Below are 61,768 nucleotides of genomic sequence, written 5' to 3'. Positions count from 1 at the left end.
AAGTACTCAGCATATGTGGGAACTCCAAGACTGTTCGGAAAAGCATTCCCGATGAAGCTGGTTGAGAGAATGCCAAGAGTGTGCAAAGTTGTCATCAAGGCAAAGCGTGGCTACTTTGCAGAATCTAAAATTGTAAATATATTTGAGTTTCACACAATTTTGGTTCATGATTCCATGTGTTTTTTCATAGTTTTGATGTCTTCACTATTACTATACATTGTGGAAAAAAGTAAAAAGTTGAATGGGTAGGTTTGTCCAAACTTTTGATTGGTACTGTATATGCTTCAATAGTCTGTGCGGGAGGGAGGGGGCATGTGAGGACCTGAGCTCTATGACCATGCCTCAGAACTACCTGGCCTGAAGACTCTCCAGTCCACCTGGTTGTGCTGCTGATCCAGTTTCTGCTGTTCTGCCTGCAGCTATGGAACCCTGACCTGTTCACTAGACATGCTACCTTATCCCGGGACCTGCTGTTTCGTTTCTCCATCAACCTCTGAATGCTGGGCTATGAAAAGTTAACTGACATTTACTCCTGAGGTGCTGACATGTGTCCTCTATAACCACTGTGATTATTATTTGACCCTGCTTGTCACCTATGAACGTCTGAACATCTTGAAGAACGATCTGGCCTTAATGGTCATATACAGTGCATTCAGAAAGTATTCAGACCCATTGACTTTCTCCACATTTTGTGACGTTAAAGCCTTATTCTAAAATGGATTAATTGTTTTTCCCCCTCATCAGTATACACACAATATCCCATAATGACACAGCAAAAACAGGTTTTCAGACATTTTTGCAAATCTATATAAAAAATAAATAAATATGGAAATATTGCATTTACATAAGTATTCAGACCCTTTGCTCAGTACTTTGTTGAAGAACCTTCGGCAGTGATTACAGCCTCAAGTGTTCTTGGGTATGATGCTACAAGCTTGGCACACTTGTATTTGTGGAGTTTCTCCTATTCGTCTCTGCAGATCCTCTCAAGGTCTGTCAGGTTGGAGGTGGAGCGTCGCTACACAGCGATTTTCAGTTCTCTCTAGAGATGATCGGGTGCATGTCCGGGCTCTGGCTGGGCCACTCAAGGACATTCAGAGACATGTCCCAAAGCCACTCCTGTGTTGCCTTGGCTGTGTGCTTAGGGTCGTTGTCCTGTTGGAAGTTGCACCTTCGCCCCCAGTCTGAGGTCCTGAATGCTCTGGAGCAGGTTTTCATCAAGGATCTCTTTGTACTTTTCTTTGTTCATCTTTCCCTCGATCCTTGCTAGTCTTCCAGTCCCTGCCACTGAAAAACATTCCAACGCTATGATGCTGCCATCACCATGATTCACCGTAGGGATTGTGCCAGGTTTCCTCCAGACGTGTCACGTGGCATTCAGGCCAAAGTGTTCAGTCTTGGTTTCATCAGATCAGAGAATCTTGTTTCTCATGGTCTAAGTCTCAAGCCATGATCTGTTTCACTTGTTTATTTATTTATTTATTTTACCTTTATTTAACCAGGTAGGCAAGTTGAGAACAAGTTCTCATTTACAATTGCGACCTGGCCAAGATAAAGCAAAGCAGTTCGACAGATAAACTCCACACATTACACATGGAGTAAAAACAAACATACAGTCAATAATGCAGTATAAACAATCTATATACAATTGAGAGCTGAGGTGAGAAGGGAGGTAAAGGCAAACTCTGGTTCTCTTATTGCAGACCAAATTGTATACATTTTCCCCAGTTGTTTTTTAGAGAATATTGTATTGCAAAGTAGCTAAAGTATATGTGTAGGATATGCTGTGTTGGCTAAATTTGCATATGCAACTTAGTTTTTAAACGTACATTCTAGCATTCTTGACACACACATCTTTCTATCTCAACGCTTTTGCTTGGCTTTCTACGCAAAATAAATGATTGAATGTTTATTTAAGCCAGCAGCTTGTAACTTGAAATGAGACATATAATCAGTTAAAAACATGACAACAACAAAAATGTCCCTGACAGATAGCTAATGAAACACTAGCCTCATGACCAGGCAAATTGACAGTTACAGTAGCAGGCTAGGCTAGTCAAACTAACGTTTGCTAGCTTAGAAAGAAACTTGGCTAAATGGTCAACAGAGTTACCTCTTCATGGGACAATTTGTATTGCATGCTGCACTTTTCAAGTACACTCAAAAACAGATGTTTAACTCAAGCAGTTTGAGTTTTCAGACCTCACTTGAGGCTGTGTTTACATCCTAGATAGAAGCAGTGTTAAACAACACTTTTTATGAGAACATGTGCAAGAATTGAAGGTGCCAACAACTGTTATAGTTATAATAAGAATGTTTTACTGTCAAATATAAAAAATCTGCTCCTCCCTCGATCGGGATAATTTTTTCTGCTTCTGCCCACAACCTACAGGCTACTGCATATTTGAATGAATACTTGAGAGAGTAGCCCACCATTCACATTCTATTCCATATTCTGAGCCATAGGCCTATCCAAGCCTTTACACTTAATGTAGTTGGTCCAAAGTTGGCATCGCGACACTCACTTTAATTTGATTGATAATGTATTTCTATCCCAGTTCACTTTTACTACAACAAAGTAATCCGCCTCTTTGTTTTCAGCTAGACTAACACACTACTTGTTTAATTGTATTCATTATAGAATCTTCAGCTTATTAGGACTGAACATGATTTATTTTATAACCATGTATGTATGTATGTATGTACGTATGTACGTATGTATGTATACTTTTTAATGAATTGATAGTGCAATTAAAGTGTGTAATCAAGTCAGCAGCTTCTTGACTTTACGTGCCTCGACTACTATTAAGTTAATTGAATATTACACATTATTCATGTTGTGCCATATTCTGGTCTAGTGGTAATGCTGCTGACTCTGAACCATACATGGATTCAAACCCTGCCTACACATTCATATCTATATTCTTCTACCTTTCTGTCACCCCCCTCTCATTCATAACTTGATATCTCAATAAAGAAAGAGAAAATACTAATATATACAGTGGGGCAAACAAGTATTTAGTCAGCCACCAATTGTGCAAGTTCTCCCACTTAAAAAGATGAGAGAGGCCTGTAATAATAGGTACACTTCAACTATGACAGACACAATGAGAAAAAAAATCCAGAAATTCACATTGTAGGATATTTTATGAATTTATTTGCAAATTATGGTGGAAAATAAGTATTTGGTCACCTACAAACAAGCAAGATTTCTGTCTCTCATAGACCTATAACTTCTTCTTTAAGAGGCTCCTCTGTCCTCCACTCGTTACCTGTATTAATGGCACCTGTTTGAACTTGTTATCAGTATAAAAGACACCTGTCCACAACCTCAAACAGTCACACTCCAAACTCCACTATGGCCAAGACCAAAGAGCTGTCAAAGGACACCAGAAACAAAATTGTAGACCTGCACCAGGCTGGGAAGACTGAATCTGCAATAGGTAAGCAGCTTGGTTTGAAGAAATCAACTGTGGGAGTAATTATTAGGAAATGGAAGACATACAAGACCACTGATAATCTCCCTCGATCTGGGGCTCCACGCAAGATCTCACCCCGTGGGTCAAAATGATCACAAGAACAGTGAGCAAAAATCCCAGAACCACACGGGGGGACCTAGTGAATGACCTGCAGAGAGCTGGGACCAAAGTAACAAAGCCTACCATCAGTAACACACTACGCCGCCAGGGACTCAAATCGAGCAGTGCCAGACGTGTCCCCCTGCTTAATCCAGTACATGTCCAGGCCTGTCTGAAGTTTACTAGAGAGAATTTGGATGATCCCGAAGAAGATTGGGAGAATGTCATATGGTCAGCTGAAACCAAAATATAACTTTTTGGTAAAAACTCAACTTGTTTAGAGGACAAAGAATGCTGAGTTGCATGCAAAGAACACCATACCTACTGTAAAGCATGGGAGTGGAAACATCATGCTTTGGGGCTGTTTTTCTGCAAAGGGACCAGGACGACTGATCCGTGTAAAGGAAAGAATGAATGGGGTCATGTATTGTGAGATTTTGAGTGAAAACCTCCTTCCATCAGCAAGGGTATTGAAGATGAAACATGGTTGGGTCTTTCAGCATGACAATGATCCCAAACACACTGCCCGGGCAACGAAGGAGTGGCTTTGTAAGAAGCATTTCAAGGTCCTGGAGTGGCCTAGCCAGTCTCCAGATCTCAACCCCATAGAAAATCTTTGGAGGGAGTTGAAAGTCCGTGTTGCCCAGCAACAGCCCCAAAACATCACTGCTCTAGAGGAGATCTGCATGGAGGAATGGGCCAAAATACCAGCAACAGTGTGTGAAAACCTTGTGAAGACTTACAGAAAACATTTGACCTCTGTCATTGCCAACACAGGGTATATAACAAAGTATTGAGATAAACTTTTGTTATTGACCAAATACTTATTTTCCACCATAATTTGCAAATAAATTCATTAAATATCCTACAATGTGATTTTCAGGATTTTTTTTCTAATTTTGTCTGTCATAGTTGAAGTGTACCTACGATGAAAATTACAGGCCTCTCTCATGCTTTTAAGTGGGAGAACTTGCACAATTGGTGGCTGACTAAATACTTTTTTGACCCACTGTATAAAGAAATATATTTTTTCAAAACCATGTACTACCCAGACATGGTGAAGGGAACATAAATAGAATAATGGGTTTTGACATTGGTGGTGACTTTCTGAACTGTTATAGTTAGACAAACTGTTTCAAGTAATACATAAAAATTGGTATTTGAGTTCTGATTGACTACATTGACAACATTTTCAGAAAGGTTGTTGTATTTTCCCTTAAATTCACCAGAAACAACCATTCACAACTATTTGTTTAAAAATGCCTTAGTAAGTTACACAGTATATGTAAGTTACATAGTATAGGGTTTGTTCCTGCTGTTCTCTCCTTCTTCCCTTCTTCCTTTTCTTCAAATCTGGTATCAGCCGGTCTTCGCCCATTCATCATCCCTCATGTCTGTTTCTGCAGTCACAAAACTGCACCTCCTGTTTACAGTGGTAAACAGCTTGAGTGAACTATCTTCATTTTTCCACCATTGTTGGTCTCAAGGTAGTTATTTTCCGTTATCACAGTGACAATGGTGGACATTGTCACTGTGATAACAGAACAGAACTACCTCGATACTCCAATTAGTATGATATGTTTTGTATGGTGTATTAATTTGTGGGTGTCCATCATCCATTTCATATTATATTTGACAAATTGTCATTTGTACAACATGTTACGAATTGCTAAACATATGATATGTTTAGAATTCCAATTTGTTGTGGCTAACGTTAGCCCGGTGGCTAGGTGCTAACATTAGCTAGGTGGCTAAATTTAGCTAGGCTAGGGGTTAAGGGTTAAGGTTAGGTCGAAGGTTAAGGTTAGGAGTTAGGTTAAAGGGTTAGGGTTAGGGGAAGGGTTAGCTAACATGCTAAGTAGTTTCAAAGTAGCTAAATAGTAGTAAATCGTTGCAAAGTTGATAATTAGAAAAAAAGCTCAAGTTGTCTGTGATGAGTTACAAGAAACCATTGGGATGCTAGACGTTCGCCTTATATGCTCACCCAAACTTATCCTTTAAGCATGACACATCATTTAGTCAAAAAGTGATGTCCCTTTTCGCAAAAAAAAAGGAATGCCAAGTATGTCACAGCCCTTTTTGTAACACTGGTTTAAGCACAAGTCTACTGTCACTCCCAACAGTCTGATCGTCTCATTGTCTCCAAATCATTGTTTGCGCTCATAATGAAAACATTACACTATAAAGTGAGGTTCAGTCTAAAACTGTTGATCAAAGTAACAGAGAGCAGGGCACATACTTCAAGGATTATCTATGTTGAAGATACAATGAACCTAGATACAAACAATTAACCTAGATAGTAGCTTGACAAACTGATAGATAGAGCCTGTTTTGGCTTACATTTTAGGAAAAAGGGGGTCCTGTTCTAAAACAATTGGAGTAGAGCTACTACCTTACATACTAGGCCAGGAAAGACCAGGGGCTGTATAAATCAGTGGAAGCTGGGGGGAGGAGCTTCCCCATCCATGTAATGTTATTCAATGTGATCTAAAAGGCTAAACTGATCCTAACCCGGCACTCTTACTCTGAGAGGCTTGATGCATACTGCCCCAGAAGACCTAAGTAGTGTTCGAATACCCATACTAACATGCTGTATACTACATACTTAATGAGTACATACTGCGTACAATATACTATTAGTTCATAGGGTCTATAGCAGCGGTCTATAGCACTGCATCTCAGTGCAAGCGGCGTCACCATAGTACCTGGTTTAAATCCAGCATGTATCACATCCGGCAGTAATGGGCCCAGTGTAGTCCGGGTTTGGTAATTGAAAATAATAATATTATTACTGCTGCAAAGATACGCTATGCGGTTTGTAAGGATAGCGTAGCTAAAGAATTGTAACATAACTTATTTGAAAATTCATTACATCGCTGAACATTTCTTAACATTTGTCATAGTTAGTTAAAAGCAATGAAATTGTATCCGCTCTTTGTCTGACTTTGGCAAAATTTTCTGCCATTTTTAAAAAATCTGAAAACGTTGTGAGGCCACGGCCGTTTTCTGAAGAATTGCATTATGGACCCTGAAAGCACGGAAATAATGTCCACTGCTTGTATACTACGTATTTTGGCAAATTTTGTATGACATCCGGGAACTTCTGGCATACTAACTATATCCATACTATGACCAATAACCATACTACATACTCCACTTACATCACAAATGGTATGGTTAGTGCAGTTAGCATGAGTTTTCGAACACAGCTCTAGTTCTTATGAATACCAATGACGTTTCAACTACATGGCTGTATTGAGCAATAACCCAGCACCCTGGAAGCACCCTGTCAACAGTTGTGGAAGATCAGGTCATGTGAACTGAAGTTGTTAGGATGGTACCTTTTTTTATTACTTTATTACTTGATTTATTTTCATTAGCTGTAAAACGTTTTCCACTTCACAGTTTTAGCTTAATAACATGTGTGGTAAGACGTATGTAGCTACTGATTTTGTGTAGTTATTTCTAATGTAATCAACTTTGACGTACCATTTGTGAAGTACAATATGTTATTTGACACCGAAAGGTGTATCAACAAATACCATTTCTACAAAAGCCAGCCTTTCTTTCTTTCTCTGTCCACTACTTTATTCCCATACCTCATTCTGAAAATGTTATTGATATAAAAAATATGTGATAAACCCTACAGTTTTTGTTTTGACTGCATTCTGGAAAAGCTACATATGCTATTGAAACATGTGCTCTTAGAGAATGAAACAGAAGTTTACAGAACTGCGTCTCAAAGTTCAATTCCTTTTATATCCTAAATCAAACGCAGATGTAGACTATTTCTAAATTAGCCTAATATTAGAATGAATGTTTAAATTCTTCCTATTTTCTTCAAAGGATACAACAAACACAGACCTTTTTCAACAATAACCGCTCTAGTTAGACCTGCACTGTAGCATATTGCTTTTGCCTGATACTATGGCTTTAGGTGTTACCAATAGAATTTTACTTTTTAATAAACAACGTTTTTTTTTAAATAAAAAAATAACAGACCGAGATGAAGCCTTCAAGGCGAGAGTGTTAGTAATTAGATATGTAGACGGACGAGTCGGTCAAGGATCGATTCAGACAAGGTGGTAAATTGTATGACAAGCTACAGTTTATTCAGAGTGAAGATATCTAGAACAGCGTAATTACGGCTCTCCCGCTGGTTCGTACGGAAGCGCAGACGAAGAAGAGACCGATACAATCAGTACACCACTTATATATAGAACAGAAAGTAGGTTGATTCTGGAAGATCGGATCTTTGGATTGGTTCAGCTGGGGTGTAGTCTGTAGTCTTCCGCCATTGGCTCAGTTGTCTGTCCGTCATCGTAGAATCCTCTTCGGGCATTCAACGTTCAGCTACAACGGAGATCCTGTGTGTGTGCGCTGGTTTTGGCCATTAGTGTAATGCGGGAGCTATCCTGTAGGGGACCCCACAGGCTCAACTCTGAGTTGTAGCCCTTTATCAACAATAGTTTGGTCACCTACATAAGAATTAGCATTTCTCTACAAGAGCTTTTACTTTGCCCAAAATCTTTCAGCGTGAGATAATCCCATTTTATTTTCTAATTACATGAGGATTTTGATTGAATATAAGTTTCGTAATGTTTAAGCTGTTACAAATGTACTGATATATGTGGATGCACGTGGCATTTCGGCAACTTTGAGAAAAACGACTTTTAGTGTTGCGTGTTGCTCACACTCATACCTGCCCTCTCATTAGCTAGAATGGTCCCCACCTGTTCCTGTCTTCAATCATTGAGCACATGCATTGCCATTGTGGTCACTCGGCTCTCTTGTCAATATAATAAATTATTTTTGCTTCAGTGTATGAGTGGTTAAGTCATTTATATATATATATATATATATATATATATATATATATATATATTTATTAATTATTATGAGCACAACAATACAAACAAATATACAAAGAAGAGTACATAAACCTAACAGACAGGGGTATTACATATCAAGATTCCTTTTCAATTAGTTAAACACTTTTTATTTAATGTTTTTACTTCACCTTTATTTAACCAGGTAGGCCAGTTGAGAACAAGTTCTCATTTACAATTGTGACCTGGCCAAGATAAAGCAAAGCAGTGCGACACAAACAATAACACAGAGTTACACATGGAATAAACAAACATACAGTCAATAACGCAATAGAATATATATATATATAGTGTGTGCAAATGAGATAAGATTAGGGAGGTAGGACAATACATTGGCCGTAATGGCGAAGTGATTACAATTTAGCAATAAAACACTGGAGTGATAGATGTGCAGAAGGAGAATGTGGAAGTAGAGATACTGGGGTGCAAAGGAGAAGAAAAAAAAGTAACAATATGGGGATGAGGTAGTTGGATGGGCTACTTACAAATGGGCTATGTACAGGTTCAATGATATGTGACCTGCTCTGACAGTTGGTGTTTAAAGATAGTGAGGGAGATATGAGTCTCTTATATTGCTTTTTTGTTTTTACATTTACTGATCTTTTCAAAATAATATTTAAATTCTATCTTAAATAATGTTAAGAGGGGTTTGTTATTTGCCCACTTCATTGTATGGATAAAGAATCTTCCATGAAAGATAAACAAATGAACAATGAAAGTTAAATCAGGGTCCATATCATTTGGATCAAAATAAAAGGTAATATCAGAGTCTCTCAGATTAACATTAATAGTCTTCTCTTTAAGATCAAATCTTCTAACTCACTCCAAAATCTTCTGACATAAGAGCATAAGTATACAATCTGGAATAAGAAAGACATAAAACACAAAAACAAGTTTTTATTTTTTCTGATTTGACAACAACATTATTTGGATTAAACAATTATTGAATAATGATGGCCAACGATATGATTATCAAGAATTCATGAGAACACACAATGTTACATTCACTCCTGAGGAATGGGATCGTCATCAAATGATCCGCCAAGTTCCTGTTGAAATTCTAAAGGTGATTGGCTACGCTCTGTGAGGGTGGATTTCACTGACGCATTCGGGTTGGAACAATAAATAGAGCGAACAAGAATCCCTACAGTTCACAAGTCTGAGAAGACGCATGAAGAAGTTCTTGCTTCAACAGTGATTGAACGGAACTCCTCTGCCTTCGTCCCGCATTATAGAAAATTCCGGATTGATAACATAACACTTACCTGAACTATAATAGCAAGATCGTCGAATAAACCATTGTTTTGTACCGTTCATTTAGATATTAAAGAAAATCTGCCAAGATGGAGTCTCAGATCCGCCAGAACTATCACCACGATTGCGAAGCTGCCATCAACCGGATGATCAATTTGGAGATGTTTGCCTCCTACACCTACACTTCAATGGTAAGGAGTCTACCAAGATGACCGTTTTGTTGATCTACCTGTTTTATTATTATGCCTGCGCCTAAATTCCACTTTTCACCTGACTTTCCTGTAGCCAATAACCTCAACTCCGTTAAATACACATTTGAGTTATACTTGGCTTGGCTATTAATTGCCTCCAGGTAGGTATAACATCCAAATGAAGCCGGGAATCTATCCTACCTTGGACAGAGCGCGTAACAACTCCTTGACAGGTTAATTGTCAGGTTACCAAGTAGACTACAGACTAGATTTATTCATGCCTATATCGTCAAGCTTAGTTACCACAACATGAACAGAATACCGAGTCATGTTTGGCTTTTTTCTTCTAACTACAATGTTCTATGTTTATCCACCCAGGCTTTCTATTTCTCCCGTGACGATGTGGCTCTGGGTGGCTTCGCGCATTTCTTCAAGGAGAACAGCGATGAGGAGCGGGAGCACGCGGAGAAGCTACTCTCCTTCCAGAACAAGCGAGGTGGACGCATTTTACTCCAGGACATCAAGGTAAGCCCTTGAGCATAGGAAACACATTTTAGATTGTAGACTGATAGAAAATGTTTTTACTCCATGGAGGAAAGTTTCTCCAGCGTTAAGTTTATCTAGCTAGAGAACCTGTAGTCCTGAACATACTGTCTCTAACCACTGAACTGAGTGTGAGAAGTGTAACTGTTCACTTTATCCTGACCTTAACGTCTGCTAGTATTCCCTAACCCTCCTGTGTTCACTCTGTCCTGTGTAGAAGCCAGAACGCGATGAGTGGGGCAATGGGCTGGAGGCCATGCAGTGTGCTCTGCAGCTGGAGAAGAATGTGAACCAGGCCCTGCTGGACCTGCACAAGATTGCCTCTGACAAGGTTGACCCCCATGTAAGTTAAGGTGGATCCACATGTATGTATCACATAGAATACAGGTACTGTCCCAGGAGATGATAACTAATGACACAGGATTGTGTGACCTGCTGCTTTGCAAGTACACGATAGTCCAGATGCATACTATGCACACAATGCAGCTAATGCATAAGGGGCGGCAGGTTGCCTAGCGGTTAGAGCGTTGCTCCAGTAACCAAAAGGTTGCTGGATCGAATCCTCTAGCTGACAAGCTAAAAATCTGTTCTGCCCCTGAAGAAGTTAGTTAACCCACTGTTCCACGTTAGGATGTTCTTGTACATTTTTAACTGACTTGCTTATAGTTATATCTGCACTTATGCCATTACCACCAGGCTCTTGTGTGTTACTGTATCTACAATGGTCTGTAGTCATTCTCTTGTCTGACCTGTGTTTTCCCTCTTTAGCTGTGTGACTTTCTGGAGACTCATTACCTGAATGAGCAGGTGGAGGCCATTAAGAAGCTGGGAGACCACATCACCAACCTCACCAAGATGGCTGCTGTCAAAAACAAGATGGCAGAGTACCTGTTTGACAAGCACACCCTGGGAGGCCAGAGCTAAACCACTTCCATCCCCAGGCTACGGCCTACAGCCTCAGACCAGGACTCCTGGCTTCTCTGATAGATCCTACTGGCTTTACATTTATAGGGAGGGGAGTGTTGAACTGGTGCAGTGCAACACAGCTATAACATTGAGGTGTTTCTGTTGACAACACTATTGTATTTTGGAGGCAAGGCATCTTGTAAAACAATTAAAAAGATCACAAATGTTTTTGTTTAAGATTTCTAAGTGTTGACCTGTAGTGATGATTCAGTCTATTCAGGTTCTTTGCTCTGTCTTACTGAGCATCTCATACCAGTGATAAATACTGACAATTGTAGACCTACTAGTGGCTGAGGGTCATAACAATAGGAGAAGTTTAATAAAGGATGTTACGTCTGACCACAAAGGGTGTCCTTTACCGCATCTTGTAGTAGTGCCATGTCAATGAAGGACCCAACTGTCAACTCTAGGTCCATAGGAGTGAAATGGGTAACTACAAATCAAATCAAATTTATTTAGCCCTTCGTACATCAGCTGATATCTCAAAGTGCTGTACAGAAACCCAGCCTAAAACCCCAAACAGCAAGCAATGCAGGTGTAGAAGCACGGTGGCTAGGAAAAACTCCCTAGAAAGGCCAATACCTAGGAAGAAACCTAGAGAGGAACCAGGCTATGTGGGGTGGCCAGTCCTCTTCTGGCTGTGCCGGGTGGAGATTATAACAGAACATGGCCAAGATGTTCAAATGTTCATAAATGACCAGCATGGTCGAATAAGGCAGAACAGTTGAAACTGGAGCAGCAGCATGGCCAGGTGGACTGGGGACAGCAAGGAGTCATCATGTCAGGTAGTCCTGGGGCATGGTCCTAGGGCTCAGGTCAGTTGAAACTGGAACAGCAGCATGGCCAGGTGGACTGGGGACAGCAAGGAGTCATCATGTCAGGTAGTCCTAGGGCTCAGGTCAGTTGAAACTGGAACAGCAGCATGGCCAGGTGGACTGGGGACAGCAAGGAGTCATCATGTCAGGTAGTCCTGGGGCATGGTCCTAGGGCTCAGGTCCTCCGAGAGAGAGAAAGAAAGAGGGAAGGAGAGAATTAGAGAACGCACACTTAGATTCACACAGGACACCGAATAGGACAGGAGAAGTACTCCAGAAATAACAAACTGGCCCCAGCCCCCTGACACATAAACTACTGCAGCATAAATACTGGAGGCTGAGACAGGAGGGGTCAGGAGACACTGTGGCCCCATCCGAGGACACCCCCGGACAGGGCCAAACAGGAAGGATATAACCCCACCCACTTTGCCAAAGCACAGCCCCCACACCACTACAGTTGCTGTAGATCTTCACTCTGCATATCCCAAGTTTATAAAATGGCCAACAGGTCAATCAAACCCTTGCGTCCTGCTGGGTAAATCCGTTAGCCAGCTGTTATGGTGTATTTCTCTAATGATAACGTTCGGCTCTTACTGACACACGCAATCTTCACTCAGTTAATTTCAGTTGGCAATGCACACTAGTTCCCCTACAGCAAACTCTGAACTGAATACTCAATAGTAAATCTACAAGCCTCTCATTCATCATACGGGGCTTATTGGAGCTGTCACATGGTTGCAAAGATACTGATAATTTACCAAGATTACTGAAGTCTACCATTTTGGTAAATAACAGGCAAGCTTAACTTTAATACTTTAAACTGAAAAAATATTGCTATAATTTTTGGTGTCCAAATAGTAACTGTTTCTGGTGGGTAGACCATTTGGTTAAAGGGGAAAATGGCCTAATGAGAACCGTGTCAAATCAACAATGGCATTTTTGAAAACTGCAACTATTCTCTTTTCACAACTGCCACCAACATTTACAACCAAAAAGTATTGACATGGTAAAATAATTGAGTACATTTAAATAAAATATGTTGGTGTTCACTGAGTTGGTTTATATTTAGGGTAATGTTTTGCAGCTAAGTCTATTTCAAAATCTCTTTTACCTGTGCTAAGGCAACACAGAGGGCCAGAGATTTGTGATAACCTGACACTCCCAAAAAAGCCACTAGATGGCATCTGATTAAATAGCATATTCCTTAATTGACCAACATTGGTATTAGTTATGGATCCCATGTAGCTGTTGTCAAGGCAGCATTTACTCTAAATGGGGTCCAGCAAAATAAAGGCAGTTCGATACATTACAAAACAGATTTCAGTCCTTTACCACACACAATCCATTGTGTCTATATTGCATATGTTATAGTGTCTGTGCCGATGTGTCTCTTCTCAGTCCCTGCTGTCCCATAAGTTGTATTTTTATCTATTTTTAAAGTCTTATTTTACTGCTTGCATGAGCTACTTGATGTGGAATAGTAGACATGTCATGGCTCTATGTGGGGACTGTGAAGAGACCTGGTGGCATGTCTTGTGGGGTATGCATTGGTGTCTGAGTTGTGTGCTAGTAGTTTAAACTGACAGCTCGGTGCATTCATGTAAATACTTCTCACAGATACAAGTAGTGATGAAGTAAATCTCTCTACTTTGAGCCATGAGAGATTGACATGCATAATATTGTTAGCTCTCTGTGTACATTTCTGGGCCAATTGTAATGTTCCTAAGTCCTTTTTTGTGGCACCTGACCACACGACTGGACAGTAGTCCAGGTGCGACAAAACAAGGGCCTGTAGAACCTACCTTGTTGATAGTGTTAAGGCAGAGCAGTGCTTTATTATGGACAGACCTATCCCCATCTTAGCTACCGTTGTATCAATATGTTTTGACCATGACAAAAGTTTACTCTCAACTTGTTACATTTCCACATTATTCATTACAAGATTTAGTTGAGGTTTAGGGTTTAGTGTTTTAGTTCAACATACATAGACACACATAGACACACAGGCTTGCCAGTGGCAAGTCATTAGTAAAGATTGAAAAAGTAAGGGACCTAGACAGCTGCTCTTGGGAATGCCTGACTCTACCTAGATTATGTTGGGGGCTTCCATTAAAGAACACCCTCTGTGTTCTTTTAGACATGTAACTCCAGATCCACAATATAGCAGGGGACGTAAAGCCATAACACATACACTTTTTCCAGCAGCAGATTATGATCAATATTGTGAAAAGCTAAAGTGTTTTATTTTATGTTTCTGTATTTTTAAATCTTTATTTAACTAGGCAAGTCAGTTAAGAACAAATTCTCATTGACAATGATGGACTACCCCGGACGACGATGTGCCAATTGTGCGCCGGCCTATGGGACTCCCAATCACGGCTGGATGTAATACAGCCTGGACTTGAATCAGGGACTGTAGTGACACCTCTTGTACTGAGATGCAGTGCCTTAGACTGCTGCGCCACTCGGGAGCCCTAACAAAACATCTCCCACAATCTTTTAATTATCAATTTCTCTCAGCCAATCATCAGTAATTTGTGTAAGTGCGTACATGTTGAATGCCCTTCCCTGTAAGCGTACTGAAAATCTGTTGTTAATTAATTTACTGTGAAATAGCATTGTATCTGGTCAATCACAATTTTTTTCAAAAGTTTACTAAGGGTTGGTAACAGCCTGATTGGTCAGCTGTTTGAGCCAGTAAAGGGTGCTTTGCTATTCTTGGGTAATGGAATGACTTTTGCTTCCCTTCAGGGCTGAGGGTGCACACTTTCTGTAGGCTTATGTTGAAGAGAGGGCAAATAGGAGTTGCAATATCGTCCGTCCGCTGTCAGCCTCAGTCATTTTCCATCCAAGTTGTCAGACCCAGGTGGCTTGTCATTGATGACAGACCTTTTTTTCACCTCTTCCACACTCACTTTATGGAATTCAAAATAACAATGCATGTCTTTTATAATTTGCTCAGTTATGCACAGATGTGTAAGTTCAGAATTAGTTGTTGGCATGTCATACCCAAGTTTTCCAATCTTGCCAATGAAAAAAGCATCAATGTAATTGGCAATATCAGTGGGTTTTGTGGTGAATGAGCCATCTGATTCAATGAATGATGGAGCCCGAGTTTGTCTTTTTGTCCAACATTTCATTTAAGGTACTTCAAAGCTTTTTTACTATCATTTTTCCTATAATTTATCTTTGTTTCATAGTACATTTTCTCCTTCTCCTTTTTGTTCACTTTAGTCACATGATTTCTGAATTTATTGTACAGTATGTTTGCCAGTCAGCTGTGCAGCCAGGCTTATTTGCCATTCCCTTTGCCTCATCCTTCTCAACCATACCATTTTCCAATTCCTCATCAATCCATGGGGATTTAACATTTTTTTTTTGCAGTCATGTTCTTAATGGCTGCATGCTTATTAATAACTGGAATAAGTAATTTCATAAATGCGTCAAGTGCAGTATCTGGTTGCTCCTCATTACACACCACAGAACAGCATATATTCTTTACATCTTCAACATAGGAATCACTACCTAAGCTGTCATTTCTGACTGAGACTGTAAAAGCATGCTTTAAGCCATGTACATTTGTTGATTGCTAGGCGTACAAATACCATTATTTCTTGGTGTACAGTATTTGAAACAAGGTCTTGTTTGGCTTCAACCGGACTAGATTGTGAACAACTCTTGGCAGAATGCGTTGCTTTACTACCGTGAAGGTGATCAGCACAATATTGTTTGAACTGCAGTACCCCAAACGATTCGTTCTCGAGTTTGTTCAGCAGAGGCTGTTTATGTTTTGGTTCTACAAAGCTGTGACCATCATAACATTCAATAATCAATTAATTGCATTCAATATAGTTTTCTTCTCTATGCTGCCTGCAGCATGATCTATTTTGCCTATGCCCATATGACAGACAGTTGTTGGTCGGAGCCTATCACCAAAGGATCACATATTAATCGTGCTGGATAATTCATTGCGGCCAGTAGGTCAAAAAAACATCTCAAATGAGTCACTCAGAAAAAAACGAATCATGAGTTCAGAAGTCTTGGGTCAGTAAAAAGTTGTTCAAAAATAATTATTTGTTCTTGAACTGCACGTCATTAGCCAGAGGTGACACCGCAGGTTCCAAGGTGGTGTGGCAAAATGTGTATGTGTCTTTTCTGGGGCCTAGAGTGTTTCCTGATCTCATGACCTGGTTAGGTATGGGTCCAGGGTCCTGTTCGTAGGCCATGACAAAATATTATTGTTTTAGATAGCTTCCCTTTTCATCTGTGCTATCACTATAGGACTGGGAGTTTTCTTGTCAGGTTATGTGGATTGGAAACACTCCTGACCTAAGGTGGATCAAACTCTTTCAAACTACCACAAACCTTGCTCTTACTCATTCTAAATCTGATACCAAAAGAGCCAGAGACAACAACTTCAATGGAGAACATACTCTGTAGTTTAATGAACTACTATAGCAGGGATGAGCGTTATGCAAAGAAAATAAACAATGTCTTTAAGTATATATTTCCCTCTATGCACAATGTTAAGCAATGGACAGACAGGTTTAAATTGTATGACATAAAACCTATTATTTGTTCATCTGATTACAGTGCTCTTCTAAAATGATTCTTTCTAGAAGATTTATGTAAGGCAGAGTTACAATTAAGACAGTAGACTTTGTAATAACTTTTTTTGAATGCTCAAGTCATGAAAGCCCAAACCTTTTGTTGTCCTGGTCTCCATCTGGTCCACCAGAGGTTTGTTCAGTGGGGCTCACTATAGGAACTGATTGCCTGTAAAATCCATATATACATTCATTAAATCAACTACTTTCAACATTTTCATTGAAAATAATATCCCCCTTTTCATGACGCAGATTTTATTGAATGTCATTCATTTTATTCCATTCTATTCTAACCAAACTTGCTTTACCAGTTCATGTCAGTAGGTGTCACTGTGCACAAACTAGTCGAAAAAGACTGATGCCATGAGATCTGCCTGTCTCTGTGTATGTGAAAGTTCAGGTTGTGTTAGCTAGAATCCATCAATTCATTCTTTCTGCATTAGCCATCCATGTGTTATGGGTGAACAAATGTGTTTTTTAGGATTTTTATTTTAAAGACAGTGAAATTTGCACCACAAACATTTGTAAATAACCACCAGAATTGGAAATAAAATAATATGCCAACAAACATTACTGGACTAACAAACTGGCTAACAAACCTGTTCAGGAACATCAGTATCCCTTGGCTTTGGGTAGCAGCATGAGATCATTTCATCTTTATTTTGTGCCAAACACATTTATTCAGTGAGTCTATTGATAAAAGTCACCTTGTCCGAGAGAGATTTACATGTTTATCAAAACCTCACACCAAGATAAGCCTACACGAAACACAGCCCTTATTTGAAGTCTTTCTAAAATCCTCTATGGGAAAGATGCTTGGTGGAAAAATGATTGGAACCATCACGTGTAGTAACCAAAAAAGTGTTAAATAAATCAAAATATATTTGAGATTTGAGATTCTTCAAAGTAGCCATGCTTTGCCTTGATGACAACTTTGCACACTCTTGGCATTCTCTCAACCAACTTCACCTGGAATGCCAACCACCCCCCCCCCATTGTACCTAAGCCCTACGACCATGCATCAGAACTACCTGGCCTGAAGACTCCCCAGTCCACCTGGTCCACCTGCTGCTGCTCCAGTTTCTGTTGTTCTGCCTGCAGCTATGGAACCCTGACCTGTTCATCAGACATGCTACCTTATCCCGGGACCTGTCGTTTAGTTTCTCCTCTGTCTCCATCGACCTCTCAACCTTTGAATGCTCAGCTATGAAAAGCCAACTGACATTTACTCCTGAAGTGCTGACCTGTTGCATCCTCTATAACCACTGTGATTATTATTTGACCCTGCTGGTCACCTATGAACGTCTGAACATCTTGAAGAACGATCTGGCCTTAATGGTCATATACAGTGCATTCAGAAAGTATTCAGACCCATTGACTTTTTCCACATTTTGTGACGTTAAAGCCTTGTTCTAAAACTGATTTATATATTTTTCCCCCTCATCAGTCTACACACAATACCCCATAATGACACAGCAAAAACAGGCTTTCAGACATTTTTTAAAATCTCTATTATGAAAGAAAATCTGGAAATGTCACATTTACATAAGTATTCAGACCCTTTACTCAGAACTTTGTTGAAGAATTCCTTTGGCAGGGATTACAGCCTCTAGGGGTCTTGGGTACAAGTTTTACACAGCTGTATTTGTCCCTTTCTTCTCTGCAGATCCTCTCAAGCTTTGTTAGGTTGGATGGGGAGCTACACAGATATTTCCATGTCTCTCCAGAGATATTCGATCAGGTTCATGTACGGGCTCTGGCTGGGTCACTCAAGGACGTTCAGAGACCTGTCCCGAAGCTACTCCTGCGTTGTCTTGGCTGTGTGCTTAGGGTCATTGTCCTTTTGGAAGGTGAATCTTTGCCCCAGTCTGAGGTCCTGAATGCTCTGGAGCAGGTTATCATCAAGGATCTCTCTGTACTTTTCTCCATTCATCTTTCCCTCGATCCTTACTAGTCTCCAAGTCCCTGCTACTAAAAAACATCCCCACAGCATGATGCTGCCATCACAATGATTCACCGTAGGGATGTTGCCAGGTTTGCTCCAGACGTGATTCAGGAATTCAGTACATTTGAATGACACTAAGTGGCAGTGTTTTACAACTAATGCCAGTTTGCCTGAGGCTGATGCCATGCCGGTGTTTGTTCACATGCATATACACACACTCTCATTCAGATCAACACAAACAAGAACACACACATACATGTAATAGTGCCAGACATGCACACAAACATATACAGTTGGCATTGCGGTTATGACTTTAGTTGTCCTTGATGTCCTTTCTTTTACATTTATTTATTATATATTTTTTGCATTGTTGTTTGCTGTCTTCTTCTGTCTTTTCCTTTTTTCTCTTTAGTTCATTCTCTCGGTTGTTGGTGCATTGGGGGGGATTGATTGTATTTTTATTTAATTTTTTATTCCTGAGGGGGGGGGGGGGGGATGTTTGAGGGACAGCTATTGGGGAACTGTGGGGGGGGGATCTTGGAGGGTTCGGGTTAATGTTTTTTGGCCTGGTGGTAGATCGGTCAACATGCCCTTGAGCTCTGTCAGAGTGATCGTCGGGTTCTTGGTCACCTCCTGAACCAAAGCCCATCTTCTCAGATTGCTCAGTTAGGGTTAGGGTTCCATTTTTGAATGATGGAGGCCACTGTGTTCTTGGGGACCTTCAATGCTGCAGACATTTTTTGGTACACTTCCCTAGATCTGTGTCTCAACAAAATCCTGTCTCGGAGCTCGACGAACAATTTTTTGCACCTCATGGCTTGTTTTTTTGCTCTGACATGCACTGGCAACTGTTGGACCTTATATAGACAGGTGTGTGTGCCTTTCCAAATCACGTCCAATCTATTGAATGTACCACAGGTGGACTCCAATCAAGTTGTAGAAATATCTCAAGGATGATCAATGGAAACAGGATGCACCTGAACTCAATTTCGAGTCTCATAGCAAAGGCTCTTTAGACTTATGTAAATAAGGTATTTCTGGTTTTTGCAAAAATGTCTGAAAACCTGTTTTCACTTTGTCATTAGGTCGTATTGATTTATGAGAAGAAAAATGTGTTGTATCTATTTTAGAATAAGGTTGCAACAAATTGTGGAAAAAGTCAAGGGGTCTGAATCTTTTCCGAATGCACTAAATGGAGGGATTCAAACTGACATCCCGAATCCTACAAATACCACCTTGTGCGCAGTCATTTCACAACATTTCTTAATGCAATAAGGGGAGAAACACACTTTTAGTCCCTGACTTCCATTTAAACAGAACCATTGAGGGAGTGGAACATCTTGCTTCCTCTTCTGTCTCTGCTTGAGACTCCAGAATGCTGAGTCACAATGACAAGGCAGAAATACAGCCAGGGCAGAGCCTGAGTCAGTCCATACTGTAGTACAACCAAAGGGAGGTTATGACAGGAGAAAGAGTGGGAAGGAGGGAGAGAAATAGGAATAGAGGGGGAGGGGGAAACAGTACAGACTAAAAACGCTGTGTCACCCTTCAGAAGAATTCTGTAACGGTTAATCATTTATAGTATTACTATCACTTTTGTTTATAACTTTAACTTAAGAACATTCTTAGTTTGCACGATAAAATTGTAATGCTAAGAGATGGACAAAAATGTACAGGGTGTGTACCTGAACGAAAATAGGGGAGGGTCATGTAATTTGTAATTGATGAATTTTGAATATTTCTCAGTGTTTTAGAATCAGTCGCTTATTAGGCTATATATCGATGCCCGATTCCACCTGATTCTCTGCTGGGCGTGAAATATGACGTGTGCCTAAAGGTTATTGAGCGTGGTCTCAATCAAATGATTCATAGACTATAGGCTACAAAGTGCATCCTCAGAGAAGCACAGAGAAAAGTTATATTTCTAAGATAGCTGCTGGGATAGCGTAAATAAAACGAGACTGCATTACACACTCCAACGGATATTCCAACCCTGAGGCCTGCTCTGCACTTGCTGATCAAAACCCGGGTTTTTTGCTGCCTAACCAATGCTGTGCTGTGTAGGCCTACAGTGGCAGTTCAGGAGGAGAGTCAAAGAATTCCTCAGAAAATAATTTTTGATTAAGGCCTTGTCCAAAAAAATGCAACATCTTGCGCGTAGACTAGGCTATAGCCTATGTTCTGTTCAGTTTGAGAAGGAGAGCATTTGAGGTCAGTGGCGATTTCAGCATGTAAATCTTGGTGGGGAAAAAATGTATATGCATGCCAGCAAAGTAACTACACCACACCACACCACACTAAACAATACATGTATTGCACTTTAACGGTGCCCAAACTGTTAGGGCCTACATAAAGCTGTTCCAACAGCAGTCCCAACACCTTACTACTGCTATACCTGGCAGCAATACAGTTCATTCAGCCTCAATTACTGCCTTTAAAAAAACACATATTTGATATGGCTGATTTGCCATATCAGTTGTTTCTACTGACAATTGAAAAGTACAAATTATGGCATAAGGGTACGATGAGCAGACAAGAGGCAATCCGTAATTTCGATTAAGACATTAATGTGAGAGGTATGACGAACGTAGTCAATATAACTATTTGTTCAGCACTTTTGAAATGTACAGCGACAGAATTCAGATCATGGGCTTTTCAAGTGCCTTTTACTAAGAAGTTGCTTCCGTCTGGCCACTCTACCATAAAGGCTTGATTGATGGAGTGCTGCAGAGATGGTTGTCCTTCTGGAAGGTTCTCCTATCTATACAGAGGAACTAACCGCCTTAAAATTGATTTTTTTGTTGTTGTCAATATTCTGAACAAATATTGTAATCACTGTTCTGCAACATATGCTTCAACAATTAATGTATTTGCTGTGCTAGACCTAAGGGATAATGTTAGCTTTATAATTGTTATTTCATGTTCAAAATCTAGAAAACCATGCCAGATTGCTAGCTAAATTAGCCCTGGAGCATGTAATATGGCAATAAAACAAAACAAAAATGTTTGGAGATGTGTATTACACATTTATGAATAATCTAATGTTAGCATTAAATAATCAAGGACTTTAAACACTTGTTGGACAATAATTGTACAAATGAAATGCCTTTTATGGTGTCTGACGAAATTGACCATATCCACTTAGTTGCATTTAATGAAAAAAGGTTGTTCCTTTACATGGTGTTAATAGCTGATACTTTGGTGTGTCAAAAAATTATCTTCACATTTAGTTAAAATTAAGACAAATATTTGTAGAAAAAAGTTGATTGTCCCATCTTTTAAGAATCCCTGAGCTTTAAAACAGCAAAAATTATCTCTGCCCCATGGCAAAAAAACCCATAGCTTGTAGCTACACTAAATATGATATAACCAAAGATTGTTGTTATCCAGCATTTCTGGACATTACAGGTAAGCCTAATCAAAACACTGCAATAGACTCTACAACTAACCTGGTATTGGCGGTACTCTACCAGTTATCCTAAACATGTCAATTTCCAGTTGCAAGTGGTTCTAGATATACCAGAGAAAATGCAGATAGATAGTAAATAAAAATGTTTTTCTGAGTTTTCTCTGGTGTTTGTGCATTTGCCTGTTGCCTTTTCTTTGTGCACTTGTCTGTTTCCTTTTCTTTGCAGGTTTTGCCTTACACAATCTAGTGCAGGAGTATTCAATTTACCCTACGAGGTCAGGGACATCTCCCTAAAAACGGGGATATTTCCGGGGACAGGCCACCAAAAACGGGGACAGGCCACCAAAAACAGGGACGTCTGGTCACCCTACTTTAGTTGAGCTTACTAGCGCTTCGCCTGTCTACCGGAAGCGGTTGCTTTGCAACCTCTTGCTAGCTTGTGAGCATAACAAATTACTATCTAGACATCATACGATTTCGGATATGATGGTAAATTCAATCTGGAGTGCCAGAGTACGCTCTGGGCATTCGTAAATTCAGAGCGTTGTCAGATTGTCCGTTTGTAAATTCAAAGCGTTTCGCATTCGGAGCGTTCAGAGCTCACACTGGACGCTCTGGCCGAGGAGTAGGGTTGATCCGAGCGTTTTGACCTCACAACGGCAATTAAGCACCCAAGCTAACTGGCTATCTTTGGCTAGCTTGCTAGCTACTTCCAGACACAAATGAGAGAACCCCTCACTGTGACCATTTTACTCTCCCTAGCAAAGCTGGTTATGCTGTTTTCATGTTATCCAGAGCATTGGTGACTGTAACTGTGTTGCTGGCAACAATTTAATTATACTTTTTTGCAGATGTTTACTGATACCGGTTATATTCAACAGGTGTTACGGTTGTCAAATTAATCAATTAATCTGTTCTTTGGCACACTCAGATGAGAGTGCTCTGAAATCGGAGGCGATAGCCAGAGTGAATTGACAATGTTCATTGAGAACGCACAATGACTAGCTAAGCCTGATGTATTAATAGCCAACTAAATTTGTGTTTGGTAGCTAGCTAACATAACGGTACATACTGCTGCAATGATATGCTACGCGTTTCGTAAGGATAGCGTAGCAAAGATATTGTAACGTAACTTATTTGAAAATTCATTACATCGCTAAAATTTTGTCATAATTAGTTATAGCACTGAAATTGTATCCGCTCTCGTCTCACTTCGGCACCATATTTTCTGCCATTTTCTTAAAATATTATGAGGCCACGCCTGTTTTCTGAAGAATTGCCTTATGGGCCCTGAAAGCACGGAAATAATGTCCACTGCTTGAAAAGTTCATATTTTGGCTAATCTGGCATACTAACTATATCCATACTATGACCAGTAAACATACTATATACTCCAATTACATCACAAGTAGTATGGTTAGTGCGGTTAGTATGAGTATTCACAGCTGGTTCGAATACAGCAAGGTTTTTCTTTTGACTGCATTCTGGAAAAGGTCAATAATTAAGCTTCATGTGTTATTGAAACATGTGCTCTTAGAGAATGAAACAGAATTTTACAGACCTGTGTCTCAAAGTTAAATTCCTTATATAACCTAAATCAAATATAGACACAGACTATTTCTCAATTAGCCTAATATTAGAATAAATGTTCCAATTTTCTTCTAAGGATATAACAAACACACACATTTTTCAACAATAACCGCTGTTGTTAGACCTGCACTGTAGCATTGCTTTTGGCTGATACTACTGCTTTAGATGTGGATGTATGTGGCATTCCGGAAACTTTGAGAAAAATATGTTTAGTTGTGCGTGTTGTTCACACGCGTACCTGCCCTCTCGTTGGCTAGAATGGTCCCACCTGATCTTGCCTGTCTTCATTCGTTGAGCACATGTATTTCCATTGATAGAGTGGTCACTCGGCTCTCTTGTCAATATATTTAAAACAATCTTTGCTTCTGGTCATGTGTATGAGTGGGCTCGTCTTTAAATGACCCGCCTAGTTCCTGTTGAAATTCTAAATGTGATTGGCTACGCTCTGTGAGGGTGGATTTCACTGACGCATTCCGTTTGGAACAATAAATAGAGCGAACAAGGCTCCTTCCAGTTCACAAGTCTGAGAAGACGCATGAAGAAGTTCTTGCTTCAACAGTGATTGAACGGAACTCCTCTGCCTTCGTCCCGCATCATAGAACATTGCTGGTTGTCGACATAGCACTTACTTGAACTGTAATAGCAAAATAGTCGAAGAAACTCTATTTTTGTACCTTTATTTAGATATTAAAGAAAATCTGCCGAAATGGAGTCTCCGATCCGCCAGAACTATCACCACGATTGCGAAGCTGCTATCAACCGGATGATTAACTTGGAGATGTTTGCCTCCTACACCTACACTTCAATGGTAAGGAGTTTACCAAGATTACCGTTTTGTTTTACCTGTATTATTCCTGGGCCTAAATGCCTCTTTTTCACCTTTTTATTCTGTTGGCCTAGATAATTAATTGCCAAGAAATTCCGTGAAGTGGATATTCTTATTTTTTTTCAAATGCAGCGGGCAATCTATCTTTGACAGAGTGCGTAACAACTTCTTGACAGTTTAATTGGCAGGTTACAAAGTAGACTACAGACTAGACTCATTCATGCCTTTGTCATCAAGTTTAGTTGCCACAACAAGAACATAATGCTCTGTCACGTTTGACATTTTTTTTTTCTTCTAACCATACGGTTTTGTTTATCCACCCAGGCTTTCTATTTCTCCCGTGACGATGTTGCTCTGTCTGGCTTCGCGCATTTCTTCAAGGAGAACAGCGACGAGGAGCGGGAGCACGCCGACAAGCTACTCTCCTTCCAGAACAAGCGAGGTGGACGCATTTTACTCCAGGACATCAAGGTGAGCACCTGAGCGTCGAAAAACACATTTAGATTGTAGCCTGAAATAAATGTCTTTACCACTTGTACACACTCTCCTCCATGGAGTATGTTGATCTAGATATCCTGGAGTCCTGAACATACTGCCTCTAACCACTGAACTGAAAGTGTAAGGGGTGTAACTAAACGTAATCCTCACCTTAACATCTGCTAGTGGTCATTAACATTTCTGTGTTCACTCTGTCCTGTGTAGAAGCCAGAACGTGATGAGTGGGGTAATGGGCTGGAGGCCATGCAGTGTGCTCTGCAGCTGGAGAAGAATGTGAACCAGGCCCTGCTGGACCTGCACAAGATTGCCTCTGACAAGGGTGACCCCCATGTAAGTTATGGTGGAAACACATGTATGTATCACATAGAATACAGGTACTGTCTCAGGAGATGATCAGGTTGTTGTAGCTCTACTAATTAATGACATGATTGTGACCTGCTTCACATGCACACAATAGTCCACAGATGCACACTATGCCGTTAATGCAAAAGTTTGCATAAAGTGCAGCAGGTTGTCTAGTGGTTAGAGCTTTGGGCCGGTAAGAGGTTGCTGGTTTGAATCCCGGCGCTGAGAAGGTAATATGTTCCGCCCCTGAACAAGGCAGTTAACCCACTGTTCCACATTAGGATGCCAATGTCAATAAGTATTTGTTCTTAAATGACTTGCCTAGTTAAATAATAAACTGCAGACACCTCATTATCTTCCCTTAGTCCATTACCACCAGGCTCTTGTGTGTTACTGTATCTACAATGGGCTGTAGTCATTCTCTTGTCTGACCTGTGTTTTCGCTCTTTAGCTGTGCAACTTCTTGGAGACCCATTACCTGAATGAGCAGGTGGAGGCCATTAAGAAGCTGGGTGACTACATCACCAACCTCACCAAGATGGATGCTGTCAAAAACAAGATGGCAGAGTACCTGTTTGACAAGCACACCCTGGGAGGCCAGAGCTAAACTACTTTCATCCCCAGGCTACGGCCTCCAGCCTCAGACCAGGACTCCTGGCTACTCTGATAGATCCTACTGGCTTTGCATTTATAGGGAGGGGAGAGTGTTAAACTGGTGTCTTGAGATGTTTCTGTTGACAACACTACTTGTATTTGAGGCAAGGCTTCTTGTAAAACAATTAAAAAATATCACTAAAGGTTGTTTTAAGTGTTGACCTGTAGTAATGGATGTTGTATCAGTCTTCAGGTTCTTTGCGCTCTCTTACTGATCATCTTCATACCAGTGATAAATAGTGTTAATTGTAGACCTACTAGTGGCTGAGGGTCACAACAATAGGAGAAGTTTAACATGAGGTTTATGAAGGATTTTACCTATGACCACAGAGGGTGTCCTTTACTGTATCTTATAATAGTGCTATGTCAATAAAGCGACCAACTGTCAACACACGCTCCATAGGGTTGAAATGTTAACTACAGTTGATGTGTACCTTTACTCTGTGCATCACAAGTTTATTAGACAGCCTAGAGGTCAATCAAACCTGTCAACCAGCTGTGATGGGAAGTTCAGCTTTTACTGACACCTACTAAATATGTATTCATTGTGTTTCAGTTGATAATGCCCAATATTTCCCCTACAGCAAATTATGAACTGTGTGCTCCAAATAGTAATGAGTCTTCAAGCCTCTCGTTCACGCTAAGGGACTAATTGGAGCTGTCATATGGTTGCAGCGCTACTGGTAATTTACTGAAGAATCATTTTGGTAATTGACAGGCAAGCTCAACTTAAACTTGAACTGGAAAAAATGTTGATAGACATTGTTAATGTGTCCATATGGTACATGAGTTCCTATTGGCCACCTGGTTAAAGGGGAAAATGGCCTAATCAGCAATTGCATTTTTAATAATTGCTGCTATATTCTTTCCACAACTGCCACCAACATTTAAAACCAAGAAGTATTGAGTATCTATCGCAACAGCTAATGGGGATCCTAATCAAATCCCAATTACCAAATTGGGGTGATTTGGGCTGCAGAATGAAGGAAAAGCAGCCAACAAGTACTCAGCATATGTGGGAACTCCAAGACTGTTCGGAAAAGCATTCCCGATGAAGCTGGTTGAGAGAATGCCAAGAGTGTGCAAAGCGTGGCTACTTTGCAGAATCTAAAATTGTAAATATATTTGAGTTTCACACAATTTTGGTTCATGATTCCATGTGTTTTTTCATAGTTTTGATGTCTTCACTATTACTATACATTGTGGAAAAAAGTAAAAAGTTGAATGGGTAGGTTTGTCCAAACTTTTGATTGGTACTGTATATGCTTCAATAGTCTGTGCGGGAGGGAGGGGGCATGTGAGGACCTGAGCTCTATGACCATGCCTCAGAACTACCTGGCCTGAAGACTCTCCAGTCCACCTGGTTGTGCTGCTGATCCAGTTTCTGCTGTTCTGCCTGCAGCTATGGAACCCTGACCTGTTCACTAGACATGCTACCTTATCCTGGGACCTGCTGTTTCGTTTCTCCATCAACCTCTGAATGCTGGGCTATGAAAAGTTAACTGACATTTACTCCTGAGGTGCTGACATGTGTCCTCTATAACCACTGTGATTATTATTTGACCCTGCTTGTCACCTATGAACGTCTGAACATCTTGAAGAACGATCTGGCCTTAATGGTCATATACAGTGCATTCAGAAAGTATTCAGACCCATTGACTTTCTCCACATTTTGTGACGTTAAAGCCTTATTCTAAAATGGATTAATTGTTTTTCCCCCTCATCAGTATACACACAATATCCCATAATGACACAGCAAAAACAGGTTTTCAGACATTTTTGCAAATCTATATAAAAAATAAATAAATATGGAAATATTGCATTTACATAAGTATTCAGACCCGTTGCTCAGTACTTTGTTGAAGAACCTTCGGCAGTGATTACAGCCTCAAGTGTTCTTGGGTATGATGCTACAAGCTTGGCACACTTGTATTTTCTCCTATTCGTCTCTGCAGATCCTCTCAAGGTCTGTCAGGTTGGAGGTGGAGCGTCGCTACACAGCGATTTTCAGTTCTCTCTAGAGATGATCGGGTGCATGTCCGGGCTCTGGCTGGGCCACTCAAGGACATTCAGAGACATGTCCCAAAGCCACTCCTGTGTTGCCTTGGCTGTGTGCTTAGGGTCGTTGTCCTGTTGGAAGTTGCACCTTCGCCCCCAGTCTGAGGTCCTGAATGCTCTGGAGCAGGTTTTCATCAAGGATCTCTTTGTACTTTTCTTTGTTCATCTTTCCCTCGATCCTTGCTAGTCTTCCAGTCCCTGCCACTGAAAAACATTCCAACGCTATGATGCTGCCATCACCATGATTCACCGTAGGGATTGTGCCAGGTTTCCTCCAGACGTGTCACGTGGCATTCAGGCCAAAGTGTTCAGTCTTGGTTTCATCAGATCAGAGAATCTTGTTTCTCATGGTCTAAGTCTCAAGCCATGATCTGTTTCACTTGTGATTGTCTCCACACCCTCCAGGTGTCAATTATTTTCCCCGGTGTATTTATCCCTGTGTTTCCTGTCTCTCTGTGCCAGTTCGTAATGTCAAGTCAACCAGTGTTTATTTCCCGTGCCCATGATTTTTCTTATTTCTCTTTTGCCCGTCCTCCCGGTTTTGACCCTTGCCAGCAGCTTCAACTTTTAGAAGATTAGCAGGATAGTTAGGCTAATAATTTCAACCACATACAGTAAATATATTCAAGTTCACAAACATTAACTATTTGAAACTCAACCGCTTTTTCTATAATCCTGCAGATTTTTTTATATTTCTCCAACGCCTCCAACATTACGCATGCCTGCCCATCAATGGTATTGGGAATCTGCTGACACTTGAGAGCTCATCTGAATTAGAAATCAAACTCTGGTTCTCTTATTGCAGACCAAATTGTATACATTTTCCCCAGTTGTTTTTTAGAGAATATTGTATTGCAAGGTATGCTACAGTATATGTGTAGGATATGCTGTGTTGGCTAATTTGCATATGCAACTTAGTTTTTAAACGTACATTCTAGCATTCTTGACACACACATCTTTCTATCTCAACGCTTTTGCTTGGCTTTCTACGCAAAATAAATGATTGAATGTTTATTTAAGCCAGCAGCTTGTAACTTGAAATGAGACATATAATCAGTTAAAAACATGACAACAACAAAAAATGTCCCTGACAGATAGCTAATGAAACACTAGCCTCATGACCAGACAAATTGACAGTTACAGTAGCAGGCTAGGCTAGTCAAACTAACGTTTGCTAGCTTAGAAAGAAACTTGGCTAAATGGTCAACAGAGTTACCTCTTCATGGGACAATTTGTATTGCATGCTGCACTTTTCAAGTACACTCAAAAACAGATGTTTAACTCAAGCAGTTTGAGTTTTCAGACCTCACTTGAGGCTGTGTTTACATCCTAGATAGAAGCAGTGTTAAACAACACTTTTTATGAGAACATGTGCAAGAATTGAAGGTGCCAACAACTGTTATAGTTATAATAAGAATGTTTTACTGTCAAATATAAAAAATCTGCTCCTCCCTCGATCGGGATAATTTTTTCTGCTTCTGCCCACAACCTACAGGCTACTGCATATTTGAATGAATACTTGAGAGAGTAGCCCACCATTCACATTCTATTCCATATTCTGAGCCATAGGCCTATCCAAGCCTTTACACTTAATGTAGTTGGTCCAAAGTTGGCATCGCGACACTCACTTTAATTTGATTGATAATGTATTTCTATCCCAGTTCACTTTTACTACAACAAAGTAATCCGCCTCTTTGTTTTCAGCTAGACTAACACACTACTTGTTTAATTGTATTCATTATAGAATCTTCAGCTTATTAGGACTGAACATGATTTATTTTATAACCATGTATGTATGTATGTACGTATGTACGTATGTATGTATACTTTTTAATGAATTGATCGTGCAATTAAAGTGTGTAATCAAGTCAGCAGCTTCTTGACTTTACGTGCCTCGACTACTATTAAGTTAATTGAATATTACACATTATTCATGTTGTGCCATATTCTGGTCTAGTGGTAATGCTGCTGACTCTGAACCATACATGGATTCAAACCCTGCCTACACATTCATATCTGTATTCTTCTACCTTTCTGTCACCCCCCTCTCATTCATAACTTGATATCTCAATAAAGAAAGAGAAAATACTAATATATACAGTGGGGCAAACAAGTATTTAGTCAGCCACCAATTGTGCAAGTTCTCCCACTTAAAAAGATGAGAGAGGCCTGTAATCATAGGTACACTTCAACTATGACAGACACAATGAGAAAAAAAATCCAGAAATTCACATTGTAGGATATTTTATGAATTTATTTGCAAATTATGGTGGAAAATAAGTATTTGGTCAATAACAAAAGTTTATCTCAATACTTTGTTATATACCCTGTGTTGGCAATGACAGAGGTCAAACGTTTTCTGTAAGTCTTCACAAGGTTTTCACACACTGTTGCTGGTATTTTGGCCCATTCCTCCATGCAGATCTCCTCTAGAGCAGTGATGTTTTGGGGCTGTTGCTGGGCAACACGGACTTTCAACTCCCTCCAAATATTTTCTATGGGGTTGAGATCTGGAGACTGGCTAGGCCACTCCAGGACCTTGAAATGCTTCTTACGAAGCCACTCCTTCGTTGCCCGGGCAGTGAGTTTGGGATCATTGTCATGCTGAAAGACCCAAACATGTTTGGTTTATTTGCAAATTATGGTGGAAAATAAGTATTTGGTCACCTACAAACAAGCAAGATTTCTGTCTCTCATAGACCTATAACTTCTTCTTTAAGAGGCTCCTCTGTCCTCCACTCGTTACCTGTATTAATGGCACCTGTTTGAACTTGTTATCAGTATAAAAGACACCTGTCCACAACCTCAAACAGTCACACTCCAAACTCCACTATGGCCAAGACCAAAGAGCTGTCAAAGGACACCAGAAACAAAATTGTAGACCTGCACCAGGCTGGGAAGACTGAATCTGCAATAGGTAAGCAGATTGATTTGAAGAAATCAACGGTGGGAGTAATTATTAGGAAATGGAAGTCCAGGCCTGTCTGAAGTTTACTAGAGAGAATTTGGATGATCCAGAAGAAGATTGGGAGAATGTCATATGGTCAGCTGAAACCAAAATATAAATTTTTGGTAAAAACTCAACTTGTCTTGTTTAGAGGACAAAGAATGCTGAGTTGCATGCAAAGAACACCATACCTACTGTGAAGCATGGGGGTGGAAACATCATGCTTTGGGGCTGTTTTTCTGCAAAGGGACCAGGACGACTGATCCGTGTAAAGGAAAGAATGAATGGGGTCATGTATTGTGAGATTTTGAGTGAAAACCTCCTTCCATCAGCAAGGGTATTGAAGATGAAACATGGTTGGGTCTTTCAGCATGACAATGATCCCAAACTCACTGCCCGGGCAACGAAGGAGTGGCTTCGTAAGAAGCATTTCAAGGTCCTGGAGTGGCCTAGCCAGTCTCCAGATCTCAACCCCATAGAAAATCTTTGGAGGGAGTTGAAAGTCCGTGTTGCCCAGCAACAGCCCCAAAACATCACTGCTCTAGAGGAGATCTGCATGGAGGAATGGGCCAAAATACCAGCAACAGTGTGTGAAAACCTTGTGAAGACTTACAGAAAACGTTTGACCTCTGTCATTGCCAACACAGGGTATATAACAAAGTATTGAGATAAACTTTTGTTATTGACCAAATACTTATTTTCCACCATAATTTGCAAATAAATTCATTAAATATCCTACAATGTGATTTTCTGGATTTTTTTTCTAATTTTGTCTGTCATAGTTGAAGTGTACCTACGATGAAAATTACAGGCCTCTCTCATGCTTTTAAGTGGGAGAACTTGCACAATTGGTGGCTGACTAAATACTTTTTTGACCCACTGTATAAAGAAATACATTTTTTCAAAACCATGTACTACCCAGACATGGTGAAGGGAACATAAATAGAATAATGGGTTTTGACATTGGTGGTGACTTTCTGAACTGTTATAGTTAGACAAACTGTTTCAAGTAATACATAAAAATTGGTATTTGAGTTCTGATTGACTACATTGACAACATTTTCAGAAAGGTTGTTGTATTTTCCCTTAAATTCACCAGAAACAACCATTCACAACTATTTGTTTAAAAATGCCTTAGTAAGTTACACAGTATATGTAAGTTACATAGTTTAGGGTTTGTTCCTGCTGTTCTCTCCTTCTTCCCTTCTTCCTTTTCTTCAAATCTGGTATCAGCCGGTCTTCGCCCATTCATCATCCCTCATGTCTGTTTCTGCAGTCACAAAACTGCACCTCCTGTTTACAGTGGTAAACAGCTTGAGTGAACTATCTTCATTTTTCCACCATTGTTGGTCTCAAGGTAGTTATTTTCCGTTATCACAGTGACAATGGTGGACATTGTCACTGTGATAACAGAACAGAACTACCTCGATACTCCAATTAGTATGATATGTTTTGTATGGTGTGTATTAATTTGTGGGTGTCCATCATCCATTTCATATTATATTTGACAAATTGTAATTTGTACAACATGTTACGAATTGCTAAACATATGATATGTTTAGAATTCCAATTTGTTGTGGCTAACGTTAGCCCGGTGGCTAGGTGCTAACATTAGCTAGGTGGATAAATTTAGCTAGGCTAGGGGTTAAGGGTTAAGGTTAGGTCTAAGGTTAAGGTTAGGAGTTAGGTTAAAGGGTTAGGGTTAGGGGAAGGGTTAGCTAACATGCTAAGTAGTTTCAAAGTAGCTAAATAGTAGTAAATCGTTGCAAAGTTGATAATTAGAAAAAAAGCTCAAGTTGTCTGTGATGAGTTACAAGAAACCATTGGGATGCTAGACGTTCGCCTTATATGCTCACCCAAACTTATCCTTTAAGCATGACACATCATTTAGTCAAAAAGTGATGTCCCTTTTCGCAAAAAAAAAAGGAATGCCAAGTATGTCACAGCCCTTTTTGTAACACTGGTTTAAGCACAAGTCTACTGTCACTCCCAACAGTCTGATCGTCTCATTGTCTCCAAATCATTGTTTGCGCTCATAATGAAAACATTACACTATAAAGTGAGGTTCAGTCTAAAACTGTTGATCAAAGTAACAGAGAGCAGGGCACATACTTCAAGGATTATCTATGTTGAAGATACAATGAACCTAGATACAAACAATTAACCTAGATAGTAGCTTGACAAACTGATAGATAGAGCCTGTTTTGGCTTACATTTTAGGAAAAAGGGGGTCCTGTTCTAAAACAATTGGAGTAGAGCTACTACCTTACATACTAGGCCAGGAAAGACCAGGGGCTGTATAAATCAGTGGAAGCTGGGGGGAGGAGCTTCCCCATCCATGTAATGTTATTCAATGTGATCTAAAAGGCTAAACTGATCCTAACCCGGCACTCTTACTCTGAGAGGCTTGATGCATACTGCCCCAGAAGACCTAAGTAGTGTTCGAATACCCATACTAACATGCTGTATACTACATACTTAATGAGTACATACTGCGTACAATATACTATTAGTTCATAGGGCTCCCAAGTGGGGCAGCGGTCTATAGCACTGCATCTCAGTGCAAGCGGCGTCACTATAGTACCTGGTTTAAATCCAGCATGTATCACATCCGGCAGTAATGGGCCCAGTGTAGTCCGGGTTTGGTAATTGAAAATAATAATATTATTACTGCTGCAAAGATACGCTATGCGGTTTGTAAGGATAGCGTAGCTAAAGAATTGTAACATAACTTATTTGAAAATTCATTACATCGCTGAACATTTCTTAACATTTGTCATAGTTAGTTAAAAGCAATGAAATTGTATCCGCTCTTTGTCTGACTTTGGCAAAATTTTCTGCCATTTTTAAAAAATCTGAAAACGTTGTGAGGCCACGGCCGTTTTCTGAAGAATTGCATTATGGACCCTGAAAGCACGGAAATAATGTCCACTGCTTGTATACTACGTATTTTGGCAAATTTTGTATGACATCCGGGAACTTCTGGCATACTAACTATATCCATACTATGACCAATAACCATACTACATACTCCACTTCCATCACAAATAGTATGGTTAGTGCAGTTAGCATGAGTTTTCGAACACAGCTCTAGTTCTTATGAATACCAATGACGTTTCAACTACATGGCTGTATTGAGCAATAACCCAGCACCCTGAAAGCACCCTGTCAACAGTTGTGGAAGATCAGGTCATGTGAACTGAAGTTGTTACGATGGTACCTTTTTTTATTACTTTATTACTTGATTTATTTTCATTTAGCTGTAAAACGTTTTCCACTTCACAGTTTTAGCTTAATAACATATGTGTGGTTAGACGTATGTAGCTACTGATTTTGTGTAGTTATTTCGAATGTAATCAACTTTGACGTACCATTTGTGAAGTACAATATGTTATTTGACACCGAAAGGTGTATCAACAAATACCATTTCTACAAAAGCCAGCCTTTCTTTCTTTCTCTGTCCACTACTTTATTCCCATACCTCATTCTGAAAATGTTATTGATATAAAAAATATGTGATAAACCCTACAGTTTTTGTTTTGACTGCATTCTGGAAAAGCTACATATGCTATTGAAACATGTGCTCTTAGAGAATGAAACAGAAGTTTACAGAACTGCGTCTCAAAGTTCAATTCCTTTTATATCCTAAATCAAACGCAGATGTAGACTATTTCTAAATTAGCCTAATATTAGAATGAATGTTTAAATTCTTCCTATTTTCTTCAAAGGATACAACAAACACAGACCTTTTTCAACAATAACCGCTGTAGTTAGACCTGCACTGTAGCATATTGCTTTTGCCTGATACTATGGCTTTAGGTGTTACCAATAGAATTTTACTTTTTAATAAACCACGTTTTTTTAAATAAAAAAATAACAGACCGAGATGAAGCCTTCAAGGCGAGAGCTTTTACTTTGCCCAAAATCTTTCAGCGTGAGATAATCCCATTTTATTTTCTAATTACATGAGGATTTTGATTGAATATAAGTTTCGTAATGTTTAAGCTGTTACAAATGTACTGATATATGTGGATGCACGTGGCATTTCGGCAACTTTGAGAAAAACGACTTTTAGTGTTGCTCACACTCATACCTGCCCTCTCATTAGCTAGAATGGTCCCCACCTGTTCCTGTCTTCAATCATTGAGCACATGCATTGCCATTGTGGTCACTCGGCTCTCTTGTTAATATAATAAATTATTTTTGCTTCAGTGTATGAGTGGTTAAGTCATTTATATATATATATATATATATATATATATATATATATATATATATATATATATATATATATATTTATTAATTATTATGAGCACAACAATACAAACAAATATACAAAGAAGAGTACATAAACCTAACAGACAGGGGTATTACATATCAAGATTCCTTTTCAATTAGTTAAACACTTTTTATTTAATGTTTTTACTTCACCTTTATTTAACCAGGTAGGCCAGTTGAGAACAAGTTCTCATTTACAATTGTGACCTGGCCAAGATAAAGCAAAGCAGTGCGACACAAACAATAACACAGAGTTACACATGGAATAAACAAACATACAGTCAATAACGCAATAGAATATATATATATATATATAGTGTGTGCAAATGAGGTAAGATTAGGGAGGTAGGACAATACATTGGCCGTAATGGCGAAGTGATTACAATTTAGCAATAAAACACTGGAGTGATAGATGTGCAGAAGGAGAATGTGGAAGTAGAGATACTGGGGTGCAAAGGAGAAGAAAAAAAAAGTAACAATATGGGGATGAGGTAGTTGGATGGGCTACTTACAAATGGGCTATGTACAGGTTCAATGATATGTGACCTGCTCTGACAGTTGGTGTTTAAAGATAGTGAGGGAGATATGAGTCTCTTATATTGCTTTTTTGTTTTTACATTTACTGATCTTTTCAAAATAATATTTAAATTCTATCTTAAATAATGTTAAGAGGGGTTTGTTATTTGCCCACTTCATTGTATGGATAAAGAATCTTCCATGAAAGATAAACAAATGAACAATGAAAGTTAAATCAGGGTCCATATCATTTGGATCAAAATAAAAGGTAATATCAGAGTCTCTCAGATTAACATTAATAGTCTTCTCTTTAAGAACAAATCTTCTAACTCACTCCAAAATCTTCTGACATAAGAGCATAAGTATACAATCTGGAATAAGAAAGACATAAAACACAAAAACAAGTTTTTATTTTTTCTGATTTGACAACAACATTATTTGGATTAAACAATTATTGAATAATGATGGCCAACGATATGATTATCATGAATTCATGAGAACACACAATGTTACATTCACTCCTGAGGAATGGGATCGTCATCAAATGATCCGCCAAGTTCCTGTTGAAATTCTAAAGGTGATTGGCTACGCTCTGTGAGGGTGGATTTCACTGACGCATTCGGGTTGGAACAATAAATAGAGCGAACAAGAATCCCTACAGTTCACAAGTCTGAGAAGACGCATGAAGAAGTTCTTGCTTCAACAGTGATTGAACGGAACTCCTCTGCCTTCGTCCCGCATTATAGAAAATTCCGGATTGATAACATAACACTTACCTGAACTATAATAGCAAGATCGTCGAATAAACCATTGTTTTGTACCGTTCATTTAGATATTAAAAAAAATCTGCCAAGATGGAGTCTCAGATCCGCCAGAACTATCACCACGATTGCGAAGCTGCCATCAACCGGATGATCAATTTGGAGATGTTTGCCTCCTACACCTACACTTCAATGGTAAGGAGTCTACCAAGATGACCGTTTTGTTGATCTACCTGTTTTATTATTATGCCTGCGCCTAAATTCCACTTTTCACCTGACTTTCCTGTAGCCAATAACCTCAACTCCGTTAAATACACATTTGAGTTATACTTGGCTTGGCTATTAATTGCCTCCAGGTAGGTATAACATCCAAATGAAGCCGGGAATCTATCCTACCTTGGACAGAGCGCGTAACAACTCCTTGACAGGTTAATTGTCAGGTTACCAAGTAGACTACAGACTAGATTTATTCATGCCTATATCGTCAAGCTTAGTTACCACAACATGTACAGAATACCGAGTCATGTTTGGCTTTTTTCTTCTAACTACAATGTTCTATGTTTATCCACCCAGGCTTTCTATTTCTCCCGTGACGATGTGGCTCTGCCTGGCTTCGCGCATTTCTTCAAGGAGAACAGCGATGAGGAGCGGGAGCACGCGGAGAAGCTACTCTCCTTCCAGAACAAGCGAGGTGGACGCATTTTACTCCAGGACATCAAGGTAAGCCCTTGAGCATAGGAAACACATTTTAGATTGTAGACTGATAGAAAATGTTTTTACTCCATGGAGGAAAGTTTCTCCAGCGTTAAGTTGATCTAGCTAGAGAACCTGTAGTCCTGAACATACTGTCTCTAACCACTGAACTGAGTGTGAGAAGTGTAACTGTTCACTTTATCCTGACCTTAACGTCTGCTAGTATTCCCTAACCCTCCTGTGTTCACTCTGTCCTGTGTAGAAGCCAGAACGCGATGAGTGGGGCAATGGGCTGGAGGCCATGCAGTGTGCTCTGCAGCTGGAGAAGAATGTGAACCAGGCCCTGCTGGACCTGCACAAGATTGCCTCTGACAAGGTTGACCCCCATGTAAGTTATGGTAACCATGTATGTATCACATAGAATACAGGTACTGTCCCAGGAGATGATAACTAATGACACAGGATTGTGTGACCTGCTGCTTTGCAAGTACACGATAGTCCAGATGCATACTATGCACACAATGCAGCTAATGCATAAGGGGCGGCAGGTTGCCTAGCGGTTAGAGCGTTGCTCCAGTAACCAAAAGGTTGCTGGATCGAATCCTCTAGCTGACAAGCTAAAAATCTGTTCTGCCCCTGAACAAGTTAGTTAACCCACTGTTCCACGTTAGGATGTTCTTGTACATTTTTAACTGACTTGCTTATAGTTATATCTGCACTTATGCCATTACCACCAGGCTCTTGTGTGTTACTGTATCTACAATGGTCTGTAGTCATTCTCTTGTCTGACCTGTGTTTTCCCTCTTTAGCTGTGTGACTTTCTGGAGACCCATTACCTGAATGAGCAGGTGGAGGCCATTAAGAAGCTGGGAGACCACATCACCAACCTCACCAAGATGGATGCTGTCAAAAACAAGATGGCAGAGTACCTGTTTGACAAGCACACCCTGGGAGGCCAGAGCTAAACCACTTCCATCCCCAGGCTACGGCCTACAGCCTCAGACCAGGACTCCTGGCTTCTCTGATAGATCCTACTGGCTTTACATTTATAGGGAGGGGAGTGTTGAACTGGTGCAGTGCAACACACCTATAACATTGAGGTGTTTCTGTTGACAACACTATTGTATTTTGGAGGCAAGGCATCTTGTAAAACAATTAAAAAGATCACAAATGTTTTTGTTTAAGATTTCTAAGTGTTGACCTGTAGTGATGATTCAGTCTATTCAGGTTCTTTGCTCTGTCTTAATGAGCATCTTCATACCAGTGATAAATACTGACAATTGTAGACCTACTAGTGGCTGAGGGTCATAACAATAGGAGAAGTTTAATAAAGGATGTTACGTCTGACCACAGAGGGTGTCCTTTACCGCATTTTGTAGTAGTGCCATGTCAATGAAGAACCCAACTGTCAACTCTAGGTCCATAGGAGTGAAATGGGTAACTACAGTTGCTGTAGATCTTCACTCTGCATATCCCAAGTTTATAAAATGGCCAACAGGTCAATCAAACCCTTTTGGGTAAATCCGTTAGCCAGCTGTTATGGTGTATTTCTCTAATGATAACGTTCGGCTCTTACTGACACACGCAATCTTCACTCAGTTAATTTCAGTTGGCAATGCACACTAGTTCCCCTACAGCAAACTCTGAACTGAATACTCAATAGTAAATCTACAAGCCTCTCATTCATCATTATTGGAGCTGTCACATGGTTGCAAAGATTACTGAAGTCTACCATTTTGGTAAATAACAGGCAAGCTTAACTTTAATACTTTAAACTGAAAAAATATTGCTATAATTGTTGGTGTCCAAATAGTAACTGTTTCTGGTGGGTAGACCATTTGGTTAAAGGGGAAAATGGCCTAATGAGAACCGTGTCAAATCAACAATGGCATTTTTGAAAACTGCAACTATTCTCTTTTCACAACTGCCACCAACATTTACAACCAAAAAGTATTGACATGGTAAAATAATTGAGTCCATTTAAATAAAATATGTTGGTGTTCACTGAGTTGGTTTATATTTAGGGTAATGTTTTGCAGCTAAGTCTATTTCCAAATCTCTTTTACCTGTGCTAAGGCAACACAGAGGGCCAGAGATTTGTGATAACCTGACACTCCCAAAAAAGCCACTAGATGGATATGATTAAATAGCATATTCCTTAATTGACCAACATTGGTATTAGTTATGGATCCCATGTAGCTGTTGTCAAGGCAGCATTTACTCTAAATGGGGTCCAGCAAAATAAAGGCAGTTCGATACATTACAAAACAGATTTCAGTCCTCTACCACACAAAATCCATTGTGTGTCTATATTGCATATGTTATAGTGTCTGTGCCGATGTGTCTCTTCTCAGTCCCTGCTGTCCCATAAGTTGTATTTTTATCTTTTTTTAAAGTCTTATTTTACTGCTTGCATGAGCTACTTGATGTGGAATAGTAGACATGTCATGGCTCTATGTGGTACTGTGCACCTCCCATAGCCTGTTCTGGATGTGGGGACTGTGAAGAGACCTGGTGGCATGTCTTGTGGGGTATGCATTGGTGTCTGAGTTGTGTGCTAGTAGTTTAAACTGACAGCTCGGTGCATTCATGTCAATACTTCTCACAGATACAAGTAGTGATGAAGTAAATATCTCTACTTTGAGCCATGAGAGATTGACATGCATAATATTGTTAGCTCTCGTGTACATTTCTGGGCCAATTGTAATGTTCCTAAGTCCTTTTTTGTGGCACCTGACCACACGACTGGACAGTAGTCCAGGTGCGACAAAACAAGGGCCTGTAGAACCTACCTTGTTGATAGTGTTAAGGCAGAGCAGTGCTTTATTATGGACAGACCTATCCCCATCTTAGCTACCGTTGTATCAATATGTTTTGACCATGACAAAAGTTTACTCTCAACTTGTTACATTTCCACATTATTCATTACAAGATTTAGTTGAGGTTTAGGGTTTAGTGTTTTAGTTCAACATACATAGACACACATAGACACACAGGCTTGCCAGTGGCAAGTCATTAGTAAAGATTGAAAAAGTAAGGGACCTAGACAGCTGCTCTTGGGAATGCCTGACTCTACCTAGATTATGTTGGGGGCTTCCATTAAAGAACACACTCTGTGTTCTGTTAGACATGTAACTCCAGATCCACAATATAGCAGGGGACGTAAAGCCATAACACATACACTTTTTCCAGCAGCAGATTATGATCAATATTGTGAAAAGCTAAAGTGTTTTATTTTATGTTTCTGTATTTTTAAATCTTTATTTAACTAGGCAAGTCAGTTAAGAACAAATTCTTATTGACAATGATGGACTACCCCGGACGACGATGTGCCAATTGTGCACCGGCCTATGGGACTCCCAATCACGGCTGGATGTAATACAGCCTGGACTTGAATCAGGGACTGTAGTGACACCTCTTGTACTGAGATGCAGTGCCTTAGACTGCTGCGCCACTCGGGAGCCCTAACAAAACATCTCCCACAATCTTTTAATTATCAATTTCTCTCAGCCAATCATCAGTAATTTGTGTAAGTGCGTACATGTTGAATGCCCTTCCCTGTAAGCGTACTGAAAATCTGTTGTTAATTAATTTACTGTGAAATAGCATTGTATCTGGTCAATCACAATTTTTTTCAAAAGTTTACTAAGGGTTGGTAACAGCCTGATTGGTCAGCTGTTTGAGCCAGTAAAGGGTGCTTTGCTATTCTTGGGTAATGGAATGACTTTTGCTTCCCTTCAGGGCTGAGGGTGCACACTTTCTGTAGGCTTATGTTGAAGAGAGGGCAAATAGGAGTTGCAATATCGTCCGTCCGCTGTCAGCCTCAGTCATTTTCCATCCAAGTTGTCAGACCCAGGTGGCTTGTCATTGATGACAGACCTTTTTTTCACCTCTTCCACACTCACTTTATGGAATTCAAAATAACAATGCATGTCTTTTATAATTTGCTCAGTTATGCACAGATGTGTAAGTTCAGAATTAGTTGTTGGCATGTCATACCCAAGTTTTCCAATCTTGCCAATGAAAAAAGCATCAATGTAATTGGCAATATCAGTGGGTTTTGTGGTGAATGAGCCATCTGATTCAATGAATGATGGAGCCCGAGTTTGTCTTTTTGTCCAACATTTCATTTAATGTACTTCAAAGCTTTTTTACTATCATTTTTCCTATAATTTATCTTTGTTTCATAGTACATTTTCTCCTTCTCCTTTTTGTTCACTTTAGTCACATGATTTCTGAATTTATTGTACAGTATGTTTGCCAGTCAGCTGTGCAGCCAGGCTTATTTGCCATTCCCTTTGCCTCATCCTTCTCAACCATACCATTTTCCAATTCCTCATCAATCCACGGGGATTTAACAAATTTTTTTTGCAGTCATGTTCTTAATGGCTGCATGCTTATTAATAACTGGAATAAGTCATTTCATAAATGCGTCAAGTGCAGTATCTGGTTGCTCCTCATTACACACCACAGAACAGCATATATTCTTTACATCTTCAACATAGGAATCACTACCTAAGCTGTCATTTTTGACTGAGACTGTAAAAGCATGCTTTAAGCCATGTACATTTGTTGATTGCTAGGCGTACAAATACCATTATTTCTTGGTGTACAGTATTTGAAACAAGGTCTTGTTTGGCTTCAACCGGACTAGATTGTGAACAACTCTTGGCAGAATGCGTTGCTTTACTACCGTGAAGGTGATCAGCACAATATTGTTTGAACTGCAGTACCCCAAACGATTCGTTCTCGAGTTTGTTCAGCAGAGGCTGTTTATGTTTTGGTTCTACAAAGCTGTGACCATCATAACATTCAATAATCAATTAATTGCATTCAATATAGTTTTCTTCTCTATGCTGCCTGCAGCATGATCTATTTTGCCTATGCCCATATGACAGACAGTTGTTGGTCGGAGCCTATCACCAAAGGATCACATATTAATCGTGCTGGATAATTCATTGCGGCCAGTAAGGTCAAAAAAACATCTCAAATGAGTCACTCAAAAAAAAACGAATCATGAGTTCAGAAGTCTTGAGTCAGTAAAAAGTTGTTCAAAAATAATTATTTGTTCTTGAACTGCACGTCATTAGCCAGAGGTGACACCGCAGGTTCCAAGGTGGTGTGGCAAAATGTGTATGTGTCTTTTCTGGGGCCTAGAGTGTTTCCTGATCTCATGACCTGGTTAGGTATGGGTCCAGGGTCCTGTTCGTAGGCCATGACAAAATATTATTGTTTTAGATAGCTTCCCTTTTCATCTGTGCTATCACTATAGGACTGGGAGTTTTCTTGTCAGGTTATGTGGATTGGAAACACTCCTGACCTAAGGTGGATCAAACTCTTTCAAACTACCACAAACCTTGCTCTTACTCATTCTAAATCTGATACCAAAAGAGCCAGAGACAACAACTTCAATGGAGAACATACTCTGTAGTTTAATGAACTACTATAGCAGGGATGAGCGTTATGCAAAGAAAATAAACAATGTCTTTAAGTATATATTTCCCTCTATGCACAATGTTAAGCAATGGACAGACAGGTTTAAATTGTATGACATAAAACCTATTATTTGTTCATCTGATTACAGTGCTCTTCTAAAATGATTCTTTCTAGAAGATTTATGTAAGGCAGAGTTACAATTAAGACAGTAGACTTTGTAATAACTTTTTTTGAATGCTCAAGTCATGAAAGCCCAAACCTTTTGTTGTCCTGGTCTCCATCTGGTCCACCAGAGGTTTGTTCAGTGGGGCTCACTATAGGAACTGATTGCCTGTAAAATCCATATATACATTCATTAAATCAACTACTTTCAACATTTTCATTGAAAATAATATCCCCCTTTTCATGACGCAGATTTGATTGAATGTCATTCATTTTATTCCATTCTATTCTAACCAAACTTGCTTTACCAGTTCATGTCAGTAGGTGTCACTGTGCACAAACTAGTCGAAAAAGACTGATGCCATGAGATCTGCCTGTCTCTGTGTATGTGAAAGTTCAGGTTGTGTTAGCTAGAATCCATCAATTCATTCTTTCTGCATTAGCCATCCATGTGTTATGGGTGAACAAATGTGTTTTTTAGGATTTTTATTTTAAAGACAGTGAAATTTGCACCACAAACATTTGTAAATAACCACCAGAATTGGAAATAAAATAATATGCCAACAAACATACTGGACTAACAAACTGGCTAACAAACCTGTTCAGGAACATCAGTATCCCTTGGCTTTGGGTAGCAGCATGAGATCATTTCATCTTTATTTTGTGCCAAACACATTTATTCAGTGAGTCTATTGATAAAAGTCACCTTGTCCGAGAGAGATTTACATGTTTATCAAAACCTCACACCAAGATAAGCCTACACGAAACACAGCCCTTATTTGAAGTCTTTCTAAAATCCTCTATGGGAAAGATGATTGGTGGAAAAATGATTGGAACCATCACGTGTAGTAACCAAAAAAGTGTTAAATAAATCAAAATATATTTGCGATTTGAGATTCTTCAAAGTAGCCATGCTTTGCCTTGATGGCAACTTTGCACACTCTTGGCATTCTCTCAACCAGCTTCACCTGGAATGCCAACCCCCCCCCCCCCCCCATTGTGCCTAAGCCCTACGAACATGCATCAGAACTACCTGGCCTGAAGACTCCCCAGTCCACCTGGTCCACCTGCTGCTGCTCCAGTTTCTGTTGTTCTGCCTGCAGCTATGGAACCCTGACCTGTTCATCAGACATGCTACCTTATCCCGGGACCTGTCGTTTAGTTTCTCCTCTGTCTCCATCGACCTCTCAACCTTTGAATGCTCAGCTATGAAAAGCCAACTGACATTTACTCCTGAAGTGCTGACCTGTTGCATCCTCTATAACCACTGTGATTATTATTTGAACCTGCTGGTCACCTATGAACGTCTGAACATCTTGAAGAACGATCTGGCCTTAATGGTCATATACAGTGCATTCAGAAAGTATTCAGACCCATTGACTTTTTCCACATTTTGTGATGTTAAAGCCTTGTTCTAAAACTGATTTATATATTTTTCCCCCTCATCAGTCTACACACAATACCCCATAATGACACAGCAAAAACAGGCTTTCAGACATTTTTTGAAATCTCTATTATGAAAAAAAATCTGGAAATATCACATTTACATAAGTATTCAGACCCTTTACTCAGAACTTTGTTGAAGAATTCCTTTGGCAGGGATTACAGCCTCTAGGGGTCTTGGGTACAAGTTTTACACAGCTGTATTTGTCCCTTTCTTCTCTGCAGATCCTCTCAAGCTTTGTTAGGTTGGATGGGGAGCTACACAGATATTTCCATGTCTCTCCAGAGATATTCGATCAGGTTAATGTACGGGCTCTGGCTGGGTCACTCAAGGACGTTCAGAGACCTGTCCCGAAGCTACTCCTGCGTTGTCTTGGCTGTGTGCTTAGGGTCATTGTCCTTTTGGAAGGTGAATCTTTGCCCCAGTCTGAGGTCCTGAATGCTCTGGAGCAGGTTATCATCAAGGATCTCTCTGTACTTTTCTCCATTCATCTTTCCCTCGATCCTTACTAGTCTCCAAGTCCCTGCTACTAAAAAACATCCCCACAGCATGATGCTGCCATCACAATGATTCACTGTAGGGATGTTGCCAGGTTTGCTCCAGACGTGACACTTGTCATTCAGGAATTCAGTACATTTGAATGACACTAAGTGGCAGTGTTTTACAACTAATGCCAGTTTGGCTGAGGCTGATGCCATGCCGGTGTTTGTTCACATGCATATACACACACTCTCATTCAGATCAACACAAACAAGAACACACACATACATGTAATAGTGCCAGACATGCACACAAACATATACAGTTGGCATTGCGGTTATGATTTTAGTTGTCCTTGATGTCCTTTCTTTTACATTTATTTATTATATATTTTTTGCATTGTTGTTTGCTGTTTTCTTCTGTCTTTTCCTTTTTTCTCTTTAGTTCATTCTCTCGGTTGTTGGTGCATTGGGGGGGATTGATTGTATTTTTATTAATTTTTTATTCCTGAGGGGGGGGGGGGGGATGTTTGAGGGACAGCTATTGGGGAACTGTGGGGGGGGGGGGGGGGGATCTTGGAGGGTTCGGGTTAATGTTTTTTGGCCTGGTGGTAGATCGGTCAACATGCCCTTGAGCTCTGTCAGAGTGATCGTCGGGTTCTTGGTCACCTCCTGAACCAAAGCCCATCTTCTCAGATTGCTCAGTTAGGGTTAGGGTTCCATTTTTGAATGATGGAGGCCACTGTGTTCTTGGGGACCTTCAATGCTGCAGAAATTTTTTGGTACACTTCCCTAGATCTGTGCCTCAACAAAATCCTGTCTCGGAGCTCGACGAACAATTTCTTGGACCTCATGGCTTGTTTTTTTGCTCTGACATGCACTGGCAACTGTGGGACCTTATATAGACAGGTGTGTGTGCCTTTCCAAATCACGTCCAATCTATTGAATGTACCACAGGTGGACTCCAATCAAGTTGTAGAAATATCTCAAGGATGATCAATGGAAACAGGATGCACCTGAACTCAATTTCGAGTCTCATAGCAAAGGCTCTTTAGACTTATGTAAATAAGGTATTTCTCGTTTTTTGCAAAAATGTCTGAAAAACTGTTTTCACTTTGTCATTAGGTCGTATTGGGTGTAGATTTATGAGAGGAAAAATGTGTTGTATCTATTTTAGAATAAGGTTGCAACAAAGTGTGGAAAAAGTCAAGGGCTCTGAATTTTTTCTGAATGCACTGTATCATACTAAATGGAGGGATACAAATTGACATCCCAAATCCTACAAATACCACCTGAGGCCCTTGTGCACAGTCATTTCACAACATCTCTTAATGCAATAAGGGGAGAAACACACTTTGAAAGCAGCTTTGATGGCCACTGTTAAGAGGAAGATCCCAGCTTCCCATTAATCTTACATTTATTTTTGCTCTTAAAAATAAGTAAACTGCACCATTTTAAAACCTGAGTTTTTAGAAACAGCTTGGTTTATGTGTTACAGGGGGTATATGTATACAGCAATGCATCGCTTAGCCATGCTAGCATCGCCCAGAATGGCTTGCCAAGTGTTTGTTAGCAAGCTGACAGCACGTTAGGTTTCAACAGCCATTCCAGTAGGGGTTGGAAACTATAGAGAGCTTCTATTGGTCAATCGCACCCTGATATTGCAAAGTATTAGCATCAACTTAATGGTTTCGTTCTGTAAGATGGAACAGTGGGCAGCATTAAATTCAATGGACACGGTACTGTTCTGAACAACCAATTGAAAAATGGTAATCGCCTTCAGAGGGCTACATGTATTTTATTTTATTTATTTGTATTTTTTGATTAACCTTCATTTAACTAGTCAAGCTAGTTAAGAACAAATTCTTATTTACAATGACGGTCTACCAAAAGGCAAAAGGTCTCCGGCAGGGACGGGGGCTAAATGAAATACAAATATTTGACAAAACACACATCACGACGAGAGACACACTACATAAAGAGACAACAACATAGCATGGTAGGCAGTAACAGAATTCTGTTGTAACAGATAGGCTTACATTATTCAGTGTTTATACATCCTTGGATGAGTACCAGAGGAAAGTTAGGGACAGTCAAGTCAGCAATAGCTCATGTTGCTAGCAACAAGATAATGTTTTGAGTTCATGATCTAGCTAATGATTAGCACACTGGGGTAAATGTAGATGGGCAACCCCATGCAACAGGTTATCATGCTTATTGCTAAATAACACACCTGCCTGATAATATGGACTGATATGGTATTGGGCTCATTTCTAGAAGGGAAAATTATATTTTACATGGTGTCAGGATACTTTTATTTTCATTCAATGTGTAGTAATAAAATGTGTCTGAAAAGTCCAAAGTAATTAGAATCTCTGTTTCCAGGTAGACCAACACAATACTTTTATTTATGATATAATCTTCAGCCTATTAGGACTGGACATGATTTCCTATACAACGGATGGGTCCCATTATGCCTGGTGAAAACCAAGCAGTGCATTCCACAGTAAGAACCTCATACCAACGGTCAAGCATGGTGGTGGTAGTGTGATGGATTGGGGATGCTTTGATGCCTCAGGACCTGTCAATGCAAAAAATAGGGAAAATCAGAATGGTGGAAATTACTGTTGTACTGCACTGTATATGTACACTGAGTGTATAAAACATTTAGAACAACTTCCTGATGTTGAGTTACAAACACCCCTTTTTCCCTCAGAACATACTCAATTCGTTGGGGCAAGGACTCTAAAAGGTGTCGACAGCGTTCTACAGGGATGCTGGCCCATGTTGAATCTAATGCTTCCCGCAGTTGGGTTAAATTGGCTGGATGTCCCTATATGAGGTGGATCATTCTTGATACACACGGGAAACTATTGAGTGTGAAAAACTAAGGGGTTTGGTGGTGATTTTTTTGTTAGTTAAAACAACAGTTTAAAGTAATATTGAAAAATATTGTTACTTGAGTTGTGATTGGGGCATATTGGCCAAATGATCAGGAAAGTTGTTGGTGTATTTCCCCTCCAACATTCATCAGAAACAACCATATTACAGCTATTTGTTTAAAATGCCTTAGTAAGTTACATAGTATGTTACTGCTGTTCTCTCCTTCTTCCCTTTTTTCCTGGTCTCAACACGTTTTCGCCCTCATCACCGCTCAATTCTGTTTCAATAGTCATGAGACCTAGTCTCCTTCCACCATTGTCACGGTGATAGCGGAAAAGAATGGCTTTCAGGCTAAAGATGGTGGATAAATGAAGGAAGTTCACTCAGGCCATTTACCACTGTCTGCTTAAGGGGGGGTTACTCCATAGACACCAATGCGATAGCGGTCTGCTTAGTCACTGACTTCCATTTAAACAGAACCATTGAGGGAGTGGAACATCTTGCTTCCTCTTCTGTCTCTGCTTGAGACTCCAGAATGAGAATGAGTCACAATGACAAGAGTCACAATGACAAGGCAGAAATACAGCCAGGGCAGAGCCTGAGTCAGTCCATACTGTAGTACAACCAAAGGGAGGTTATGACAGGAGAAAGAGTGGGAAGGAGGGAGAGAAATAGGAATAGAGGGGGAGGGGGAAAGAGTACAGCCTAAAAACGCTGTGTCACCCTTCAGAAGAATTCTGTAACGGTTAATCATTTATAGTATTACTATCACTTTTGTTTATAACTTTAACTTAAGAACATTCTTAGTTTGCACAATAAAATTGTAATGCTAAGAGATGGAAAAAAATGTACAGGGTGGGTACCTGAACGAAAATAGGGGAGGGTCATGTAATTTGTAATTGATGAAATTTGAATATTTCTCAGTGTTTTAGAATCCGTTGCTTATTAGGCTATATATCGATGCCCGATTACACCCTGATTCTCTGCTGGGCGTGAAATATGACGTGTGCCTAAAGGTTATTTAGCGTGGTCTCAATCAAATGATTCATAGACTATAGGCTATAGGCTACAAAGTGCATCCTCAGAGAAGCACAGAGAAAAGTTATATTTCTAAGATAGCTGCTGGGATAGCATAAATAAAACTAGACTGCATTACACACTGCAATGGATATTCCAACCCTGAGGCCTGCTCTGCCCTTGCTGATCAAAACCCGGGTTTTTTGCTGCCTAACCAATGCTGTGCTGTGTAGTCTTACAGTGGCAGTTCAGGAGGAGAGTCAAAGAATTCCTCAGAATTTTTTGGGGGATTAAGGCCTTGTCCCAAAAAATGCAACATCTTGCACGTAGACTAGGCTATAGCCTATGTTCTGTTCAGTTTGAGAAGGAGAGCATTTGAGGACCGGAGTTTAACTTTGATAGCTTGCTACTACTATAATTGATTTGAAGAAAAACAATATGTTTCTTGCCCATGATGTATTTATCCAAGTTATTGACATCACAATAAGCCAGATTTTAGTTACTTACATTGTGGGGCTGAAACTTGAAGCAGCAGTCACGGCACAATCAATTGGAAATGGACAGGTGATAGTGCAGAACATTGGCAAATTGGAATATGAATAATTCATTTAAACCGTCTTCATTTAATTAGACTTTACTAACAACAAGAGGGCTTTGTGTTGGAGCCTATTTCTTCCTTCTGATTAAGAAATAAGAGGTAGCTCTACCTGTTTGAGAGACAGAATTAGGCTATAGGCTGCTATATCCATAGATTTGTCGTTCAATTCCTCCACCCACCATGCACTCTTTAAATATCCTCCCTCCATGTCAGTGAAGGGCTGTTAAGTTAAAACCAGTACTGGAATTGAGGGGGTATGAGAGGGTATGCCATAGGCCTACCTTTTATTGAAGAAAATGTCAAAAAGCACAGGCCTACCCATTGTTATCTTAAGATTTAGAATAAAATAAAACAGATCCAGTTACATACAGTGATGTATAACAGCACTTCGGTCCGTTGTGATTTATGCTAAAACAAGCTGAAAATACCCTGGAAAGACATGACTGCATGTTTATTTTCTTTGACATTCAGAGTCTGAGCTACAATCTTCTATAGTGGAGAAGGCAAAAAATGTAATTTGCTTGGGAAGGAATCTAATTCTGTGCCTTTAGATTGATTAAGCTATTTACTTTCTGTACAAAATATGTTTAAACCCAAACAGCTTTTTGGGAAACCATTGTGACCTTCTGTTGAGTTTTTCTGAGTCGGTAGACCTACTGTCTGGGGTGGAAAGGTAGGCCTAACTTTTGAACGTGCCAAGCTCAGATTCCTAACAGGGACAGTTTCATTGCAAACAAGACACACTGATTTGGCATTGGAGAAATATGATACGATCAGTGGCGATTTCAGCATGTAAATCTTGGTGGGGAAAAAATGTATGTGCATGCCAGCAAAGCAACTACACCACACCACACCACACCACACCACACCACACCACACCACACCACACCACACTAAACAATACATGTATTGCACTTTAACGGTGCCCAAACTGTTAGGACCTACATAAAGCTGTTCCAACAGCAGGCTCAACACCTTACTACTGCTACACCTGGCAGCAATACAGTTCATTCAGCCTCAATTACTGCCTTTAAAAAAACACATATTTGATATGGCTGATTTGCCAAATCAGTTGTTTCTACTGACAATTGAAAAGTACAAATTATGGCATAAGGGTACGATGAGCAGACAAGAGGCAATCCGTAATTTCGATTAAGACATTAATGTGAGAGGTATGACGAACGTAGTCAATATAACTATTTGTTCAGCACTTTTGAAATGTACAGCGACAGAATTCAGATCATGGGCCATTCTTACAGTACACCAAGTACAGTACACCCTGTGCACCAAGTCAGAACCATAGGATAAATAAAGGGGACATATAAGCAGACAATGAAAGCTCTGACAATATTTGATGATGACATGTCTCTAAAACAGGCTGTAGGCTATGTGCACCTCCAAGTCAGAACAGTAGGCTAAGTTATGAGGGGGAAAAGGACACAATTATTAGCGGAAGGGACATGGGCTACTAACAGCTTACTACACAACATACACTTGGTATTAACTTCTTAGCTACAGTATGTATATCTTCCTGGCATATTACATAGTACATATTACAGACATATTACATACATCATTTATGCCTTTCTGGACTCACCTGTTTGTGATGTGCTCACATGAACGGGAAGGTGGAGCGGCGGTCCTTCGTGGGAAAAATTTGTCATCAAATTCTGGCATTCTCTGGATTGATGGTGCTTTCAACACAACTGAGAAATCAAAAGAAAAAAAAGGTTGAATCATGAAGTCAGTGATCGTCAGGTTGAAATCAAGATATGGGTGGCCTGTGAAGCACAATCCAGCTACGCTTGGAAGATGCAAGTCTACACAGGGAAGCCGACCGGTATGGGCCCAGAGAAGAACCAGGGGATGGGGGTTGTGCTTGATGTGACAGATGAACTAAGGTGGCACAATGTCACGTGTGACAATTTCCTCACCTCTTATGAACTCAGGCAGCAGCTCATGAAGAGGAAGATCACCGTTGTTGGCACAATTAGAAAGAACAAGCCTGAGCAGATTATAGTTTTATGATTCTAATACATTTCATACAATTATATGGTTTCAGGGTGGACTATTTTAATCATTACCTTTAAGCATATAATTCCCTTATCATTAACCCGTGTCCCTGCTTTTTCTTAGCTCTGTCTTGCTTGTCCTCACGGTTTTGACCCTTGCCTGCCCTGACTGTGAACCCGCCTGCCCTGACCATACTGCCTGCCCTGACCTCGAGCCTGCCTGCCACTCTGTACCTCCTGGACTCTGACCTTGTTATGATCTTGTTATGATCTAGCCAAAGAGTGCCGGAGCCCGCCTGGGATTCGCTGGAGCAGTGCGAAGAGGGTTATAGGAGAATGGAGTTGGAGAGACAAGCACGGCGGCGCGGAAGGAAGCCCGAGAGTCAGCCCCAAAAATGTATTGGGGGGGGGGCTCAGGGAGAGTGTGGCAGAGTCAGGAGTCAGACCTGAGCCAACTCCCCCTGTTTACCGTAAGGAGCCAGGGATGTTATCGGAGCTATCGGCGAAGCTGAGGGCTGAGTCTGAGAGGGTAGAGGAAATATTGGACAGAATGGAGGAGAGTGCACGGATGGGAGATGAGGAGACACTCGAGGAGGTGTTAATAGAATTGGAGGAGAGTGAAGAGAGAGAGCAGGTGATTTGGCGTAGTATGCAAGATATTCGCCCGACGGAGCGTGTCGGGGATTTGATGGCACCTGGGTCAGCGCTCCATACTCGTCCTGAGGTGCGTGTTAGTCGGCTGGTGAAGATTGTGCCAGCCTCACGCACCAGGCCTCCTGTGCATCTCCCTAGCCTTGCACGTCCTGTGCCAGTCCTGCTCTCAGGCTGTCCAGTACGCCTTCACGGTCCGGTCCATCCTGTGCCACCTTCACACACCAGTCCTCCGGTGGCAGCTCCCCGCACCAGGCTTCCTGTGCGTGTCCTCGGCCCAGTACCACCAGTGCCAGCACCACGCACCAGGCCTTCAGTGCGCCTCGCCTGTTCAGCGCTGCCAGAGCCTTTCTCCTCTCCAGTGCTGTCGGAGTCTCCCGCCTGTTTAGCGCTGCCGGAGCCTCCCGCCTGTTCAGCGCAGCCAGAGCCTTCCTCCTCTCCTGCGCTGCCGGAGTCTCCCGCCTGTTCAGCGCAGCCAGAGCCTTCCTCCTCTACAGCGCTGCTGGAGTCTCCCGCCTGTTTAGCGCAGCCAGAGCCTTCCTCCTCTCCTGCACTGCCGGAGTCTCCCGCATGTTCAGAGCTGCCAGAGCCTTCCTCCTCTACAGCCTGCTGGAGTCTCCTGCCTGTTCAGCGCAGCCAGAGATGCCAGCCTGCATGGAGCAGCCTGAGCTGCCAGCCTGCATGGAGCAGCCTGAGCTGTCAGTCTGCATGGAGCAGCCCGAGCTGTCAGTCTGCATGGAGTAGCCAGAGCTGTCAGCCTGCATGGAGCAGCCAGAGCTGTCAGTCTGCATGGAGCAGCCAGAGATGTCTGTCTGCATGGTCATGGTGCAGCCAGGAATTCCAGTCTGCATGGAGCAGCCAGAGATGTCAGTCTGCAAGGAGCAGCCAGAGATGTCAGTCTGCATGGTGCTGCCAGGGCTACCAGTCTGCATGGAGCAGCCAGAGCTGTCCGTCTGCATGGAGCAGCCAGAGATGTCAGTCTGCAAGGAGCAGCCAGAGATGTCAGTCTGCATGGAGCAGCCAGAGATGTCAGTCTGCATGGAGCAGCCAGATATGTCAATCTGCATGGAGCAGCTAGAGCTGTCAGTCTGCATGGAGCAGCCAGAGATGCCAGTCTGCATGGAGCAGCCAGATCCGTCAGTCTGCCAGGATCTGCCAGTCAGCCAGACTCTTCCAGATCTGCCAGTCAGCCAGACTCTTCCAGATCTGCCAGTCAGCCAGACTCTTCCAGATATGCCAGTCAACCAGACTCTTCCAGATCTGCCAGTCAGCCAGACTCTTCCAGATCTGCCAGTCAGCCAGACTCTTCCAGATCTGCCAGTCACCCAGACTCTTCCAGATCTGCCAGTCAACCAGACTCTTCCAGATCCGCCAGTCAACCAGACTCTTCTAGATCTGCCAGCCAGCCAGGATCTGCCGGATCCAACTACCTGCCTGAGCTTCCTCTCAGTGCTGAGCTTCCTCTCAGTGCCGGGCTTCCTCTCAGTGCCGGGCTTCCCCTCAGTGCCGAGCTTCCCCTCAGTGCCGAGCTTCCCCTCAGTGCCGAGCTTCCCCTCAGTGCCGAGCTTCCCCTCAGTGCCGAGCTACTCCTCAGTCCCGAGCTACTCCTCAGTCCCGAGCTGCCTCAGTCCCGAGTTGCCCCTCAGTCCCGAGCTGCCCCTCAGTCCAGTGGGGTTCTGGGTGAGGACTACTAGGCCATGGTCGGCGGAGAGGGCAGACTATCCTAGGACGCGAGGGGGAGGAACTAAGACATTGATAGAGTGGGGTCCACGTCCCGCGCCGGAGCCGCCACCGTGGACAGACGCCCACCCTCCCTATTGTTTTGATGTGCGTCCGGGAGTCCGCACCTTAGGGGGGGGCGGGGTTCTGTCACGCCTTGGTCGTAGTATATTATGTTTGCCTTCATTTATTTGGTCAGGCCAGGGTGTGACATGGGTATTTGTGGTGCGTTTTTGTCTTGGGGTTTTGTGGGGTGTCTAGCATAGTCTATGGCTGCCTGAGGCGGTTCTCAATCAGTCAGGTGATTATCGTTGTCTCTGATTGGGAACCATATTTAGGTAGCCTGGGTTTTACTGTGTGTTTGTGGGTGATTGTTCCTGTCTCTGTGTTAGTTGTCACAAGATAGGCTGTATAGGTTTTCGCGTTACGTTTGTTGTTTTGTATTGTTCGTTTGTTCATTTTCATTAAAGAACATGAGTAACCACCACGCTGCATTTTGGTCCGCTCCTCTTTCAACAGACGAACGCCGTTACAATAACGGTACATACTGCTGCAATGATATGCTACGCGTTTCGTAAGGATAGCGTAGCAAAGATATTGTAACGTAACTTATTTGAAAATTCTTTACATCGCTAAAATTTTGTCATAATTAGTTATAGCACTGAAATTGTATCCGCTCTCGTCTCACTTCGGCACCATATTTTCTGCCATTTTCTTAAAATGTTATGAGGCCACGCCTGTTTTCTGAAGAATTGCATTACGGGCCCTGAAAGCACGGACATAATGTCCACTGCTTGAAAAGTTCATATTTTGGCTAATCTGGCATACTAACTATATCCATACTATGACCAGTAAACATACTATATACTCCACTTACATCACAAGTAGTATGGTTAGTGCGGTTAGTATGAGTATTCGAACAAAGCTGGTTCGAATAAAGCAAGGTTTTTCTTTTGACTGCATTCTGGAAAAGGTCAATAATTAAGCTTCATGTGTTACTGAAACATGTGCTCTTAGAGAATGAAACAGAAGTTTACAGACCTGTGTCTCAAAGTTCAATTCCTTATATATCCTAAATCAAATATAGACGAAGACTATTTCTCAATTAGCCTAACATTAGAATGGATTTTCCAAGTCTTCCAATTGTATTCTAAGGATATAACAAACACACACATTTTTCAACAATAACCGCTGTTGTTAGACCTGCACTATAGCATTGCTTTTGGCTGATACTACTGCTTCAGATGTGGATGCATGTGGCATTCCGGAAACTTTGAGAAAAATATGTTTAGTTGTGTGTGTTGTTCACACGCGTACCTGCCCTCTCATTGGCTAGAATGGTCCCACCTGATCTTGCCTGTCTTCATTCGTTGAGCACATCTATTTCCATTGTTAGAGTGGTCACTCGGCTCTCTTGTCAATATAAAAAGTAATCTTTGCTTCTGGTCATGTGTATGAGTGGGCTGGTCTTTAAATGACCCGCCTAGTTCCTGTTGAAATTCTAAAGGTGTTTGGCTACGCTCTGTGAGGGTGGATTTCACTGACGCATTCCGTTTGGAACAATAAATAGAGTGAACAAGGCTCCTTCCAGTTCACAAGTCTGCGAAGACGCATGAAGAAGTTCTTGCTTCAACAGTGATTGAACGGAACTCCTCTGCCTTCGTCCCGCATCATAGAACATTCCTGGTTGTCGACATAGCACTTACTTGAACTGTAATAGCAAAATAGTCGAAGAAACTCTATTTTTGTACCTTTATTTAGATATTAAAGAAAATCTGCCGAAATGGAGTCTCCGATCCGCCAGAACTATCACCACGATTGCGAAGCTGCTATCAACCGGATGATTAACTTGGAGATGTTTGCCTCCTACACCTACACTTCAATGGTAAGGAGTTTACCAAGATTACCGTTTTGTTTTACCTGTATTATTCCTGGGCCTAAATGCCTCTTTTTCACCTTTTTATTCTGTTGGCCTAGATAATTAATAGCCAAGAAATTCCGTGAAGTGTATATTCTTTTTTTTTTTTTCAAATGCAGCCGGCAATCTATCTTTGACAGAGTGCGTAACAACTCCTTGACCGTTTAATTGGCAGGTTACAAAGTAGACTACAGACTAGACTGATTCATGCCTTTGTCATCAAGTTTAGTTGCCACAACAAGAACATAATGCTCTGTTACTGTTTTGTTTATCCACCCAGGCTTTCTATTTCTCCCGTGACGATGTGGCTCTGCCTGGCTTCGCGCATTTCTTCAAGGAGAACAGCGACGAGGAGCGGGAGCACGCCGACAAGCTACTCTCCTTCCAGAACAAGAGAGGTGGACGCATTTTACTCCAGGACATCAAGGTGAGCACCTGAGCGTCGAAAAACACATTTAGATTGTAGACTGAAATAAATGTCTTTACCACTTGTACACACTCTCCTCCATGGAGTATGTTGATCTAGATAACCTGGAGTCCTGAACATACTGCCTCTAACCACTGAACTGAAAGTGTAAGGGGTGTAACTAAACGTAATCCTCACCTTAACATCTGCTAGTGGTCATTAACATTTCTGTGTTCACTCTGTCCTGTGTAGAAGCCAGAACGTGATGAGTGGGGCAATGGGCTGGAGGCCATGCAGTGTGCTCTGCAGCTGGAGAAGAATGTGAACCAGGCCCTGCTGGACCTGCACAAGATTGCCTCTGACAAGGGTGACCCCCATGTAAGTTATGGTGGAAACACATGTATCACATAGAATACAGGTACTGTCTCAGGAGATGATCAGGTTGTTGTAGCTCTACTAATTAATGACATGATTGTGACCTGCTTCACATGCACACAATAGTCAAAAGATGCACACTATGCCGTTAATGCAAAAGTTTGCAAAAAGTGCAGCAGGTTGTCTAGTGGTTAGAGCTTTGGGCCGGTAAGAGGTTGCTGGTTTGAATCCCGGTGCTGAGAATGTAAAAATATGTTCTGCCCTTGAACAAGGCAGTTAACCCACTGTTCCACATTAGGATGCCAATGTCAATAAGTATTTGTTCTTAAATGACTTGCCTAGTTAAATAATAAACTGCAGACACCTCATTATCTTCCCTTAGTCCATTACCACCAGGCTCTTGTGTGTTACTGTATCTACAATGGGCTGTAGTCATTCTCTTGTCTGACCTGTTTTTGCTCTTTAGCTGTGCAACTTCTTGGAGACCCATTACCTGAATGAGCAGGTGGAGGCCATTAAGAAGCTGGGTGACTACATCACCAACCTCACCAAGATGGATGCTGTCAAAAACAAGATGGCAGAGTACCTGTTTGACAAGCACACCCTGGGAGGCCAGAGCTAAACTACTTTCATCCCCAGGCTACGGCCTCCAGCCTCAGACCAGGACTCCTGGCTACTCTGCTAGATCCTACTGGCTTTGCATTTATAGGGAGGGGAGAGTGTTAAACTGGTGTCTTGAGATGTTTCTGTTGACAACACTACTTGTATTTGAGGCAAGGCTTCTTGTAAAACAATTAAAAAATATCACTAAAGGTTGTTTTAAGTGTTGACCTGTATTAATGGATGTTGTATTAATGGATGTTGTATCAGTCTTCAGGTTCTTTGCGCTCTCTTACTGATCATCTTCATACCAGTGATAAATAGTGTTAATTGTAGACCTACTAGTGGCTGAGGGTCACAACAATAGAAGTTTAACATGAGGTTTATGAAGGATTTTACCTCTGACCACAGAGGGTGTCCTTTACTGTATCTTATAGTGCCATGTCAATAAAGCGACCAACTGTCAACACAAGCTCCATAGGGTTGAAATGTTAACTACAGTTGATGTGTACCTTTACTCTGTGCATCACAAGTTTATTAGACAGCCTAGAGGTCAATCAAACCTGTCAACCAGCTGTGATGGGAAGTTCAGCTTTTACTGACACCTACTAAATATGTATTCATTGTGTTTCAGTTGATAATGCCCAATTGTTCCCCTACAGCAAATTATGAACTGTGTGCTCCAAATAGTAATGAGTCTTCAAGCCTCTCGTTCACGCTAAGGGACTAATTGGAGCTGTCATATGGTTGCAGCGCTACTGGTAATTTACTGAAGAATAATTTTGGTAATTGACAGGCAAGCTCAACTTAAACTTGAACTGGAAAAAATGTTGATAGACATTGTTAATGTGTCCATATGGTACATGAGTTCCTATTGGATAGGCCACCTGGTTAAAGGGGAAAATGGCCTAATCAGCAATAGCATTTTTAATAATTGCTGCTATATTCTTTCCACAACTGCCACCAACATTTAAAACCAAGAAGTATTGAGTATCTATCGCAAAAGCTAATGGGGATCCTAATAAAAAACCAATTACCAAATTGGGGTGATTTGGGCTGCAGAATGAAGGAAAAGCAGCCAACAAGTACTCAGCATATGTGGGAACTCCAAGACTGTTCGGAAAAGCATTCCCGATGAAGCTGGTTGAGAGAATGCCAAGAGTGTGCAAAGTTGTCATCAAGGCAAAGCGTGGCTACTTTGCAGAATCTAAAATTGTAAATATATTTGTGTTTCACACAATTTTGGTTCATGATTCCATGTGTTTTTTCATAGTTTTGATGTCTTCACTATTACTATACATTGTGGAAAATAGTAAATAAAAGTTGAATGGGTAGGTTTGTCCAAACTTTTGATTGGTACTGTATATGCTTCAATAGTCTGTGCGGGAGGGAGGGGGCATGTGAGGACCTGAGCTCTATGACCATGCCTCAGAACTACCTGGCCTGAAGACTCTCCAGTCCACCTGGTTGTGCTGCTGATCCAGTTTCTGCTGTTCTGCCTGCAGCTATGGAACCCTGACCTGTTCACTAGACATGCTACCTTATCCCGGGACCTGCTGTTTCGTTTCTCCATCAACCTCTGAATGCTGGGCTATGAAAAGTTAACTGACATTTACTCCTGAGGTGCTGACATGTGTCCTCTATAACCACTGTGATTATTATTTGACCCTGCTTGTCACCTATGAACGTCTGAACATCTTGAAGAACGATCTGGCCTTAATGATCATATACAGTGCATTCAGAAAGTATTCAGACCCATTGACTTTTTCCACATTTTGTGATGTTAAAGCCTTATTCTAAAACTGATTAATTGTTTTTCCCCCCTCATCAGCATACACACAATATCCCATATGACACAGCAAAAACAGGTTTTCAGACATTTTGCAACTCTATATAAAAAATAAATAAATACGGAAATATCACATTTACATAAGTATTCAGACCCTTGCTCAGTACTTTGTTGAAGAACCTTCGGCAGTGATTACAGCCTCAAGTGTTCTTGGGTATGATGCTACAAGCTTGGCACACTTGTATTTGTGGAGTTTCTCCTATTCATCTCTGCAGATCCTCTCAAGCTCTGTCAGGTTGGAGGTGGAGCATCGCTACACAGCTATTTTCAGTTCTCTCCAGAGATGATCGATCGGGTTCATGTCCGGGCTCTGGCTGGGCCACTCAAGGACATTCAGAGACATGTCCCAAAGCCAGCCCTGTGTTGTCTTGGCTGTGTGCTTATGGTCGTTGTCCTGTTGAAGTGCACCTTCGCCCCCAGTCTGAGGTCCTGAATGCTCTGGAGCAGCTTTTCATCAAGGATCTCTGTACTTTTCTTTGTTCATCTTTCCCTCGATCCTTGCTAGTCCCCAGTCCCTGCCACTGAAAAACATTCCAACGGTATGATGCTGCCATCACCATGATTCACCGTAGGGATTTTGCCAGGTTTCCTCCAGAGGTGACATGTGGCATTCAGGCCAAAGAGTTCAGTCTTGGTTTCATCAGACCAGAGAATCTTGTTTCTCATGGTCTAAGTGTCACACCATGATCTGTTTCACTTGTGATGTCTCCACCCCTCCAGGTGTCAATTCTTTTCCCAGGTGTATTTATCCCTGTGTTCCTGTCTCTCTGTGCCAATTCGTAATGTCAAGTCTACCAGCGTGTATTTCCCGTGCCACCTGATTTTTCTTATCTCTCTTGTGTCAGTCCTCCCGGTTTGACACTTGCCTGCCCTCCCTCTGAACCTGCCTGCCGCTCTGTACCTCCTGGACTCTGACCTTGTTATGATCTTGTTGCCTGTCCATGGCCATTCTCTTGCCTGCCCCTTGGATACTATAAATTTCAAAGACTCAAACCATCTGGCCTCCCGTGTCTGCATCTTGGTCTCGCCTTGTGCCCTTATACTAAGAGTCCTTTAGGTGCCTTTTGGCAAACTCCAAATGGCTGACAAGTGGCTTTTACTGAGAAGTGGCTTCCGTTTGGCCACTCTACCATAAATGCCTGATTGGTGCTGCAGAGATGGTTGTCCTTCTGAAAGGTTCTCCCATCTCTACAGAGGAACTAATCCCTTTAAGATTGATTTTTGGTGTTATTGTCAATATTCTGAACAAATAATGTAATCACTGTTCTGCAACATATGCTTCAACAATTAATGTATTTGCTGTGCTAGACCTAATGGATAATGTTAGCTTTATAATTGTTATTTTATGTTCAAAATCTAGAAAACCATTGCCAGATGACTACTAAATTAGCCCTGGAGCATTTAATATAGCTATAAAACAAAACAAAAATATGTTTGGAGATTTGTATTACACATTTATGAGTAATCTAATGTTAGCATTAAACAATCAAGGCCTTAAACACTTGTTGGACAATAATTGTACTCAAAAACAGATGTTTTTCTGCCTTTTTTTAAATCTGAAATGTTGTGAGGTCACGGCCGTTTTCTGAAGAATTGCATTATGGGCCCTGACAGCACGGAAATAATGTCCACTGCTTGTATACTACGTATTTTGGCAAATTTGTATGACTTCCGGGAACTTCTGGCATACTAACTATATCCATACTATGACCAATAACCATACTAATACTCCACTTACATCACAATAGTATGGTTAGTGGCAGTTAGTATGAGTATTCGAACACAGCTCTAGTTCTTATAAATACCAATGATGTTTCAACTACATGGCTGTATTGAGCAATAACCCAGGCACCATGAAAGCACCCTGTCAACAGTTGTGGAAGATCACGTCATGTGAACTGAAGTTGTTTAGGACGGTACTTTATTACTGTCGTCTTTGATTTATTTTCATTAGCTGTAAAACATTTTCCACTTCACAGTTTTAGCTTAATAACCTATGTATGGTTAGACGTATGTAGCTACTGATTTGTGTAGTTATTTCTAATCTAATGTAATCAACTTTGACCTACCATTTGTGAAGTACAATATGTTATTTGAAACCGAAAGGTGTATCATCAAATACCATTTCTACAAAAGCCAGCCTTTCTTTCTCTGTCCACTACTTTATTCCCATACCTCATTCTGAAAATGTAATTGATATTAAAAAAAATGTGTGATAAACCCTACAGTTTTTGTTTTGACTGCATTCTGGAAAAGCTACATATGCTATTGAAACATGTGCTCTTAGAGAATGAAACAGAAGTTTACAGAACTGCGTCTCAAAGTTCAATTCCTTTTATATCCTAAATCAAACGTAGACGTAGACTATTTCTAAATTAGCCTAATATTAGAATGAATGTTCAAATTCTTCCTATTTTCTTCAAAGGATACAGCAAACACAGACCTTTCCAACAATACCGCTGTAGTTAGACCTGCACTGTAGCATATTGCTTTTGCCTGATACTATGGCTTTAGGTGTTACCAATAGAATTGGACTTTTTTAATAAACAACGTTTTTTTATTTTTATATAAAAACAAATAACAGACCGAGATGAAGCCGTGAAGGCGAGATCTTTTACTTTGCCCAAAATCTTTCCCCGTGAGATAATCCCGTTTTATTTTCTAATTACTTGAGGATTTTGATCGAATAGAAGTTTCGTAATGTTTAAGCTTTTACAAATGTACTGATATATGTGGATGCACGTAGCATTTCTGCAACTTTGAGAAAAACGACTTTTAGTTGTGCGTGTTGTTCACACTCGTACCTGCCCTCTCATTAGCTAGAATGGTCCACACCTTCCCTGTCTTCAATTATTG

General features: G+C 40.8%; 4 protein-coding genes and 1 long non-coding RNA gene across 5 annotated transcripts; 4 read left to right on the top strand and 1 right to left on the bottom strand.

Annotated features, from left to right (window-relative positions):
* The first annotated feature begins 9,576 nt into the window (after nt 1–9,576).
* LOC116362526 (ferritin, middle subunit-like) lies at nt 9,577–11,607 on the top strand. The gene is made up of 4 exons (XM_031816611.1): nt 9,577–9,912; nt 10,291–10,437; nt 10,673–10,798; nt 11,224–11,607. The coding sequence occupies exons 1-4, from the start codon at nt 9,811–9,813 to the stop codon at nt 11,377–11,379; spliced, it is 531 nt and encodes a 176-aa protein (XP_031672471.1). The 5' UTR covers nt 9,577–9,810; the 3' UTR covers nt 11,380–11,607.
* A 12,672-nt stretch (nt 11,608–24,279) lies between these two features.
* On the top strand, nt 24,280–26,380 carry LOC116362527 (ferritin, middle subunit-like). The gene is made up of 4 exons (XM_031816612.1): nt 24,280–24,595; nt 24,938–25,084; nt 25,316–25,441; nt 25,908–26,380. Exons 1-4 carry the CDS (start codon nt 24,494–24,496, stop codon nt 26,061–26,063), a joined length of 531 nt encoding a protein of 176 aa, XP_031672472.1. The 5' UTR covers nt 24,280–24,493; the 3' UTR covers nt 26,064–26,380.
* Nucleotides 26,381–36,531: 10,151 nt separating this feature from the next.
* On the top strand, nt 36,532–38,715 carry LOC116362524 (ferritin, middle subunit). Its single transcript, XM_031816609.1, has 4 exons — nt 36,532–36,865; nt 37,244–37,390; nt 37,626–37,751; nt 38,173–38,715. Exons 1-4 carry the CDS (start codon nt 36,764–36,766, stop codon nt 38,326–38,328), a joined length of 531 nt encoding a protein of 176 aa, XP_031672469.1. The 5' UTR covers nt 36,532–36,763; the 3' UTR covers nt 38,329–38,715.
* An 8,547-nt stretch (nt 38,716–47,262) lies between these two features.
* LOC116362528 (uncharacterized) lies at nt 47,263–55,207 on the bottom strand. The gene is made up of 3 exons (XR_004207751.1): nt 55,082–55,207; nt 50,980–51,088; nt 47,263–47,465 (listed from the first exon to the last, which is right to left on the bottom strand). It is a non-coding gene; the product is annotated as an uncharacterized LOC116362528 (long non-coding RNA).
* A 64-nt stretch (nt 55,208–55,271) lies between these two features.
* LOC116362525 (ferritin, middle subunit-like) lies at nt 55,272–57,530 on the top strand. Its single transcript, XM_031816610.1, has 4 exons — nt 55,272–55,649; nt 55,963–56,109; nt 56,341–56,466; nt 56,930–57,530. Exons 1-4 carry the CDS (start codon nt 55,548–55,550, stop codon nt 57,083–57,085), a joined length of 531 nt encoding a protein of 176 aa, XP_031672470.1. The 5' UTR covers nt 55,272–55,547; the 3' UTR covers nt 57,086–57,530.
* The last annotated feature ends 4,238 nt before the right edge of the window (nt 57,531–61,768 follow it).

Source organism: Oncorhynchus kisutch, unplaced genomic scaffold (genome assembly GCF_002021735.2).
Source record: "Oncorhynchus kisutch isolate 150728-3 unplaced genomic scaffold, Okis_V2 scaffold836, whole genome shotgun sequence".
Classification (NCBI taxonomy): Eukaryota; Metazoa; Chordata; class Actinopteri; order Salmoniformes; family Salmonidae; genus Oncorhynchus; species Oncorhynchus kisutch.
This window is presented reverse-complemented; position numbering and strand designations above follow the sequence as displayed.

Coding starts and splice junctions, on each gene's coding strand:
- LOC116362526 (XM_031816611.1), top strand. CDS start 9,811: ATGGAGTCTCAGATCCGCCAGAACTATCACCACGATTGCGAAGCTGCC. Junction 9,913..10,290: donor CCTACACCTACACTTCAATG/GTAAGGAGTCTA, acceptor TTATCCACCCAG/GCTTTCTATTTCTCCCGTGA. Junction 10,799..11,223: donor CTGACAAGGTTGACCCCCAT/GTAAGTTAAGGT, acceptor TTCCCTCTTTAG/CTGTGTGACTTTCTGGAGAC.
- LOC116362527 (XM_031816612.1), top strand. CDS start 24,494: ATGGAGTCTCCGATCCGCCAGAACTATCACCACGATTGCGAAGCTGCT. Junction 25,085..25,315: donor TTTTACTCCAGGACATCAAG/GTGAGCACCTGA, acceptor TGTCCTGTGTAG/AAGCCAGAACGTGATGAGTG. Junction 25,442..25,907: donor CTGACAAGGGTGACCCCCAT/GTAAGTTATGGT, acceptor TTCGCTCTTTAG/CTGTGCAACTTCTTGGAGAC.
- LOC116362524 (XM_031816609.1), top strand. CDS start 36,764: ATGGAGTCTCAGATCCGCCAGAACTATCACCACGATTGCGAAGCTGCC. Junction 36,866..37,243: donor CCTACACCTACACTTCAATG/GTAAGGAGTCTA, acceptor TTATCCACCCAG/GCTTTCTATTTCTCCCGTGA. Junction 37,752..38,172: donor CTGACAAGGTTGACCCCCAT/GTAAGTTATGGT, acceptor TTCCCTCTTTAG/CTGTGTGACTTTCTGGAGAC.
- LOC116362525 (XM_031816610.1), top strand. CDS start 55,548: ATGGAGTCTCCGATCCGCCAGAACTATCACCACGATTGCGAAGCTGCT. Junction 56,110..56,340: donor TTTTACTCCAGGACATCAAG/GTGAGCACCTGA, acceptor TGTCCTGTGTAG/AAGCCAGAACGTGATGAGTG. Junction 56,467..56,929: donor CTGACAAGGGTGACCCCCAT/GTAAGTTATGGT, acceptor TTTGCTCTTTAG/CTGTGCAACTTCTTGGAGAC.